A 72089-nucleotide genomic window follows, 5' to 3' on the forward strand; every position below is an offset into this window, starting at 1 on the left:
TGCCTCTGACAGCGCTCACGTCAGTTAACTTCGGTAGCGTTCTGTGAATGCTTCATACTGTACTGAGTTCATGTAAATAGGCGTAGGTTCATCTCCGTCCCTTCCGTGTGTGTGTGTGTTTCCGTTGCTTTCGCAAATACAACTGAATAAGCAAATCCTTTAAGTGTTCACAATCAACAGTGTGATATTTAAAATCATGTTAAGACTCACATTGTTGATTGTGAACATTCTGGCTATAGCTGTTTTTCTGCACGTTGTGGAAACAACGAAAACGTTGCATGTTGTAATGAACTGTTTAAATGTTACGAAGACTTGTGTTGTGTCGAACTACGGGGACTATTCTTGCTGCAGGTTGCTGGTTTGTTTGTGTTTCATAGTACAATATCATGTAATACGTGTGTTCATAGTATGCTTTCTGTGATGTTGACATGTGTGTGTTTAGTTAGCGATGCGTCTCTGCTTTCTATGCTGTGGCTACATCTCCATTGCTCGCATAGACAGTGACAACTGGAAGTGTAAGGGTGGACATTTAAAGCCTGGATACTTCCATGTTATGTGTAAGTCTCCACGGGCCAGCGGGTGATAAGCGCATACATGTCTATGAAGTACCTTTGGATACCATATGCGACCTGTCGTGGACGAAATGTTTAAGTTGACTGTTCCATCTACCTATGTGTGACATGGTTTGTGGCCATAGGGTGCCAGCAAGTCTTCCCTGTTCATTGGGTGTTTGCCATGGTCTATTGACATCACTCCTATTAATTCACGAAGGATGTCTTTCATTGTTGGCAGCGCCATAGTTTGACCTTCGTATGTCATTCCCAGCAGGCGTGGAGATTGTGCCATTGGTATGTTTACACAGGTGACCCATCTGTTCCACTGTATGGGCGTGTGATCCCCATAGATGTGCTGGCAGATTGAGTGCTGTATGCGCGGTATCTGCCCATCGGTCTGGCTTTGAATGGGGAGTGTCTACTGTAGACCCTATCTGTATTCCCTGGGTTATGCCTTGCAACAGCTGTGGGATTCCCCCAGGTTTGCAGCTATGGGTGCCATCTTGGCGTCGTTTGTCCATCCATGGGAACTGCCTACTGGACACTAGTATCGGGCTGTCAACATTTCACAGCTGCATTCTCCATTTCCGGTGGATGATCGGTATTAGTATTGCGAAGTAGCATATGCCATGGCCGTCCGCTGCAGGCGGGACAGCGAATCATCTGCCAATCCACACCGACACCCATTTTGCATACCCACGATCCCATGTCTGCAACCCTCGACAGTACCCTTGCACACCCTTCATGTGTGCGGAAATGGGATAATGAGCGTGTATGGGCGCAGCAGCCTGGGGAGTCCTATTCATATGTCCTGCATTTCATGGGCGGCTGTCATCACCCTTGAAGGCGCTTGTGGTGCATATATCTACCTGTGCGTAGTCACGGCTGTCACCTCTTCGGTTCACACTATGTTGCCCACACTTACTTAAGGAGTAATTTTGGGTCCTGCAATGGACACCGATGTGCATATGTAAAGTTTAGAACATGTTGGACTGTGTCCATTCGGCCAGTGGGTTTGACTGCGCCGTATGTTCCCCAGTCCCGGATGTCTGTCCGCCTACCCATATTATGTAGTGCTACGGAACCCGTGTCCTTCCACAATTTACCCATATGGTGTTACTGTAGTACTGCAGGTTGGCAACTGCTTTAGATAATCCTCAGAGGTACCATTGTGAACTATCCGCCACTGTATTGTCATTATAACACAGCGGTACATGTAGAACCTATTTATTCATGACAGTATGTTGTTTATTTATGTGTGGGAACGCCATATTTTAACGATAGTATGACCTTCCTAGTTGGCGTTGTTGGTGTGCCATTAATATGTGTTCCACAGGTGCGCGTATGTTCCGCAGAGTGGGCGGGTGATCCCCACATACTTGATAGCACCTTGGCTGCTGTATGCGCTGGGATTATGCGGCAGGATGGATGTCTACGGGGTGTATCTACTGTTGTTTCCATCTGTATGTCCTGTGTTATGCCTTACTACGGCTGTGTGATTCCACCAGGTTTGCTATTATGGGTGCCATCTTGTCCGTGCGTTTGTCCATCCTTGGGAAATGCCTACTGGACACTGATGTAGGGCTGAACACATTTCACACCTGCCTTTAGCATTACCCAATGGATGCTTTGCATCCTTACTGGGGACTAAGGCACGTCCTGTACCGCAGCCCTCCCGGGCGGGACAGCGGATTATCTGCCAAACAACACCGAGCCCCATTTTGCATACCCAGGATACCATGGCTGCAACCCCCACGATGCATGACACATCCTTCATGTGTGCGGAACTGGGATATGGGCGCACATGTATGGACACGGCAGTCTGGGGACCTCTGTTCATATGTCCTGCATGTCATGGGCAGGTATCATCAACCTTAAACACGCTGGTGGTGCATATGTCTAGCTGTGCGTAGTCACGGTTAGTACTCTGATTGGCGATCCCGATGGATAGCAGAAGCGCCGTAATTTTTGGAGTCCTACAATGGACACCGATGTGCATTTGTAAAGTGTAGAGCGTGTTGGACTGTCACCATCTGGCCAGTGGTATTGACTGCGCTGTATGTTCCCCAATCGTGGATGTCTGCTTGACTACCCATCGTTTGTATGACATGGCCTATCTATATCCACGTGCCAGTATCGCGGAAATACAGCAAACCTTGCGTCCTGCCCATCTTCATAAGCGACATTATGGAACATATATCGGCAAAACAGACACTGTCAAATCGATAGACTCCACAGTGAAAGGATACTGAGCTCTTTCACCTACTAACATGGGGCATCGTCGAGATGCGGAATGCATGACATAGCCGTCCCTTATACACTTCCTTCAGAGTCGGTTTAAAGCGAAATAATCAATAAACCTGCTCATAGTTAGGTGGACAGTGCTCCAAGTCTTGATTATAGCGTGACATATACATATCAGTGTTGCATGCCTTACTTCATGGAAACAATAATACGGCAACAATGTGTTAATATATATACAATATTGGTAAATACAATCAGTATCCTGACACATAGTTGATAATTGTTGTGAGTGCACCTTAGAATGTAGTGTGTTGATCAGGATATTGTATATCAATGTGTATAATAGTAGCATTACGATAACAAAGCATGGAATCAATAAGTACTATTTAAGCATATATTTTACAATTATGAATGTAAATGTGTGGAGGAGACATCCGTAACCTTCCCTGGTTCCACTGGATCACTGCGCACGCACACTTTCGCATGTCGGATTGTGGGTTCTGGCGCACATGCATATCCGTAGTCCGTTTTTTTATGTTTACTGTGTCTCTGTGGTTACGTGTTTTGCGTTACTTGTGACTATTCGGTAACATATGTCTGATCCGGTTGGCGGGCGTGTGCAGAAAGCACTTACAGCTTTATATATGTAACAGTCTTTGCAGCATGGGCGCATTACGTGCGTGCACATCTATATGTTCTATAGTCGTAATTCAAGCGTGACTGCATTCACGTTTGCGGTTACTGTGACCAGTACCGTTAGCTGTTCGTTGTCATTAATAAGCATAGCCATGATACGTAAGTACATTTACATATCCCCCGCACACGCGCGTCACAGGCATCCATTCTCCTGCTGGGAAAGGTGCGGTACTGCATGTTGAACATTCCTAATTCCCCTCGCTCATGGCCCAGGATGCATATGTCGTCACCGCAGGGCTGTTCAGATGACAGCTGCTTATATCCCATCGCATACAGGCCTTGATTGTCAGGGTGTTGCTGTGGTGCTTTGGGTTTGGTCTTGTCCGCCCACTGTGCGGGACTGCCCTGACCCTGTACGAATGTTAGATGAGTCACATGGAGCACGTTTGTCCGTGTCCATGGTACCATATCACGGCCCCAATTATTCGTAACCGTGTGTCGATTGGTCGGTGTACCCGTTGTAGATCTTGTTATACTAATTGCACACGGTCTGGTCGAACTGACCAATTTCCATTACTAACCCTCCGTATGTATGGCCTGTGTCGCAATATTACAAGGGTTTACCATTGCGTGTCGACTTTCACTGAGCCACAGACATGTCCGTTGCTTGGTTTGGGCGGTTCGCTGTGCTACACACATTTAACATGGCGGAACAGGTTGAACAGCTCAGCCACGAGGACATCGGGTTCTCCGTCGCTGTTTAGTATTGAATGTCTATGTGGAGTTTGTTTCACAAAGCGAGACAATGTCGACATTGTTAACGGACATCTCGCGAATGCGTCCGCACCGCCGCGGGTGACGTATGTCTGCCTTTGGGCGGCGAACAGGCATTATGCTGTGCCATTATGTCTGGGGATATATGGTTTCCTGACATAGATGATATGCCATACTAGCAATGACCCTAGCAATGACCCGCGTCTGGGTGTGGGTACTGCTGTATTACCCACGGGAAGAGTGGCCTTAGGTTAAGTGGTGCCCTAGGCAGAAGTTGCCACCGATACATCACCCGCTACCCCCTCCTGGTCTACCTACACCAAATAGAGTCTGGAAAGGTGCCCCGAGTAGAGCAACGCCCTAGGCGGCTACCTACTTGGCCTATGCCTAAGGCCGGCTATGTGTGTGGTCCCTTGGGCGTCAGACTCGGGAGCAGCGCCACGTCTGCCGTGGGTATGTCCAGCATTACCCACATCCAGCCCCAAGGCAGTCAACACAGCATCCATGGGTCCAGATGGTGTCCCAGCTGTGTACTCCAGGAACTCTATGGGGAATTAAACCCACACTTAGGACAGCTGTTTAATCTTAGCCTCACCTCAGGATACGTACCCGAGTAGTAGCACAGGGCGACTGTAGTCACACTCCACATAGATGGTGCCTCCACTGACCCTGGTTATTACCATACCATTAGTTTGACAAGCCTTATCTGCAAAGCCATGGAGATGGATCATAATGGAACACATAGATAAAGACATAGGGGACTCGCATACTTTGGATACAACCCAGTTTAGCTTGGTCAGAGTCAGATCATGCCTTTTACACGTGTTTCACTTTGTAGAATCAGTCACCAAGGCCATTGATGAGGGTAAAGCAGTCCATACAGCCTACCTCAACCCGGCAGAGGCCTTGACACAATACCCCCCTCGGGTATAATTGATAAACCCGTCATCTTGAATGTAAATCCATACATCGCCATATGGGTTGCAAACTGGCTAAGTCACAGAACACACATGGCCATAGTTGCTGGCGCCATGTCATACTCACAGCCAGTCACAGGTGGTGTCCCATGGGGCTCAGTCCTGGGTCCACTATTTCTCAGCATCTACGTTTCCAATGTACATGCATACACAGGGGGGTTATGGGTGACAATGTTTGCAGATGACTGCAAACCGGGTGCCAAAGTCAGACACACATCTGACACAGATATCCTTCAGGAGTGCCTCACAGATGTGGATAAGTGGTACCAGAGACATGTCCTACAGCTAAATGCCAGGAAATGCATAGGCATACCCTTCGGGAAGAACAAGGTTACCCCGAGCTACCATATAGGTGGCAATCCACTGAGCACAGAGGGGGTTACCAGTGATCTGGGGACACGGGTTGTTGTTAACCGTTCGTTAGACACACATGTTGCTAACATAGTTAGGTAGACCTTCCACATTGCCCACATCATCATGAAGGGATTCACATCTAGATCAGGGAGGTCATTGTCCCCTTGTACTCATCACTCATTAGACCTATGATTGGGTACAATGCCCGTTCAGAATGTATCTGACCCAACACCTGCAGCAGCTGGAAAGGCACCAACAGTTCATCGACAAACAGATGCAGGGTCTCAGGTATATGTGTTATACTGACCGACTGAAAGAATTCCAGCTGTATACAGTTGCATACCACTTGCCCAGAGGTGACCCGTGCCTGGCATACAAGGCTATGTCGAACCCAGATCTGATGACTATGCTTCACGTAAAGTTAGATCCCTCAGAACCACAAGGGCAGCTGACGTACACCTTGACACTGTCATTAATCGACCGTGTTGTTGGGACAGATTCATCACCCAGACACTCACTATGCTGTGGAACAACATCCCAGTACATGTGAGGGCAAGCACCTCGCTGGCCTTGTGTTAGTATTTAGACATGGATGTCTGAATTGATTTATTTAAGTAACCTTCTAAATGAATATTTACATTAGCACATTGTGAATCTTTACATTTCGTTGGTCTATTTTACATTAGTCATAATCATACGGTTTATGTGTATATATTATGGTTCATTTATATTACTAGGTGTCTGCAGTTCTGTTAATATATTGGCACAATCCGTAGGACATATATATGTATCTTACACAGTCAGACATTTGGAAAACATTTTATGTTGGTTCATCTTTCATATATGTACATATATTTCTATTTTCCGATGAAGACTGTACCTTTGGAAGCAATGTCTGATGTCCTCACTGTGTGGGATCTGTAACCCAAGTAAGGTTTGTTTGCTTGTCTGCCTTTAAGGCATGTAATTAGTACCTAGCACATCTAATGTACTGACCAATTAATGCTTTTAAATGTAGTAGGTTGGACTGCATTGTATGTATTCTGAATAAGTCTGCTTATGAAGCAGCGAAGTGGGCTCAATAGACTATGGTGACTGCCTTTAATTCTTGGTGTGCTCTGAGTGGTCACTGACGGTCCCTACAGTACCTCGTCTTTGCTTTGGACTTCATCGGCTGGTTGTCTGTGTTTGTTGTATGGGGAATGTCAACTGTAGTCCCTATGTGTATTACTTGTGTAATGCCTTACTACGGCAGTGTAATTCCACGGGTTTGCAGTTATGGGTGCCATCTTAGTCATCGCTTGTCCATCCATGTGAATTGCCTACTGTACACTGGTATAGGGCTGTACACATTTCACACCTGCATTTTGCATTCTCCGGTAGATGGTTTGCATTATTAGCGGAGAGTGGCATGTGCTACGCACATCCCTCCCAGGCGGGACAAAGGATTGCCTGCGAAACAACACTGAGGCCAGATTCTACATACCCAGACTCCCTTGACTGCAACAGTGGACAGTACCCATTACACATCCTTCATGTGTGCGGGACTGTGATGTGGACGCAGCTGAATGGACCCGATACCCTGGGTATTTCTGTGCATGTGTGCTGCATTTCATGGACAGCTATCATCAACATTGAACACGCTTGCGTGCATATGTGTACCTGTGACGTGGTGACGACAATGAGATCACGTGAGTAATGCAGGAAGCTAGCGGGCATTCTCTGAATAGAATTTTTGGGTCCTACAATGGACACCGATGTGCATATGTCAAGTTAGATGTTGCTGGACTGTGTCCACCTGCCCAGTGCTTTTCACTGCTGGTGTATGTTCCCCAATCGCGGATGTCTGTTTGACTACCCATTCCACATGGTGCTACATAACCAGGTGATTTAGTACTGTGAACAAATGACATACATCCAAAGATGCTGGTTAGCAACTGCTTCATATAAACCTCAGACATCCCAATGGGACATATCCGTCACTGTATTTCCAATATAACACCACCCGAACATGTTGATTACGTATGTATTCATTTAACCATGTTGTCTTCATAGGTGGGAATGCCATAGTTTACATATCCTACGTGGCGGTGTGTGTGTGCCATCAGTACGGGTTCCACAGGTCTCACATCTGTTCCGCTGTATGTGGCGGGTGCTCCTCATTCTGTTGCTGGCAGATTGAGTGCTGTGTACGCCGGTGTTGGCACGACGGTCCGGCTTTGTATGTGGAATGTCAACTGTAGTCCCTATGTGTATTTCCTGTGTTATGCCTTACGCGGCTATGTCATTTACCGGGTTTGCAGTTGTGGGTGCCATCCTGGCCATACGGGTGTCCATCCATGACAATTGCCTACTGGACACTAGTATAGGGCTGTACACATTCCACACCTACATTTAGCATTCTCCGGTGTATGGTTTGCATTATTAGCGGAGAGTAAGGCAGGTGCTACGCACACATCCCTCCCAGGCGGGAGAAAGGATTGCCTGCGAAACAACACCGAGCACAGAGTCTACATACCCAGAATCCCTTGACTGCAACAATTGACAGTACCCATTACACATCCGTCATGTGTGCGGGACTGTGATGTGGGCGCAGTTCTATGGACCGGTACCCTGGGTATTTCTGTGCATCTGTGCTGCATTACATGGACAGCTATCAGCAACATTAAACACGCTTGCGGTGCATATGTGTACCTGTGTCGACAATGAGTTCAGTTAGGTGATGAAAGAAGGCGGCATTCCTGTCTTTAGACAAATTTTGGGTCCTACAATGGACACCACTGTGCATATGTAAAGTTTAGAGCTTGTCGGACTGTGTCCTTGTGAGCAGTGGGTTTCACTGATACTGTGTGTTCAGCAATCGCGGATGTCTGTTAGACTACCCATTCCACATGGTGCTACATAACCAGGTGATCTAGTACTGTGGACAAATGACATACATCCAAAGATGCTGGTTAGCAACTGCTTCATATAAACCGCAGACATCCCAATGGGACATATCCGTCACTGTATTTCCAATATAACACCACGGAACATGTTGATTACCTATGTATTCATTTAACCATGTTGTCTTCATAGGTGGGAATGCCATAGTTTACATATCCTACGTGCCGTTGTGTGTGTGCCATTAGTATGTGTTCCACAGGTCGCACATCTGTTCCGCTGTATGGTAGCGGGTGCTCCTCAGTCTGTTGCTGGCAGATTGAGTGCTGTGTGCGCCGGTGTTGGCACGGCGGTCCGACTTTGTATGTGGAATGTCAACTGCAGTCCCTATGTGTATTTCCTGTCTTATGCCTTACAGCGGCTGTGTAATTTACCGGGTTTGCGGTTGTGGGTGGCATCTTGGGCATACGGTTGTCCATCCATGACAATTGCCTACTGGACACTAGTATAGGGCTGTACACATTTCACACCTGCATTTAGCATTCTCCAGTGGATGGTTTGCATCATTAGCGGATAGTATGGCAGGTGCTACGCACACATCCCTCCCACGCGGGACAAAGGATTGGCTGCGAAACAACACCGAGCCAGAGTCTACATACCCAGAATCCCTTGACTGCAACAATCGACAGTACCCATTACACATCCTTCATGTGTGCGGGACTGTGATGTGGACGCAGTTCTATGGACCGGTACCCTGGGTATTTCTGTGCATCTGTGCTGCATTACATGGACAGCTATCATCAACATTAAACAGCTTGCGGTGCATATGTGTACCTGTGGCGACAATGAGTTCAGATGCGTATTGAAAGAAGGCGTGAATCTGGTGTGATGTCAATTTTGGGTCCGACAATGGACACCACTGTGCATATTTAAAGTGTAGAGCTTGTCGGACTGTGTCCTTGTGAGCAGTGGGTTTCACTGATGCTGTGTGTTCAGCAATCGCGGATGTGTGCTTGACTACCCATACTGTGTTGTGCTACAGGAACCATGTCTTCCGGCACCAGAACCCAATGCTATACATCCAATGTTGCAGGTTAACAACCACTTTCATACCATACCCAGAGGTCACGATTGGGAGGTATTGCCACTTTATTATCGGAACAACACCCCAGACTGTGTACATCACGGGAACTTTAGGCCAGTCTTACGGCCATTTGCAATTGTAATTAGCAGACCGTGTCAATACATGTATGATAAGACATATTGTCATGCAGAAGTTGATCTATGTTATTTGGACATTGGCTTCTGCTTTTGGCATCCGTTGCTGTGAGTGTTGCCAGTTACCATACACATTGCTTGCTCAGAGGCAGACTACACAATTCTGCACACTACTGTGGTCTCCTTTAAGGACCCTGAGCCAGTGGTCGACAATGCGGCAGCCACTGCATCAATCACATTTGCCATCTACCAGTACCTACAGGACTGCATGAGCCAGTCATTCACTTACCCAACTGTGGTTCACTGTACCAATGCCAAGCATCCAGTGTGGTGTACCCCAGCCATACACAGGATGTACAACACGAGGAGGTGGCTACTACAAGGTGGAGCAGACACCTTGTGAGGTATGACACCCTTGGTCATCATATGTGTAGAGTTACACACTGTCATGAAATTGTCAGGGCACATTCCACAGATATACCTACATGGACCTGGCTAACAATCATACCACCTTCAGTTGCTATGCTCGACACCTGGGAGCTCACTCCCACATATGCTCTGACTGGGTTCACATAGAGGTGGGGTTTACTCAACATACACACATTGCCAACATACAGGCTGACAAGTCCAGTGAGGACATCTCCACACCCTCCGCCACACATGAGGAGATGTGTGTACCAGTGGTTTGTGGTCACCAAATGTTCTGTGACACACAGGTGGGACATGCTCTCTCCAGGGTAGTGGACATAGCATCCATGAGACCAGCTGGTGACCCGCTGTGTACTCCACTATCTCATTTATGAATTGGACCCACAGTTAGGACAGCTATTTCTTTGTAGCCTCACCTCAGGTAGGGTACCCAGGTTGTGTCACATGGCAGCTGTAGTCCCACGTCACAAGGCCAATACCTCCACTGAGGCTGGTTATTACTGTCCCATTACCCTGAGGAGACCTATCTGCAAAGACATGGGGAGGGATCATACTGCGGCTCGTACATGACTGCATAGGGGACATACATACTTTGCATCACACACGGTTTGTCTTGTTCAGGACTAGTTCATGCCTTTAAAGCATGGTTGACATTTTCGGGACAGTCGCCGAGGCCACTGATGTGGGTGTTGCAGTCCATACAGCCTACCTCGACCTGGCAAAGCCCTTCATCACATTACCCCCCTCAGGTATCGTTGATAAACCCATTGGCTGGGATGTGAACATGTACATCACAGAATGTGTTGTAAACTGTCTATGTGACACAACCCACACGGTCATAGTTGCTGGCAGCATGTCAGACCTACTGCCTGTCACAAGTGGTGTCCCATGGGGCCCTTCCATGTCTGCACTCCTGTCATACACCTACATTTTCACGGTACAGGCACACACAGGGGTGCTATGGGCAACAGTGTTTGTAGATGACTGCAAAACAGGTGCCATAGTGGGACAGACATCTGACACAGATATCCTTCGAAGGGGCCTCCCAGGTATGCATATCTGCTGTCAGGGACATGTCCCACAGCTAAATGCGACGTAATGCAACATCATACCTGTGGAGAACTACTAGGTCACCCCTGTCCAGCATATAGGTGGCTGTCCACTCAGCACAGGGGTGATTACCAGGGATCAGGGGACAGTGTTTGGCGGTCACCATTCATTCCACACACACGTTGCTATCGTGGTTGTGTGGGTCTTCTACATTGCCCACCTGTTGGTGCAGGGATTCACATCTACATCAGGCTAGGTCATTGTCTCCTTGTACCCATTCGTGTTACACCTATGATCTACTACATTGCCCCATTCAGACTGTATCTGACCATACACCTACAGCAGCTGGGAAGCCCACATAGGTTGATTGTTGTACAGATGCAGGATGACACCATTTTGTGTAATGCTGCCCCACTTGTAGGACCCCTGCCACATCCGTCACATACCTGCTGTTTAGTGTTGACCTGTGCCTGACATACGAGGCCATGTCAACCCATATGTCATGTGTATGCTTCACCTACTGTATCCGCATCCCTCAGAACCACTAGGGCAGGTGACATTTACCTTGTCACGGTCATTAATGGGATGTGTTTGAGTGACACATATATCACCCAGACACTCATTATGCTGTGGATCTACATCACAGTACATGTGAGACAGACATCCTTCCTAGCCTTGTTCGCAGCTATGTTGTCCATTGGATGGAGAATTGCAGGTATAGGCCAGGGATTACATCATTATCAGTGCTTGCGGAGATACAGCAATATCATGGGTATTTCATCTGAAGCACAGAAGGTTGGCAAAGTCATCCTAACTATGGTGTAGTATTATGGCTGGGCCTGGGACGATGGCCTACCCTGTACCTATGGGCGTGTGAACCTATATTCATAGTTTGTCACATGTACAATTGTCTATCCACTATACTCTTTCGCCACTGTATATTTCTGTGGCACATGATTGTCCTCTGTATTACATGCAGGTATGCTGTGTACGTTGCACATACGTCACCGTTGATGACAGTGTATCTGTGTCCCTAACACTGTGATACTGAGGACTACCACACATCCTTCACAGCATTACATGCATATGTCCATTCTATTCTTCTTTGGCCTATGGGGGGGTGTTAAGGCAAACATTACTCAAGTCCCTGTTTGTGCATGCTTCATGTTGGTGTTTGACCAGGCTCCGTTGCAGTCATGTGTTGGACAGTAGTGTGTCTGTGTGTTTGCCATGTGTTTTATTGACGGTACATCTGTGGGAGGTGTAGTTGGCACATGTTCCTCTTTGCAGGGACACCCATCCTGGGGTTTGTGTCATGCATCTGCACTTGGCACGTGCCATATGTCCTGTACTATTCCCACAGTCGTGTATGCCTTCATGCACTACTACTGCGTGTTACTGGCTGTGTGTATGTGGTACACATGGACATTGTGATGTTTGGCTTGACCTATTCCCATGCTAGAACGTAAACATCTGTCAATTAAGTCTTTTAAATCAAACTGTAACACTCATTCGTATTTTCAAAATGACACTCATTAACACAGGAAGCTGGGATTAATAACATTTTACTACTGTGCAGCAGGAGGCAAAGGAGTATGCAGTAAAAGTTTAGACATTTGTTCAACTCTATACATGTTACATCTGTATGAGCATTCTGTATACTATCATCTTTTGCACACATTAATGATGTGGTCAGTCACAAGGCATTTACATTGCTAGAGTACAGAACATTGTATTCCTACAACAGTGCTCAGGTAATGCTTATTACATGTTTTCCCATGAGGATAGCCCAACCTTGCGAGCCACATATTCACTTAGACTGTACTTGGTAAATTCTGCTCTGTCACGGTTCCAACACTGTTCATATCCAGTCCTCACTCCGTGTCCTACTAGGTTCCTGTGTCTCTCTGCTGAGCAGCTGTACTCTGTGTTAGAGCTCACAAGCCTATCCTCCTCAGTGGAAGGATGACAGATATACCTGTACATACATGTATTATTCTGTAACCGAGCAGATGAGTAATGCTGACTGACATACACCTGCTGCACTGGTTACTGCTAGGGTCAGGGTTCAATCACACTGCAGCTACACTACAAGCAATTACATGCATGAGAAGCTGTACTGCCATATTGTCAGGTAGAATAATATGCATTATACACTATTTGCTTCTAAAGTTGCACGTCATATCTATGTTTAAATATGTATTTTGCTAACATTCTCCCTCCTTTGATTGCTTCTACTCTATCCAGAAACATATACAACATTATTTCATTCCCTAGCCTCTTCCTCTGTGGAACGTTTAACTAGGCAAGTAATTTGTTGTACATTGCAAGTAGGATTGCATTTTCTATTGACAAATACCACTACAGGTCTTGATACATAGTCTCAGGTACAGGTATGTCGCCAGAGTCCCTGACTAATACTTACATGCACAGTATCCCGCACTAGACACATGCTCCCAATATGAGCAGAACAACACAAATGGCAATCATGATATTCAGTATGACTGACCCCATCCACCCAATGGTTTGTGGAAATGGTTCGTCAGTGGGTTTGGGCCTGGTTCCGCCATGGATGACACCTGCTATATTACCTGTAGGTGGGCGTTGCTTTTGGTCTCTTCATGTGGTAGTTGGACACAGCGATCTTCTTCAGTAAGCGCCATTACCAATTCTCAGCGCCACGGTGCAGTCATGCGCTATTACATTTTGTGACACAACAGTTCTCATTGCATCCAGTTCATCAGTCACATGTTCAGGAGCGGAAAGTCACATTCATCCTTCCTCCGACAGGTTTTGATAACTTCCTCTGTTCCTGATTGATTTCACTACTCCAGAAGCTGGGAGTGTTCCAGCCCAGGTTGTGGCGCTGTCACTCAAGTCCATATGAATCGATATTCCTTTATCTCTTGCAGAAGACTGAAATGTCAGAACAGCTTCCATTTCACCCACTGGATTAGTAGGTTTCTCGACTGTGTTCCCAGTTCTTGAGCTATATGTGTTATAGTTCGTTTAGCACCCACAGGCAATTGTACAGTATGTCATGTGACTGGAGCCAGATAACCCAAATAACAACTGCGGACCAATTCCCAGGTAACCATTGATATGCTTATTTCCCACAAACAACATAACAATATTCTACTTTACTACTGATGCGGGTTACCTCTGCATGTAACATATTCCTGTCTCTAACAGAGGACTGTTTATACAATTCAGGATGTTTCTGCACATCCTTCAACATTGTTCTCATGATGTTTCAATACAAATTAGGAATGGTGCTACAAGTAGTACTGTGATCTTTGGCTGTTATATGACATTAAGTAAGACACAGTTATGTTACAAATACTCCCACCAACTGAAACTGTATCATGTTTATGATAACATACAATTCCTTTTTGTGTAACAGGTAAGTACATTGCCACGTTGTCCTGTGATCTCACAGAACCTGTATCAAAGTGTAGATATTCACAAGTCTCAATCTATCCCCAAGGGGACAACATGCATCGGAAGTCCTCCATATGATGTAGGTATGGCAGTACAAACACAGCAATTTAATGTGTTCCTAGTCTCTATATGCACAAGCGTCATGCCTAGGTATCTGTTGAAGTGTGGAAGACACTCTGTGGCCAGTTCATCACGTATCAGTATTTGTATCCGTGTAGTTATATGCAGGTAAGGTCCCAGAAATTGTAACGTAAACACAAACATGGTTAATAGGTGTATAATCATTAGGACAGCAAACATAAATGTCTTTGGGGTTGCTTTGTATTGTTATACAGTCTTGGCTGTGTGATTCAGGCTCTTTGGTATATCAGCTACAAGATGTCAATCAGACTTGATATCCTTTACCGGTTTGAGAAATGTGAGGTGGACCCAGGGCGACCTCTCTGCAAACTTTACTGCGGTAGGCGTTGCCAACAGTACCCGGTACAGACATTCGCAATGTCCACTTGGCAATAATGTTCTTTGGATAACAGTGACATACACACAGGATACTGGTGTCAGCTATGCGTCCGTCTTCGTTTGCTCTTATCTGTAACAGACTTTAACTGAAGAACAGTGTTACTAGTTAACAATCCTCTCATGTCACCTACTACTGAGTCATCGACCTCCGGCTCTGCAGGCATGACAGCTTTCCACTCTGGCACATGATATGCCATTCCACATACTACTTCGAAGTGGGTGCAGCACTTTACATTTGGAACTGTTGTCATGCTCAGCAATGCTAGAGGTAGACAGCACATGTAACTCGTCTGGATGTCACCCACCAACCTCCTCTACTTATTTCTCGGGATCCCATTCTATGGCGCCAGCAGTCGTGCTGAGTGTGGGTTGTACATGCAATTGACATTCATGGTATCAAGTAATCCCCCAGGTAGCGTGATTGTCTGGTTCACTACATGTGTTCTATTGTCACTGTAGCTTCTTTACAGCATGCCAGATCTAGGGATACTTTATTTTACTGGCACCTTTGCCACTGCTGCTGCATCGGATTAATGGTTGGGAATGCTTCTACCCATTTTGATTATATATATGTGTAATCGCTAAACAGTATTTGTTCCTTCACATTTATGCAGATGTATGAACTCCATACAAATAGTGCGGAGCGGTTATGGTGGTGTGGGTAAACTCACTCCCTTTGGTTTAAATACTCCCTGTGCATGATATCTACTGCAAGCGTGACACGCTGCTCATGAGGTTTGTATGTGGTTCGTAATTCCGTTATGTTAGGGGTATTCTGTTAACCAAATGTACCATCCCCTGTTGAGACATGTCTCTACCCATGGCTCCACAAAGCCGCATATCTGAATACATTAGGCGTTAATATTGGCTTTCTCACTGTGGATATGTGCAGTCCGTGTTCAAGGATTGCTCCTCGTCATTAGCACGTCGGCTTTTCTGGCTTCGTAGTTGCTGTTTGCATTGTTTGTACAGTTTCTACATCTAAACTGTCTGAGGTTTGTCATTCCTCATTCACACAAACACTTTCCAACTGTGGCGCTGCTTGTTTTGCAGGTGCATGAGCTCATGCCTTACCTTTCCTACTGTTATCCTGTTGCTTTCTATGCCCTGCACATTTACAATTACCTACTTCAGTGGGTAACTGCATGGAGTCTAATGCATTCAAGATCGTATGCGCATGATTAATCGGTTTACCGGTGGATGTTATCATTCCCCTATTCTTCCACTGCTGCTCATAAACATGCACTGCACAGACAACAGACTGACTATCGGGACATATGTCCACACATCAGTTTTTCGCTACAGTACAAGCACGTGTTAAAGCTATCTATTCTGCTGCTTGAGCAGACACGTTATGCTGCAGGGTTTGGCCGTCTACAATGTCATTATCAATAACTACTGCATAAACTACTTGATTCGTTCCTGTAGGACTCTGTCTACATGATCCGTACACATTAACTGTCACCTCTGCATCATCTAAGGGTATATCAGTGATATCATGTCTGTGTGTAGTTATTTAATCCATTTCGTATAGGCAACTGTGTGGTGTGCCATACACAGGTGTCGGACGTGGCGTTGATAGGTTTCATGTTGTACAACGTTCAATCACCATATGAGGTTGACTCAGTGGTATGGTCAAACATGACAAATGTCTAGCACGGGTCAGGAATGCTATCTTCTCTTGCAGCAGACTGATCGCAACTGCATGAGACATTCTCACAGTGAGAGGGTGGTCTAGTAACATTACGGCCGGGGCCTGTACTGCCATGGGTGCTACAACAACTGCCTGTACACAATGTGGCACTGACCATGCCACAGTGTCCAACTGCAATGAGTAGTCAGCTATGTAGCGTTGCTTACTTCCCTGCTGTTGCATCAAGACTGTCGTCATATATCTCCGCTTACAATCTACGGTCTGACAACATGTGTTATGATTATTCACGAGACCTACTACAGCTGTTGAGGCTATCAATCGTTCTAGTCTGCAGAGCGCTGTTTCTGCTACTGTAATCCAGTGTACTATGTGTTGTGCTGCCATAGGTGTATTAAAGGTTAAGGCAAACAATACAGCGGATTCCACAGCATTGTTTGGTATCCAGATTTGACAAATGTTAGTCGGCCCAGACAGGACATCATTCCCTTCTTGTTAGTTGGCTTGGGTGCTTATTATATTGCTACCTTCCTATCGTCATGTGATGTTCTACCCTACTTGGATACCAGATATGCCAGGTAATTGACCTGTATTCTCTGTAGTTGCAATTTATGCTTGCTTACTTTATGTCCCTGTTCTGCTGATTATCTCAATAATGCTATTGTATCTTCCATACATTGCTGCTGGGTAGGGGCGCAAGCAGAATATCATCAAATAAAGTAGAACTTGACTGGCCCGGGTGGAGTTAACACGGAATGTAGCTAGTCATCCCCTGTGAGAATATCGTTGTACTTTCACAGTATTCCCGCGATAGCCGGGTATGGCTGTATCTGTCACCCTGACTGTACATGCAAAGCAATACGGACTATGTGGATGTATAGGTATTGCAAAGTAAGCATAGCTTATATGTACCACGGTAAGATACTTCTGTGGCATGTTCATAGCATTGAATATAGTGTGTGGGTCTGGCACCAACGCTACCCTAAGTATTCTTACATGATTTACAGCTTGTACATACTGTACCATCCGCCATTCCCCTTTTGGTTTCCGATCAGGAGATACAGGGGTATTGCATGGTGAATAGCGATTACTTTGTGGATGGGGAATTCCCTCTATGACTTTACAGATATCTTCTGGTGTCCACGGTCTATACGCTACAGGGGTTGGGTCCTGGCCTTCCTGTCCTGCATGAGGGTTCGGTACTTCAATTAATTGACAGATATCCTCACTCTGTTTTAGTACTGTGTTCTTACTCGGGTGTCCCTAGGTATGTTACGTGTTCGGGATGTGGTTTCAATAGCTTCTGTTACATTTGTTCGTTGTGCTACCTCTGTTGCCACAGGATAACATGTGGGGACTAGCCTGCCCTCCGCTTTAATATCCTGGGTGTGGTACCGGAGGTGGTAGGGGGTTGTGGGGGGGGGGCTATCGGTACTACTGTATTATGATCTTCTCTGTGTGCGTATGATGCTTAGCCATTTGTAGTGTTCTGTTCCCTTGTACACTACCTCAGTCCACCGATGTGCATGGCGGATGCCCAATTGTCGCTGGTTTGTCGCCTGCACATCTTAGGGCTGCCACCTTTTCAAATGCACAGTGTGGGACATTAGTGTTGGAGCGTGTAATTTGCCTGGAAAATGCATACCCACGGCCAGTACATAGGACAGGAATTCACGTTTTGCCAGGAGAGCGACCAATTGTTGTAGCATTTCAGTTGCTTATTCTGTTTATTATTATATTTTGCTGTTCCACATACAAATTTACTGTTTTATGCTACCATTTTGATAGATATCTGGGAAATGTTTGTCCTGAGATATCAGGACATTTGCCATTTGTTCGGTTTGTTTACAGGACACGGCTGGCCAAAGAGGGACTGTCCCTCTCAGGGTGGAACAGGTGTTTACCCTGGAACATGTGCATCAAATTTTCAGGGATTACAATGTTTCAGTAATGATATTTTGCGTAATATACCATCAATGTCATATTTATTACCCCATTTTGCTGCGTAACTCACATTATGTGCTCTCTGCGATTGCATATTCTTCAGTCACCCGTCAAACGTGGATCACATGATCTGTTTCTTCAATAATCTCCCATATCCTCTACACGACTGCTACGTACCCTTCTGTCATACCACGTGGTGTCTCCTTCCCTGTATCCACTGTAGTGTCTACAATCACTATTTACTCTGCTGTGTGTTCCCCTGACCTATGTTCAGATTTAACAGTATGTGGGTAGGTCTTGACCCGCTATCACTACTGTTAACAGAAACACAATGTAGTCTGGTCCCTGATCTACAATAGAGACAAAAGGCAAACACTCCTTACCTGGGCCTCCTGTTTAAGGCTGCACGTTTTCTTCTTGGGATCCAGTTTCCGCTTTTCAGCCACAGATCAGACAGTAAACAGCCTCTTTACACACAACAATTCAGTCGGAGGTCTTTTCATTCAAGAAGAACCATTTATGCATATTCTCCAGCGTACATGTCTAACCAGCCATGCACTCTGACCTGTAGCTTACCAAGGGAATTCGGATTACAAGGATCACAATGTGAAATAAGTTGTTAAAACCAGACTGTAGTTATCAGTAGGCTTTTCTAAGTGACAGCCGATAACACAGGAGGCTCGGGTTCGGAAAGTTTTAGTAGTGTACACAGGCAGGCTAAATAATATACAGTCCAAGTATGTGAGTTTTGTCTGACTCTATACAGTAAGCAGTTTCTTTATATAGTGTTTACAATCAGCTTTTGCCCACCTTACTGACGTGGTTGGTCACAGGGCATTTCCATCACTATGGTCCGCAATAGTCTATACATACGTGGGTGCTGGGGTCGTGCTTTTAAAATGTTTTCCCATGGGAATAACACAGCCTTGCAAGGCACCTTGTACATTACAGTGTCCTTTTGTGATTGTAGCTGTTTCAAGGACCCTAGACTGTTACGATACAGTGGACAGTTAATTTCCTTATACGTTGCTTTGTCTCTCTGGTAAGGAGTTGTACTGTTATCTTCGATAGAGCTCACAAGGCCATCCTCCTCTGGGGAAGGAGTGCTGTTATGCATGTACATACATTTATTGTTCTGTAACCCAGCAAATAATTAATGCTGACAGACATGAGCCTGCTGTACTGCTTACTGCCAGGTTCAGAATTCCATCACACTACAGCTTAGCTTCACCAATTACATGCAGGCTTAGTTCTACTGCCATATTATGCGGTACAATTCAATGCATTATATAGTATTTGAGTCTAAACTGGAACTTCATATGTGTTTCTATATATTTTACGAACAACATCCATCCGGCCATATGCATGTTGTTCCGTCCTTTACCTTGACCGTGTGTATTTGTCCGTCCAGCAATGCTACTCTCCACATGTGATGTCCCAGCTTCCCCTTCTTTGCCTGTAGCACCCTGTTAGGACGTCCTGTTTGGTAGGCACCTGTTCCGCTATATGTGATCGACTTCACTGCATAGATAATCAGCGATGCGGTGGTCCAACGACCCGACTTGTCCACATGTGTACAGTTATGTGCACCGTGTCGTATGCAAACCTATATGGTTTGGACAGGTACATACTACATGTGGGATGTACACATTCTGCTGACACATTCACATGCAGCCATTTACATATCTGTACCTGCGGTGGGTTGGTGACATGTGGGGTACGTATTTGCCTGCGTGGCATTGCCTAACACAAACATCTTACCACATTTCAGGTATGCACATTGTGTGTGGTTGTATAGCTGCACACGGATGCTAGCAGGTTTGGGTGCAGAGGTATACATGGGTGGGACTGACATGTACAATGAGGCTATTGTGTAGTACATCCGAATGCATGGGTTCTGCTTCTGGATATTACACTTCATCATACATCCAGTGTATGCAACAGAGACATTGCTGGGTGTGGGATATGTTGCTATGCACATGTTTGCCTGTGTTTGAGGTATCTTGCTTCCTTACTGTTGTTATGTCAACACAGCTACCCGGCTATGTACTGTCACTACTGCTTGTGACCATTATGGTTGGCACCTTTTCCAATGCCCATAGTGGGGCATGTTATGTGGAAACTTCGGAATTTGCAGGACTACACATACCCACGGCTAGTGCAGTTGACAGAACTTCACTTGTTTGCCATACTATAAGCTTATTCTGTAAGCATTTGGGTTCCTTATTTATGTTCTTATGCCATGTCTGTGTTTCATATAGTAATGTATATGTTTTATGCTACTATTACATGTATATTGCGGGAATTTTCTTGCCAGGGGATCGGAGGTCATTTTCCATTTTTCCGATTGTTGCAGGGACACAACTGTCCAATCAGGGACTGTCCATGGCACATTGGGACAGCAGGTAACCCTGGTGACCATGCCCATGTCGCTACTGGGGTTTCCACCTTTTCCAGTTTCCGATCTGGGATATTTCCGGGACTCACATCTGACTTTACAGGCCGACACATACAAACGGTCACTATATAGCATAGAACTTCACTTGTTTGCCTAAATATAAGCTTATTGTTGTGGCAATTTGCTTGCTTATTCTGTTTCTTGTGTCATTTAGGTATTTCTGTTACAGAAATAACCAATTCATGCTACCATTACATTAAATACGGGATATCATTGTGTCCTACAATCGTAGCACATCAGCCATTTCTAATACGTTTTTCGGGACACAACTGGCCATGGAGAGACTGCCCCAACCAAAGTGGGACAGGTGGTGACCTTAATCGCTGCTCCTATGTCGGTGCGGCGCGCTGACATGCGGCTGTACACCTTCTCTGAGTGTAAACACTGACGGTGCATTGCGGGACGAACGCGGTCTTATGCGTATCCTTTGCTCCTTGGACGGGTACACTTATGCCTTCGTGGCTTGTATTTGCTTCTCCGTTAATTTGGGACGGTACTATGTTGCATACTGTACCTACGTTTCATTCTGCACGGGACCTGGCTGCTGCCATTACTATTGTGGGCGGACCGTGGCTGTCAGCACATTAGGTTGCTCACCTCATGCCGGCTTAGACACGCCTCCAGACGCATCCTACCTGGGCTCGCTCACGTACACTACGCACGTGTCTGTGATTCCGGTGCACTCTCATTAATATGTCTATGGCGCTACTGCGCCGGCTATTCGCTGCACCGCCGGTGCAGGCATTACGCCGGCCTTGCGCCGAGCTTCATGAATCCCGGGGTCAGTCTTTTTGTTTCTCAATATCCTCCAGTATTCACCATGCACTGCAAATAGAATTCCCTTCTGTACCACTGAGATGTCACAAATAATATTAATTTTTTGTCATATAAAATGTTTATGTAACAGGACCCTGAGTATGAAATTGGGCTTAAAATAAGGTTGGTCAGGGGCTATTTGAATCCCCCTCTACATTGCTTTACCACACAGACTTTGCTTTCTTATCCATTTTTGATATTCTAGCAGTCATAGTCTCTCTCCCCTTCACCAAACAAAACACTAATGTCATACTTCTATGCCAGCTAAGGCCCACTGCATGCCCTAGTGCACAGCTACCCAGCCACATACTGACCCGGTTTCTGTCTAGTGAGGGGGGAGTCATTGACTCAGCAATGTGGCAAATCTGATTCCTTGAAACATGTAGTGAATTGCTCATTGTCCATTCATTATGGTCTCTCTTTCTCTTTCAGCATGACCTACTTCCTTCTTTTCTTCAATTTAAGATTTATAAATAAGAATATGATGCCTTATCAAATCTTGTGTACCAAGTTTGTGCTTAGCAGTCTTACACTTATTGACCTGTTTTCAGCATTCCTAGTTGTAAAAATGGCTTAAACCATTCTTCTTATGGACATCTTTCGGACTAATACCCGACTCAGCCATTTTTGTAAATATGATTTTATGCATGGAGTTCTGCAGTATTTTTGAGTGTCTCCAACTCTTCTTATCTATCTATCTGCTGCTGCTCAGTGATATAGTGTGACATGAACTGAAATATGTAGATGCATGATAATCAGCGCTTCCTCTTTGGATCTGTCAACTTTAGTAACATATAAGCAGACAACTGGAAATGAACTGTGCTTCATCCAAAAGAAAGCTCAAATTGTATTAGCCTGTTTCATAGTATCAACATAATATTATCATGTTATTCTTAAGTTATATTAATGACAATGCTGAATTTAGTCCATTAATGAAGGTTTATAACCTAATTATAATTCCGTATAGTGGCTTAACCTTTACTGATTAAATCTAATCAGCTGTGTAGACATATTTTTTTACTTGTGTAAAATGTTGTGAAGACTAGGAACACAGTTCATGGGAGTGGTTAATTCTTTCTCATGCCTCTCAGCTGGCTTGCTGCAATGCATTTTATCTGGGTTACTTGTGGGAGACTTCTACCAGATGAGAAGAAAAAAAATGCAGTCAGATTACTCACAGGGACATCAAGAAATGTCCACATTCATCTGTGTTAGCAGTACTGTATTGGCTGCAGGCTTCATCAGAACATCATCAGTAAGGTGATAGATTTACTTAATGCGGGCTTAAATGACATGGTGGGGGGGGGGGGTTACTGACTCAAAAATTTGGCTGTGCTATAAAGTTCTTTGACTCCTAAGTTGTAAATATGGAATGGGGAGAATACAAGCACATGGTAATATTATAATAATAATTAATATAACATTTAACAGGACATAGCAGATTTGTATCCCACTGCTTAAAGCAATTAGGGTGAATTACCTGATTCCTGTTTCCCAGAGTCTTAGCCTCCCTGCTTCCTTCCTACTACATAGAATCAGGGAGGAGCAAATCAGCTTCCCACCAACTATGCCAGGAATATAGCCCAAGAAAAAGCCACAAATTGTTTTCTGAAAAAAGCACAACCTCACCTTCCTACTGTGACCAGCCATCAGCTGTTTACATACATAAATAGGTGTGTGATTAATACCAGGCAACTATTCACTGTATGAACCTTACTAATCAGTTATGGAGTGGCTGTGATGAGCAGCAGATGGCCGTCTCCATTACAATCACGTTTTGGTCTTGTAATGTGCATACATATGGACACTTTTGTCAGTATAGCAGCTGGCTTGCATGTGTTTTGTTTCATTATTTGTCAGGATCAGAAAGTACTGAGATGAAGGACATCATAATGTCACTAAATATTCATCTGTCTCTTTAGAGATCCCTGCTAATGCACTTTCTTTCTGTCACATATTATTTCCTTCTCTCTTTCTTTGCTACACAATTAGAGTAAAACAATAACACTCCTGTGGCTTCCCTCCTCTGGGCCAGTAATCAAGCAGCCTCAACCCTCACATATCTGTTGGCTCGGTATAGCAGGTATCATTGTGTAGTAGCTGAAAGCAAATCTGGGTATTGCCGTGGAGATTCTTTACATAGCTATAGAAGGCCTTATGGTTGTCTTTACTATCTGCTGCAGTTCTGTTTTCATAGTTAACTTTAGAGGATTTGATGAGGGATCTCAAACATTTGTTGAGGCTGATAAGGGAGTTTTTCCAGTCTTGGGACTTCACCTTATTCCGCATCAGTTTCCTCCTTCTGTTGTAGAGTTTGTTTATGGCAGGGGACCACCATTGTCAAAATTTATTTAAAATAAGCTGCATTCTTTTGCTTAAAGTCAGAAAATTGCAATGTGTTAGGTACTGATTTCTTGCTCTAATTTATAGTAAAGTATGCTTTCCTATAGACAGATAATTAAATTATTGTACAAGACAAAAGGAAAGAAAAGGGTGAAATAGTAATATATAAATGAACATTTTTGCAGAGGGTAGATTTCATTGGAGCATATCATTATCATATTCAGAGTTGCCTGTTATCAAATACTTCAAACATGCATCTCGGTTGTATGGGCTCGCCTCCATTTAAGCTGCTCTTTTAGCAGCTGTCACCTGTTTATACAGCCCTCCCAGCTTTTTTTCTTTTTTTCTAGAGGTATGAATATAATCATTTCCTGGATATATTTTAAAAGCTTTATTCCATTTCTACATATAGGAGAAACAGTTATCTTTAGCATATTTTAATTTGATATTTTATGTTAAAATTTTCCTTCTTAGTAAATAGGGATGGTATCAGTGTTCATAAGTATCCTTGCATGGTTCAGAAAAGGTGATTTTTTTTTTTTTATATGGGAATGGGACTAGATTTCTATTTAAAACATCTGTGTGCGATTCAAATGTGAATGATTTAATACATATCAGGAATTCATTTTTTAATGCAGATAAAAAAAACTGCATTTAAACAGTTAATCAAAAATAGAAACCTCAGTCACTCACGGCAGGTAAATAAAATGTATAATTACCTGCCACCATAACTTTAAAATATATAATTTGAGCAGCACAATAGTAACCAAGGAATGGGCAAACCTCTTCCAAAGGGGGCTGAATTTTGTACCCTTAAGGAAATTCAACTTAGAAAATACACTACTAGATATAATATTATATACTAGGAAGTTGAATTTCAGTGTCACTATGGGGGAAGGTAATCAAGTAAATAACCTAGGTGGGGTATGTAGGAAGGCCAGTACAGCAAATCCTCCTTTACACCCATCCATTCAACTTTTTCAAAGAATATGCTTGAATGATATCAGAAAACTTTCCAAGAAGAAATCTTGTACCATGCCACTTAATTTAACCCATGAAGAAATCTCCCTACTTAATAGTATTTCAAACAACAAAACAATCTGAGTTATGAAACCGGATAAAGGAGGAGGATTAGTGGTTATGGACCAAGAAAGATACACTGATAGTATTGTATGTCATTTATTGGGGGACAGGTATCAGCAGGTCTCCCGGAATGAGTTAAACATCTCATATAGACACGTGGATATGGTATTGATGGGTTTAATTTTGAATAATCAAATTTCAGAAGTAGAATTCAATTATTGCACACAAAAACACCCAAGGATCTCCACTATTTTTGGGATCCCCAAGATCCATAAGAACATCCGGCATCCACCTTTAAGACCTATAGTGGATGCAAAGGGATCCAAGACCCTTTCAATTGCAAAATTCCTAGACTTGCAGTTAAAGAACTGTTTAAGTCCTTTTTCACATATCATCAAGGATTCCTTGGATTGTCTTAAAAAAATAAAACAGGAATATTTTGGTAGTGATATTATTTTTACAACAATAGACGTGAAGGACTTATTCAATGTATTTCCTCATGATGAAGGCGTAGATATGTTTTATGACTTTCTATGCCAGAACACTAAGTTTTTGCATACTAAAATTTTGACTTTAAGGACATTGATGGAACTTGTATTGGAGAATAGTTTTGTAATTTATGAGGGTCAATTGTTTAAACAGAGCACAGGGGTTGCTATGGGTGCAGCCTGTGCACCAATTTTTACAAACATAGTCCTGACCCAGTGGGAACTTTCTAAGGTTTTTCCATCTGAAGGGATATCATTTTGTAAGTTTTATGGACGTTTTCTTGATGACATCCTGATTTTATAGAATGGCAACCAAGACCAGTTGTATGACTTTTTACTGTTCCTCAATTCCAGCATCATGTTTCTGGAATTTACTATGGAAATGCATTTAGACTCCATCAACTATTTGGACATTAGGATAAGCAAAGATTATGCTACTGCACAATTTTGCTCTACTATCTATCGCAAACCAACCTACTCAAACTCCCTCCTTCGTTATGAGAGCGGGCACCCAGTCCATCAAAAACGTTCCCTTGTTAAAGGTCAGGCAGTGAGATTGGCTCGCATGATTAGTAAGATCAAAGATTTCTATGAAGAAAGGGATGTTTTATTGAGGATGTTGGTACTAAGAGGTTATCCAGAGCAATTTATGACATCTTTACTTGATGAAGTGACCAAGAAGAGACTAGAGGGCCACTTCTATCCATTGTTAGGGACTGACATCTCCAGATTGTGTGCTGCATTGGAGAACAGTAATTCATCAACTGGTGGTTTCCACCACGGCCTTATATTAACTTACATACCTCAGTTTCCACTGATTCCGGACATTGTTTTTAAGAATTGGTTTATTTTGTCTGAGGACCCAGATTTGAGAGAGAGAATTGTGAATGCCCCAGCGGTTGTGAATAGAAAGGACACCAGTGTTAAAAACATCTTAGAGTGGAAAAAAGGTGGTAATACCTTGAGAGAACAAGAGAGAATGTCCAAATGTAGACAGTGTAATCACTTCAAATATATCTTGGAAGGTGATAGCGTATTCCTTAAAGGTTATGGATGGGTGAAACTACTACATAAGTACAATTGTAGTAGTAAGAACGTCATATATGCTGGTATTTGTCAGATGTGTGCCTGTTTTTACATAGGCAAAACTATTTACCAGCATTTATATGACATTAGGAAAGTGAACTTAAAAAATTCACTGGCTAAGCATGTCAATACCTACCCAGGTCACAATTTTAAATTCACAGTTCTTGAACAACTTACGGTGGATGGGAGAGGAGGCTGTATAGAATATTTACTTGAATATAAAGAACTGTTATGGCAATTGAGGGTTAATACCAACAATAATCCAGGACTGAATGACATGGTGTCATTGACTAGTTTTTTGAAACTAAAAGCAATTTTTTTTATGTAATTTGCTAACTTTCATTATTATATTATTACATTATTATTACAAGATTATTTTATTATTTTATATAACTTATGTTAACATCCTAGGCTTGGAGTATTTAACATCATTAGATATTACAAGCAGTGTAACAGGATTTTTAATTTTGTATGTATGAGAAAGAGAGTCTGTATCTTCAAATGTATTTGGTGTATAACACACATCTGTTAATGATGCCTTTGTAATGGGTATTTAAGGAGTTGAGGGGTGATACTCTGTTTTTTTCTGAAGAAGTCAACTGTAATTTGTAACAAACGCACTCAATATTAAATTTTTATTCTTGTTCCTGTGTTGTCAGCTCGCTTTGTGGTTTCTTAGTTTAGTTCCATTTCGGTTGGTTTTCAGAAAATTGCAATGTGTTAGGTACTGATTTCTTGCCCTAATTTATAGTAAAGTATGCTTGCCTATAGATAGATAATAAAATTATTGTACAAGGCAGAAGGAAAGAAAAGGGTAAAATAGTAATATATAAATGAACATTTTTGCAGAGGGTAGATTTCATTGGAGCATATCATTATCATATTCAGAGTTGCCTGTTATCAAATACTTCAAACATGCATCTCGGTTGTATGGGCTCGCCTCCATTTAAGCTGCTCTTTTAGCAGCTGTCACCTGTTTATACAGCCCTCCCAGCTTTTTTTCTTTTTTTTCTAGAGGTATGAATATAATCATTTCCTGGATATATTTTAAAACGTTTATTCCATTTCCACATATAGGAAAAACAGTTATCTTTCTCTACCATATTTTAATTTGATATTTTATGTTAAAATGTTCTTTCTTAGTAAATAGGGATGGTATCATTGTGTTCATAAGTATCCTTGCATGGCTCAGAAAAGGTGATTTGTTTATATGGGACTGGGACCAGATTTCTCTTTAAAACATCTGTGTGTGATTCAAATGTGAATGATTTAATACATATCAGGAATTCATTTTTAATGAAGATAAAAAACTGTATTTAAACAGTTAATCAAAAATAGAAACCTCAGTCACTCATGGAAGGTAAATAAAATGTATATTTATTGTTAAAAGGACCAAAAGTAAGCGCTTTCGTGGTTCAGCATAACCGCTTCATCAGACTTCAATTGCTAACAGAAAGCATACCCTTCATATAGGCACAATCAAGATAGCATAATTAAAACAATTAAAAGCGATTAAGAATAAAGGCCGCAGAGACCTCCAGAATACATATATACATAATTATGTCTGTGTGAATCCACACATCAGAAACCTAATACTTCAAGCATCTAGATTTTAGAAAAGGTTTTAATGAAACTTTACTATTTAGACTAGGGGGCTTATCAGCCTGTAAATGTATAATCCATTTTTGTTCTATTTCTTCAGTTTTATTACAAAAATCTCCACCTCTGTTATTTACACCTATATGCTCAATGACAAAACAATGGAACTCATGGTCTAACCCTTCTCTCAAAACCTGCTGTGCAAGTGCACTAGTTTCTTTGATGTTACGCATGTCCCTGTGATGTTCAAGGATTCTATCCTTCAACATTCGGGTAGTATTTCCTATATAGAAATCGAAAAAAAACTTTGCAGAAACAAAAACAAACCACGTTCCTAGTTCTGCAATCAGAATAATATTTAAAATCAATCTTAAACTTCATAGAGGGATGTTCAAAATGATTACCTGTGTAAATAAGCTTACATGCAGAGCAGTTTCTACATGGATAAGTCCCTGTCCTATCAGATAACATTACAGTACGTTTATTAGATTTGTAGCATAGTTGTTTCTTTAAAGAGCAATTATTCTTAATGGATAAAAAGGGGGGGTATCATGAATTACATCCTTTAATTCCTCTGCAGCATGCAGAACATTCCAGTTCTTTTTAATCACTTCACAGGTTCTGTTAATGTCATTCGAAAAGGGGAGAACTGCTCTGAGAGGGTCACGATCAATCTGCCTACTATCCACAGTAGTATTGAGATTAATCCTGTCACAGGATAGTGAGATGGAGGCAACGTCAATAAGGAGATGAAAACAGCAGAATACAATCTAAAACTTCACTTATATGCAAGTTATGAAAAAATTCCAGGTACACTGCCACAATGATAAATCCTTTATTTACCTAGGTTTCGTTCGCTCCTACGAACTTCATCAGAATACAAACAACTGTTTCTAAAACACATTTAAATACTGTTTTCTATGCTGTTAATTACTTAATTGATATCAATTCCCTTTATCATTATATTTAATTAACTTAATTCCTTAAAGAGACACCAAACTTTACTTAAAAAACGTATGCATATTAAAAACCGCTCCAGATGATCCAATTAAATTGCGTAATATAATGTTTGCATATATAAAACCATATGCATGTTCCTAAAACATTACGATTATTTAATACTATACATAAGCGTGTATGACAATATAATTATGCTAAAACTTTAACTACCTAAATGTTACTAATATGTCATGGTAATACTACACTTTATAAAATTAAATTAAAACTATCATGCTACCATGTAAATATTCCTAATCAAATGCAATCTACAATCATAAATTATAATAATAAATAATTATTAATGTAAATATCTAATAAAAACATATTTATTAATATAAATATAAATATATAAGTTATGAATCATAGTAACCCTACTCCAACATCTACTAATAAATCGACATATTATAAAAAACAATAAACACAATCTAAAATGTTGTATAATTGTACATATGTATATATGCATTATGTGCCATTTAATTTATTTATTCTTAATAAGGGCATTATGGTTAAATATTCATTCAAACCAGGTGGATTATATGAATTCAAATAGATTTGCCATCTTAATTCCTCCATGTCTAAATGATATTTGATAATTTTCCCTTGCTGGTCATATTTTATTTGATTGATAACACAAAACTTAAATTTATGGTTAATGTTGTCAATAACATGCCTGGCCAAGGCATTTGTTGTTTTTAGATGCTGTATATCTAAAAGATGTTCTTTTATTCATTCCCTAAAATGCCTATTAGTTTTTCCAACATAAAATGCCCTGCACTGCTGACACAAGGCCAAATATACAACATTTGATGTAAAACAATTATAATGCCCATTTATGTTGATTCTGCAACCATTCACAATCTCATCAATTCCAGTGCTATGTATATAGCTACATACAGTACATTTTCCACATTTAAAATTTCCTTTAATTCTAGTATTGTATCTATCCACTATTCCATAGTTTTCAAATAATTTTTTAAATGATGGACTTTTCCTATATACAAATTTTATTGATCCTTGAAAAAATTGTCTCCAAACTCTTTCATTTACCAGCATGTTCCAATTCTTTCTTACTATTGACTCAATGTTTTTGTAGGAAACATTATAAGTAGTTATATATAAAGGAACATCATTATATTTGTTTTCATCCCTGGATATATTTGTGGTACTCACTTGTTTTTAAAATCCAGATTTTAATATTGCTGTATATGTACCATTTTTCCTCTTTTCTTTCACCTCATTAAATATATTCATACAAAACTGTTCAGGATAACCCCTATTAATAAAAAGTTGTATTATATATTGTAATTCATCTAAAAATTGAGATGTATTGAGATTAATCTCAGTCGTGTCACTAAAGTACGGTCTACTTGTAGAGCTTCTTTCATTCCAAGCAGCCTTAATACATTCATCTGTTTCATGTTCTTTATATCCTCTGTCTAGGAACTCTTGTTTTAGTTCTTTCAGGGCTGTATCAAGGTATGCATCATTATTATGAATTTGCATTATCCTATACACTTGCCCTTTTAACACATTCCTTTTAACATGTCTTGGGTGCATGCTAGTGTAGTGTAACAGGCTATTCCTTCTGGCCGGCTTCCTATACAATCTTGTTTCAAAGATATTAAGCCTTTCCTTGTTGATCTTTATATCCAAAAACTCAATTTCAAAATCTGAAACTTTATATGTAAACTTAAGAAAATAAGTAGTGCTGCACAAATAGGTGACAAAATTTTTAAGCTCATCAACAGTGCCATCCCAAAGTAAAAACAGGTCATCCACAAAACGTATATACCATACGACATGTTTACTGAAAGGATTTCCGTCAAAAATAAAGTCCAACTCCCACTGGACCAAACAGAGGTTGGCATAGCTGTTGGCACAAGGAGTACCCATTGCTACGCCAACCTTCTGTAAATAAAATGCATCATTGAACATGAAAGCATTGTTCTCTAAAATCATCTCAAGTAAAGTACTGATGAGTGATATATTTACTCTATCCCAATTCCTAAGGGTTAGAAACTTCTCTATGTTAGCTATGCCCCAATTATTGGGGATCACAATAAAAAATGATTCTATGTCCAAGGTTACTAGTAAACAATCTGTCTTAAGATTTTGAGTTTCACTGTACAACTTTTGCAAAAACATTTTTGTATCTTTCAAGACAGTGTGACAGCTCTCTAAAAGTGGATGTAGCTGTTTCTCCACATAAATGGAAAGAGGTTCAGTGACCCGTCCTCTACCTGAGATAATAGGCCTCATGGGGGGAGGTGTCAGATGTTTATGTACCTTTGGCAACCCATATATGTTCGGTGTCATAGGATGCTCTACGTTGAAATAGTCGAACAGGGGTTCGGTAATTCTATTTGTTGTAAGTAAATCAAAAATTAAAAAATGTATTTTATCTATAATGCCGTTAATAATCTGGGCATTAATACTGACATAAGTGTTAGCATCACTCAATAACATATTCATTTGCTGTATATACATGTCTCTGTCCATGACAACCACACTGCCTCCTTTATCTGCTGGTCTAATTTCTATGCCAGACATACCCTTTAGTTCACTTAAGGCAGAACTTTCAATTGACATATTAAAAAACATAGCATCATTGTGTTCAGAGTGTGTTTTACGAATCTCTCTCTCACACAAATCAATAAATGCTTACACCATAGGATGTGGTGGTGGAATGAAAGCACTAGGTTTCCTGAGTATAGCAGTATTCTCAGAACAGGTATTAAACATAACTTTGAGATTCAAATTGTGGCCAAACAATTTCAGATGTTTCAAAGTTTCTACAAGATCCCCGCGCTGAGCAGGAATGAAATTTAGCCCTTTAGATAGCAGCGAAATCTGAGAGTCAGTCAGCAAATATGAAGAAATGTTAATAACTAAACTTGCCTTTTCTATCTGTGCTATTGATTCTCCGGGTGAGTCATGCACTCTAGTCACCGCGGTCGATCTTTCCTGCCCCTGCTCTTTGAGTGGTTTCATATAGGAAGCAGGTCCTTCAACAAAAAAACATTAATTTGTGTTAGGATTGGTAGGGGTAGTACGTGGTCCGACGTCTCTCTCATTAGTAGTATGGAGCTCAGAAACGAAAGAGGGTTCTTGCTGGGGCAAAATATGTAATTGTTCAGTGGTGGTGTTATTCTGTCCTCTAGAGCTGGGATATTTATTTCATTGCACTAAGGTTGGCCTTGTATAGGACTTGTTCTTGGTTGTGCGGAACTAGCTTGATGATTGGTTGCTGGTGTTGTCCTGTTTGCTGGTTGTGAATCAATGTCAGTCCTCTCTCTGGGCCATGAGAAGACTGTCCCTTTTTTAAAATCTTGCTGATCCCTCTGTAATTTCCGCATTTTGACAGTCTGCAGTTATTTGTTGTAAACAGCAATATTCTCATATAGAGAATCAAGCTTATTGCAGAATAAATCATCCTTAAATTGGTCTAACAACTCATTCTATAAAACATTTATCTCACTGAGCAACTCTCTCTCTTGCGGAAGAAAAAAGTCAATGATGAGCTGCATATATTTGGCGCTCAACTCCAAATTCAGTTGTTGCCAGCGCCATAGTAGCTCAGGATAAGTTCCACCATAGCTGGGAATGGTTAACACTCTCAAACCGCTGGGAACTATATTGAAGTGCAATGATGCTTCAAGATGGAAGTGCTGCCATTACAGGCGCTTGAATTGATAGAGTTTATTTTCAAGCACACAATATTTAGTAATAAAGTTCTCATAGGATTCATCATTATTCAGAATAGGAATAGTCTGTGTTAGGGCATCATTTGATAGCAACAGATTGTTACCATTATGAAGGATACCATTCCAGCGAAGAGCATGCATGTGTTCTCAATTGTGTTTTTAATTAAAGTATTAGTTCTGTCCCATCTCAGTACAGCTTGCAATGCCTTCTGCCATGTCCAAGTGAGATCCCAAAACACAACGATGCAAGAAATAAAATCAGTCTCCCACAAGGAAAGTGACCAATAAAGGTAAAAAAATAATAAGAATAATCAAAAATAGAAACCTCGATTACTCATGGCAGGTAAATAAAATGTATATTTATTGTTAAAAGGAACAAAAGTAAGCACTTTCGCGGTTCAGCATAACCGCTTCATCAGACTTCAGTTGCTAACAGAAAGCATACCCTTCATATAGGCACATTCAAGCTAGCATAATTAAAACAATTAAAAGCAATTACGAATCAAAGCCACAGAGACCTCCAGAGTACATATATATATAGAATTATGTCTGTGTGAATCCACACATCAGAAATCTAATGTTTCAAGCATCTAGATTTTAGAAAAGGTTTTAATGAAACTTTACTATTTAGACCAGGGGACTTATTAGCCTGTAAACGTATAATCCATTTTTGTTCTATTTCTTCAGTTTTATTACAAAAATCTCCACCTCTGTTATTTACACCTATATGCTCAATGACAAAAAAATGGAACTCATGGTCTAACCCTTCTCTCAAAACATGCTGTGCAAGTGCACTAGTTTCTTTGATGTTACGCATGTCCCTGTGATATTCAAGGATTCTATCCTGCAACATTCGGCTGTTTTTTCCTATACAGAATGCGAAATACACTTTGCAGAAACAAAAATAAACAACGTTCCTAGTTCTGCAATCAGAATAATGCTTAAAATCAATATTAAACTTCATAGAGGGATGTTCAAAATAATTACCTGTGTAAATAAGCTTACATGCAGAGCAGTTTCTACATGGATAAGTGCCTGTCCTATCGGATAACATTACAGTACATTTATTAGATTTGTAGCATAGTTGTTTCTTTAAAGAGCAATTATTCTTAAAGGATAAAAGGGGGGGGTATCATGAATTACATCCTTTAATTCCTCTGCAGCATGCAGAACATTCCAGTTCTTTTTAATCACTTCACAGGTTCTGTTAATGTCATTCAAAAAGGGGAGAACTTCTCTGAGAGGGTCACGATCAATCTGCCTACTATCCACAGTAGTATTGAGATTAATCTCAGTCGTGTCACTAAAGTACGGTCTACATGTAGAGCTTCTTTCATTCCAAGCAGCCTTAATACATTCATCTGTTTCATGTTCTTTATATCCCCTGTCTAGGAACTCTTGTTTTAGTTCTTTCAGGGCTGTATCAAGGTATGCATCATTATTATGAATTTGCATTATCCCATACACTTGCCCTTTTAACACATTCCTTTTAACATGTCTTGGGTGCATGCTAGTGTAGTGTAACAGGCTATTCCTTCTGGCCGGCTTCCTATACAATCTTGTTTCAAAGATATTAAGCCTTTCCTTGTTGATCTTTATATCCAAAAACTCAATTTCAAAATCTGAAACTTTATATGTAAACTTAAGAAAATGAGTAGTGCTGCACAAATAGGTGACAAAATCTTTAAGCTCATCAACAGTGCTATCCCAAAGTACAAACAAGTCATCCACAAAACGTATATACCATATGACATGTTTACTGAAAGGAATTCCATGAAAAATAAAGTCCTACTCCCACTGGACCAAACAGAGGTTGGCATAGCTGTTGGCACAAGGAGTACCCATTGCTATGCCAACCTTCTGTAAATAAAATGCATCATTGAACATGAAAGCATTGTTCTCTAAAATCATCTCAAGTAAAGTAATGATAAGTGATATTTTTACTCTATCCCAATTCCTAATGGTTAGAAACTTCTCTATGTTAGCTATGCCCCAATTATTGGGGATCACAGTAAATAATGATTCTATGTCCAAGGTTACTAGTAAACAATCTGTCTTAAGATTCCTAGTTTCACTGTGCAACTTTTGCAAAAACATTTTTGTATCTTTCAAGACAGTGTGACAGCTCTCTAAAGGTGGATGTAGCTGTTTCTCCACATAAATGGAAAGAGGTTCAGTGACCCGTCCTCTACTTGAGACAATAGGCCTCATGGGGGGAGGTGTCAGATGTTTATGTACCTTTGGCAACCCATATATGTTCGGTGTCATAGGATGCTCTACATTGAAATAGTCGAACAGGGGTTCAGTAATTCTATTTGTTATAAGTAAATCAAAAATTAAAAAATGTATCTTATCTGTAATGTCCTTAATAATCTGGGCATTAATACTGACATAAGTGTTAGCATCCCTCAATAACATATTAATTTGCTGTATATACATGTCTCTATCCATGACAACCACACTGCCTCCTTTATCTGCTGGTTTAATTTCTATGCCAGACATACTCTTTAGTTCACTTAAGGCAGAAATTTCAGCAATTGACATATTAAAAAACATAGCATCATTGTGTTCAGAGAGTGTTTTACAAATCTCTCTCACACAAATCAATAAATGCTTCCACCATAGGATGTGGTGGCGGAATGAAAGTACTAGGTTTCCTGAGTATAGCAGTATTCTCAGAACAGGTATTAAACATAACCTTGAGATTCAAGTTATGACCAAACAATTTCAGATGTTTCAAAGATTCTACAAGATCCCCACACTGAGCAGGAATGAAATTTAGTCCTTTAGATAGCAACGAAATCTGAGAGTCAGTCAGCAAATATGAAGAAATGTTAATAACTAAACTTGCCTTTTCCATTTGTGCTCTTGATTCTCCGGGTGATTCATGCTCTCTAGTAGCCACTGATGACCTTTCCTGCCCCTGCTCTTCGAGCGGTTTCTTATAAGAAGCGGGTCCTTCAACAAAAAAACATTAATTTGTGTTAGGACCAATTGCTCCATTGGTCTCGTTCTTACCTTATCGGTAGGCATAGTACGTGGCCTGACGTCTCTCTCGGTAGTAGTATGGAGCTCAAAAAATAAAGAGGGTTCTTGCTGGGGCAAAATATGTAATTGTTCAGTGGTGGTGTTGTTACTTCTGCCCTCTAGAGCTGGGATATTTATTTCATTGCACTGAGGTTGGCCTTGTATAGGACTTGTTCCTGGTTGTGCGGAACCTGCTCGATGATTGGTTGCTGGTGTTGTCCTGTTTGCTAGTTGCAAATCAATGTCAGTCCTCTCTCTCTGGACCATGAGAAGACTGCCCCTTTTTTAAAATCTTGCTGATCCCTCTGTAATTTCTGCATTTTGACAGTCTGCAGTTTCTTGTTGTAAACAGCAATATTGTCATATAGGGAATCAAGCTTATTGCAGAATAAGTCATCCTTAAATTGGTCTAACAACTCATTCTATAAAACATTTATCTCACTGAGCAGCTCTCTCTCTTGCGGAAGAAAAAAGTCAATGATGAGCTGCATATATTTGGCGCTCAACTCCAAATTCGGTTGTTGCCAGCACCGTAGTAGCTCAGGATAAGTTCCACCAAAGATGGGAATGGTTAATACTCTCAAACCACTGGGAACTATATTGAAGTGCAATGATGCTTCAAGATGGAAGCGCTGTTATTGCAGGTGCTTGAATTGATAGAGTTTATTTTCAAGAATACAATATTTAGTAATAAAGTTCTCATAGGATTCATCATTATTCAGAATAGGAATAGTCTGTGTTAGGGCATCATTTGATAGTAACAGATTGTTACCATTATGAAGGATACCATTCCAGCGAAGAGCATGCATGTGTTCTCCATTGTGTTCATTAAAGTTCTGGTTCTGTCCCATCTCAGCACAGCTTGTAATGCCTTCTGCCATGTCCAAGTGAGATCCCAAAACACAATGATGCAAGAAATAAAAACAGTCTCCCACAAGAAAAGTGACCAATAAAGGTAAAAAAATAAGAAGAAGAATCAAAAATAGAAACTTGCAGAACTTGGAATGTGGTTTATTTTTGTTTCTGCAAAGTGTGTTTCGCATTCTGTATAGGAAAATCTAACCGAATGTTGAGGGATAGAATCCTTGAATATCACAGGTACATGCGTAACATCAAAGAAACTAGTGCACTTGCACAGCAGGTTTTGAGAGAAGGGTTAGACCATGAGTTCCATTTTTTGTCATTGAGCATATAGGTGTAAATAACAGAGGTGGAGATTTTTGTAATAAAACTGAGGAAATAGAACAAAAATGGATTATATGTTTACAGGCTAATAAGCCCCCTGGTCTAAATAGTAAAGTTTCATTAAAACCTTTTCTAAAATCTAGATGCTTGAAACATTAGATTTCTGATGTGTGGATTCACACAGACATAATTGTGTTTATATGTACTCTGGAGGTCTCTGTGGCTTTGATTCGTAATTGCTTTTAATTGTTTTAATTATGCTAGCTTGATTGTGCCTATATGAAGGGTATGCTTTCTGTTAGCAACTGAAGTCTGATGAAGCGGTTATGCTGAACCACGAAAGTGCTTACTTTTGTTCCTTTTAACAATAAATATACATTTTATTTACCTGCCATGAGTAACCGAGGTTTCTATTTTTGATTATTCTTATTACTTTTTTACCTTTATTGGTCACTTTCCTTGTGGGAGATTGTTTTTATTTCTTGCATTTAAACAGTTGCCTTTCTCAAAGACACTATTTAATATAATTTTCTCTGTATTTGATATAGTGTAATATTTAATCCTCCCTGCTTCTTTTCTTCTGGTAAATTGTTAATAAACAAGCTGTTGCACAGCTTGTCATTCATATAGCTTTCTAGATGTACAACATGAACATGTAGGACTTGTTCAAATTCTGCATTCCATTTTGCAATTTTTGACAATGAGACTAATCTTTCAGACCAAGACAGAATATATTTGCAACGATTATCCAGTAGCTACTAATAGGTAAAATTACCAGGAGTATACAGTATTCTTTTGAATGTGGTGCTAGTCAACATCCAAATTCTGAGAATCAATCATTCCAATCTGTTTCAGACAATTAAGAATAAAGTGTGACATCATTATAAGTGATTTTGATACTAGATAAGATATGGAATCTGATTTAGAAACAGATCTGAAATTATTTAAATGTTGTTAGTTGTACCACACACTGGAACGATTTTAGCCACAGGAATATTCATTAGGGTAACTTGGAGAGCATCTGTAGCTTACAGTCTTTTAGAATATACTGGATGACTCCTAAAGAGAAGCCATCAGCCACATCAAGTACCATTAAATGACATAATTTTGACATCAAAGGAGAATCCAGTAGATCTATATTCAAATTTAAGCTGAGCTGATGTGTTGAAATGGAGAATGATTTTTTTCTTTCGAAATAATATTCTGTTTTTCGCTTTCTGGTATTATTTGCAAGATTTAAAAATATTTCTTGAATATAAGCAATTTCAATATTATGTGTATCCTTATTGTGTAGGATCTATATAAGACAAACACAAGATTTTAGACCCCAAGAAAATTCATTGTGAATCCTCTCTGCAGCTGCTGTCAGGACTGAGAAATTCAACTGACATATGCAGAAATGTGTGTTAGAGTTAGAAAGGTATACTCACATAAACACTCTGTACTTACTTGCTTGCCCAGGTTAATTCTATTTTTTTCATATTTCTTGATATAATGGTTTATCACAGTGTTGATTTTCATGAAATGAGTACTGATGACATCACCAAAGATATTGGCTGTGCTATAGATCGACCCAGTGAATACATTCATTTTAATCACTGATATTTTAGGAAGAGTGTTGAAGTTAAGTTTGCCCACCTCTCAAAGTCAAGTAATTTCTCAAAAGCTTAGGACAAAATGAGGCCTAAGTTATACATGTCCACAGTGGCTATTTTTCTTTGTGTACTTCCCTTTAGCAGTCACAACAGCCTATAGCATCACAACAATATTTGGGGGCTGATTTCTTTAACTAAGTGAGTTAGCAATACTAATAGGCAACATATGAAGGTGCAAAGAGTAAGAAACAATATGATACAAAGACAGTCAATATAATGTGCACCAGAGTAGATATATTAACCATTGTTTGTTACTTCTTATTCATATTTTTGTATTTATATATGAACTAAACGTTATTGAGAGGTATAGTGTGAATTGAAATAATATGGTGGGAGATATACAATTATTAATAAAAGTTTTTTTTTACCTTTTAAAATATATGTGCTGATTGCCATATCCAATCAATGTAAATAAATCAAGTATTCCCTACATGATGAAGTCTTACTATTGAAAATAACTTCAGTAGATAAAACAATAACAGCATAACCAACTGGAATTAGTCTGGTCACCCCAGTCCAACAAAGAAAAAAGACAAGATGCTTGATTTAGAAAAATAACATCCTATATTATAGCTATGTCTTCCTCTTCTTTGATCTGTCTTTATTGCAAAGCGCAAAATGAAAAATAAACATATAAGAGGAAGGCTTATAAAAGCAAGTGCATTGTTGTCTCCTTCACTTCACTGATGTACTCTGTAGTGACATTCAAGCCTTATGTATAAGTACTATATTATTCGCCAACACAAGAGGTAAAATAACACTGAAGCATTGTCATACAGTGACATCATTTAAAAAAGGTAAGCAATTTCTTCTTAAATAATGTCATTGAATAATTGTAATAATCCAATTCTTTGTAGAGATAATACAGGAGTTGTCCACAGTTCACTTTGTTTGAACAGTCATGCTTTTCATTATTCACACCCCGTCATGGATTATCACTAAAATACATTATAACTGTCCATATATAATGCATTGTGCTGGACACGTTGAAAGTTCTGTGGCATTAGTCAAGAAAATAGGAAGCATTTTCTATATGCACATCAGTATTTCCAGACCCAACATGAAAATTAACATTGATGCTTTTAGTGTACATTATACAGCCTGAATGATATCCGAGTGAACTCAGAAAGGATGTCATGAGATGTAAGCCTTGTGTACACCTCATGGTAACCATTTCTGATTCAGCTGAGGCTCAAAGAAGTAATCTACTTAAACCGCAGAGACCTCCTAAATATAACTCAAGAAAAAAAGTACCCTCAGCATCCTCACAAACATATATCACAGCCAGCACCCATCATGTAATATACAGCTATAAAATCACACAGACTCAGTCCAAACACCCTTGAGGCAAGCTTTATAAAAATCCTTGTCATGTATGATGCCATAGTGAGACACACCGATGTACCACTCACCAGGCTATGTAAGGAGAGACTCATGGTCAGTTGCCTATCAGGCATCAGGACTCACTCATCACATCAAACAAGCACTCACGTCCCTCCACCACAAGTACACATATGACACACTCATTGTGTGAACATGGGTATAAATGACTTGAAAACAATCACCCTGGACTACATGAAGAGAGGCATGATGGAGCTCTAGGAATATATCTGAGGAAGGTGTGAATATAGTCTTGAGCAGTGTATGTGTGTGTGTGTGTGTGTGTGTGTGTGTGTGTGTGTGTGTGTGTGTGTGTGTGTGTGTGTGTGTGTGTGTGTGTGTGTTTGTGTTTATGTTGGGAAATGCCTATGCAACTATGATGATTGGCCTGATGGGGGCACACTAGTACAGTCAGGTCTGGAAATGCTCTTTTCAATTTAGAAAGCCATGCTTAGTAACTGTTAATCAAGGGTTCTCTGCTATAGCTTTACCTTGTCTCTGAAACAGAGATTCTCCCAGTCATGGTGATTGGCAGAACCACTTTAGCCAATTAGCTCTATGGTGGGAATCTCTCTGAATCCTAGTGCATGGTTTTCATCCAGCCCAAGGACCTTGTTTCTGTAGTTTGAATGTATATGTATGTATGCATTTGTTAGCATCTGTATGTGTATGTATGTGGTAGCAACTTTATATGCATTATTTTATTTCTTTATCACCCAAACAAGAACAGGTGACATTTTGTTTCTTTTAATTTAACATCTAAACTTGAATCATATAAAGTATTCATTATTTCTATTTCAGATCATACTGCATTTCTTTATAAAAATGATTATTATTAAAAAAATTCTTTGGCACATTCCTTCCTCTTTATTTTTAAATTAAAATTAAGTTATCAGAATTAAAATCATGGGTGCAAGAAGAATCAAAGCATTTTCTGTTTTTAATGATAAATTAGATAGCAAGAATCATTTCATGGGACTACCTAGAATGTCAAATACAAAACATATTTATAGTATAAAAACAAATTTGAGAAAGGAGTCAAATATTTTTTTGGAAATCCAGAAATGTTTCAATTTTACCAAAACAAAGGTTCAACAAGAAGTATCCACGTATTTAGGTATGCTGTCATCATTAAATAAAAAGATCAACAAATCTTATGCACTAAATCTGCTGCAGTGTCAGAAAAATAAAACTTAACAGATGCTTTCTGTTTCTAAAAGGTCTACAAAGGTCGAATTTTGTAATTTAACAAAAGCATGCACGGGGGAATTAAAATATGACTGATAATGAGAAATGTAAATCTAGAAATTACAATAAGTAATATTAAAATTAATTTTGATAACACTAATAGAAAACAAAAGCATATTAAGCAATTAGAAATGGATACTTTTAATACAAATAGTAATAAACAATAGGCCAAGATTAATATACTCAGTTACTTACCTGTAGTGAAATGTCAGTGTTCTGAACTGTTGGTCTTCTGGAGTTTCTTTTTTTTTTTTGTCTTGGTCTTTTGAAAGTCTGGTAAGTGAGCTTCCGGGTATGTATATGTGTATGTAGTGATTGTTATAGAATACACCTAGTATCAAATGGAAAATGCCAAAATCAACATATCAATACACATGTGTCAAGAAATAGCCTTGCCACAAAATGTAAACTTAAAAAAAAATATTTTTTTTGCAGGGGCAAGCCCCCTGCACCCTGCATTTGAGGAGCTGTGCTCCCACACCCCCAGTAACTTGTATATACTAACTGTAAGGCTGCACAAACATGGGGTAATGGTATATTCCCCAACACTGGTAGCTGTGCAATCTGCACTTGACTAAACAGCTGCTGACCAAACAGATACTTAATATTCTGCTATTCTGCACGACATCTCTCTCTCGATATAAAGATATATATATATATATATATATATATATATATATATATATATATATATATATAAATATATATATATATCAAATAAAGTATAATGCGGTGTGGGCAAACTGGATTCCTAAACAAACAGTAAATGCAGAAACAGGGTTTAATTCGCAAAGGCAGTACAGACAATGGTAAATGCTTTCGTAGCCAAAGCTGCTTCATCAGACAACTCAATACATTACTCAGTGATTTTCAAAATAACATCAGCCAATCGGGGCCAATTTCCAATAAAAACAATTAACCTGATATCTATTAACTTAAAGCAATAATACTGAATAAAAACATAGTATTATCTACTATACTCTAAGTCATGGTGGTGCAGCGGTTAGCGTTGTCTCCTCACAGTAAGAGGTTCTCCCATTCGATTCTCGGATGGAGAGCCTTCTGTGTGGAGTCTGCATGTCCTCGCCGTGGTTGAGTGACATTAAAAGATATGCAGGTAGGTGCGAGCTTGAATGGGCGTGCCTTTGTTGAAGATTGGGCGTTGGGTTGGCAACTTGGCACCATAAAATCCACTGCCAATCATGAGCGGACCGGAGTTCTGCTGTGGCGACCCTTAACCAGGAAAAGCCGAAAGACTTTTATTATCTATTAAATACACAATATCACATGGAATAAATTAAAATACAGTTTGAAATTTTGAAACTTTGAGCTTGTAAAGTATATATATATATATATATATATATATATATATATATATATATATATATATATATAGGTATAGTTCATAATATTAAAAACTATAAATATTGAAATATTGTTAATGCAGGGTCCCAACCTCCTGCTTATTATATATAAAAATCCAGAATCACACAACAGTGAGGAAAGGGCAAATTCCCCTTTTCATTGCTTTGAATTTTCAATCAAATTAATAGTGTCCATGTATTTCTACATCTGTATCTACATCTATAGCTGTATCTGTATCTCTATCTATATCTACCTATCAATATATTTTACATAGATAGATGCACTACAGTGATACTTTTTAAATAAATTGTACTCAGCATGTAAAATGCGCTTCTTGCACTTTAGAGGTTTATTCACTTGGAACTGCTGATGTGTTTAAAGATGCAAGTCATTCTTTTTATAGAAGATATTGGAAATAGTGTGAGACAACCCAGCTATGTGACATGGCAGGATAACATTTTGGCCATAGCCCATATAACTGAAGTTCGATTATGTAATCTCCAGCTGGGAAAGTTGGGCAGCGGTGGCAAGAATGAGTGGCAAATGCCTGCTTGCATTCTCTTGGGTGTGTTCCACTGACTGTTTCATTGGTTCATACTTTGTTATTAGGCTAATGATCACTAAGACCCTTTCAAGCCTAGCCCTTTACCCTGAACCATTTGGGTTCTCAAGTATCATGGGTGTCTATATTGGGGAGCATGTTAGAAAGAAGGTAACAAAAGATTTGTAAAGCGTGCTAGTTAGGATAAAGTTTTTCTTATTGATGGCATCTGTCCATAAGGGACATGGGGGCCAGACTGCAAAGTAAATTTACAGTGACAGTAGCTCTCATTTGAACGTGAGTGGGAGAATTACATGCATAGGAAGGGCATAGTAGGACCTCTTGGTGATGTCAGATCCCTTGTTAGGTAAGAAGGGGCATGGTTAAAACATAATACAGAAACTACCAATGGTTGAGTGACAGCATCCAGAATCAACTCTCATCCCATGGAGAACAAATGGGCTAATTGATCATGGAGACTGACTATTGGCTGCTAGTATGGAGAAAAAAGCATTAGAAAGTGTGTCTTCCAGATCTCATTGTGTATTATTAGCTTATAACATATTTGCTTGCTGCCATTTGCTTTAATGGCCTAGTGCCCTATCTCCCACTAACATGCTTATACTGAATTGCTCAGCTTTCCCACTACCTCACCCTAGTAAAAACATAGTTCTAGCATTGTCCAGACTTTAACCCTACACACTGACATGGTTTATAACTCTAACCTGAACCCTCAATTAATAATCTTAACTGTAAAATTCCTGTTCTGCTCCCTAAACCTGAATAACATGATTAATGTGTAGCCCTAAAATTCCCCTCCCACTCTCTATTCCTAAATTCTCTAGATCATTCCATCACTCTAAAACCACACTGTTGCTCACTAAACTTAAATTTGCTGATTGCTCAATAACCATAAAATTCCAATTCCTACTAAATCCAAGTTCCTGAATCTCTCCAAAAGTTATACTTCCCAAACCTCAATTATCCATTTACTTCCTAAACCTGAATCTCCCTCCCTGCTCTCTAAACCTAAATTATTCAATCAGTCCAAACCACAAAATTTGCAATCCCTATAAACTTCCCTACTTATTTAAATGCCAGAAGCTAATATCAAGTTTTGTCTTGGGCAAATCTTACCCTAGAGTAAGCAAACTAATACTTCTACTTCTGTTCAGGTTAGGAGGAGTTGGTCTTTCCAGCCTATATCAATATCACAGGATGGTAGTGAAATGTGCTTATTTATGCTCCAGGATAAAATGTGTACCTAATATGGCTATGCATCAAGTTAGACATCATAAAATTCTTACTGGAAATAGGAATACATCCCACATCAGCCAATGTCTTTGGTCCAAGAGGTTGGAAAGCCATAATGGAGTGTACAATCCTCTAATGGAATGGCTCCCCTCATGAAGATATTTTATTTAAATAATTTGGAGCTCCAAATCCTTCCTAACAGAAAAGAAACCTATTCACTGGAAAGAATGAAGTGAGGCACAGATAAAATTCCCAATGGATGTTTGGAGTTTTGGAGACAACAAGTAAATGGACTTTATTGTATTGCATGATAAGATACAAAACAAGAAAATTTTATGGTGGCATTATTTACAAGTCTATAGCATTTTATAAAATGGAAAACCTCATGTGACCATATTGGAAGACAACATTATCCAAATTAAAAAGAATAGGATTAATAAAAAACAATACTCAAGTAATCTTAATTTTAAAAGATGTTTTTTACTAAACAAGTTAATGTTCTGGAAAAATGTTAGAAAAATGCTCTCACTTCTTCCAGAGAAACCTCAACATGCACACCCTTGCCAGAGTCATTCATCTTAAATCTTCCCCCAATTTAACAAGCATTCATCAGTTTACAATCTTCAAATGCATCCATCAATGGCAACACTCACCCATTAGGTTATATATCAGAGGATGGTCCTCCTCTAATAATTGTTGACACTGTAATACCTCTGACAGTCTAGTTTCATTTGATCTGACAATTCCCTTTGATAAAAATAAACTAACTCTTATTAAAGCCATCATATGAGCAACTGGACTTCAACTCCCTGTTGAATTCTCCTCTTGCATTTATTAAAACAGATTGTTTTGTTTCTCAAGCATGCTCCTGCCCCCTTTATTATTCTGGTTGTTGAACCATTTGCTAACTATATAAAATGAAATAAAGATATTAATAGTTTTTTATAATAAATGCCAAATACACTTCAAAAGTTCAACTCTTTGCAGATGACAGACTGCTAGCAGTTGATAACATTGATTTATCTTTAACTCCCATGAAGAATTCACTGAAATGCAATGAAGTGGTATCTGGGTTAAGATTTAATTATAACAAGACAAATGTTTTATTAATTAATTAATTAATTAATTAATTAATTAATTAATAAAGAAATAAATGAGTTATTAAAGGAAAATAGTGAATTTAAATGGGGTAAATAGATCAAATATTTAAGAATTATTTTGATATGTAACTGTAAAGAAATAACAGTTAACTGAAATATTTTGGAAAATAATAGCTTAGTAATGGACAAATGGAATAAGTTACCTTTTCTATGGAAATCAGGTTGACTATGATTAAAATGCTATATATTCTTCAGACAACCTCTTTACCATTCTAAGAAACATGTTAAACATTTAATAGTGTACTCTTTATTTATTTATTTTACATAGGAGCCCTAATAAATCCTAATTAGCTTTGGGATACCACGCCAAAGATTAGATAAATGGTGGAATAGATTTTTTTTTTTATTTTGAAATGTGCTTTATTATCAGTGATATAAAATGTTGCTCTGTGATTAAACTCTGAATATTCAGCTAGATGGAAAATGTTGTCTTTTTGAATAATGATAAATGCATAGCCAAGTAACATAGTAACATTTTAGACAACAATTTAAAATGGCTGTTAAAGAAATATATCTCTAAAAGTCTTAATAAACTAAAAAAGAATCTCCATTTATATGAATAATGTTATAAACTTGTTTAGAAATTGTATTTCTAGATAAACAGACATTTTTTGTATCATTTCCCATAGATTTCATAGAAGACTGTGTGGATATTTTAAATATTTCAAAAATGTTCATTTTTGGAACCAAGTGCTGAATAAGACAAAATTACTGAAAATTGATTTTATAATGGACAAATGACTTAGATATGGATAACTGTCTTATTATGAAGACAAATGGATAGTATATAATATCTAAAACTGAATTAATGTCAAACATAGAAAATAATTCCCAGCTATTATTGACCTATTAAGCATGCTTAAATTGAAATGTGATACAGGGTGATCTTTCCTATCATATCCAAAATATATAAAAGTAAGAAGGTTTATACTTCAGCTGCCCTAGCTTTTAGGGCTATCAATTATCAGACCCATATCTCTAGGTGGGTCTATATTATAAAGCCAAAAGCTCTAAAGAGCAAATACGAGTACATCGACACATAAAGAGCAATGTACGAAAATAGCAAAACACGTATTGAGCAAAAAGCAAAACACCAAACATGTTTCTTTAAACAACAGTGCCATGCAGGTATATGTAAATTAACTAAATAAAACTAAAATAATACACTTTTGCAGGTGGCCAAGCCTCCCTGCACCCCCATGTGGGGGGCTGAACCCCCCATATCCCCCTACTTAAATATACCAGCTATCAGACTGCACTACAGTGGGGAAAATGATATATTTCCTTATCCCCAGGATCACACTGCTGGCCAAACAAATACGTTTGGTGTTCTGATTTTCGCTTAATATGTCTTTCGCTATTTTTGTACATCACTCCTTATGTGTCGATGTACTTGTATTTGCTATTTAGAACTTTCAGTTTTATAATATAGACCCCTCTAGATATGTCTTGACTCCTCTTTCTCGTGCATGTCAGCTTCTTTCTAATCTTCCAGATTCTGAGAGTAAATCTTCTGCCCTTTCCTTGCTTGGGACTTCCTCTTAGGTAGTTCATCATTCTATCAAATGTAGTTATGATGCAGCAGATGCCTCTTCAAGGGCTGCTGATTCTAGTTCTGTTCTGAGGGGATATTCATGGCTTAGGCTTCAACCTTTGCCTGATGATATTAAGCTAAGTTGATGGATGCTCCTCTGTATAATAATCTTTTGTTTGGTGAAGTGGCTGATGGTTTATTTAAGTCTCTTCAGGACAAGGGGAAGGCTTTACAGGAGCTTAAGCATGTCTTTGTTTCTCCTGTGCCTAAGTTTCAGCGAAAATACCCTTCAAAACCAGCCTTTGTTTGTAGGCAATCGCGCCCTCCTTCTAAAGGTAAAAAGGGTAGTAAACGGACTCCTCCTGCTAAGGTCACTCAGACTGCAGGGATTCTTAAGCCTTCCTTTCCTGAGAAACCAAGTGCTTTCTGACTATCCATTTGTCCCCAGCCACATTCCTCTTTCACTTCACCTTTCTCTTTCTCTTCCTATTTGTCTCTGAATCACCCCGAATTCTTGAGTTTTGTCAATCATTCGGCAAGGGTACTGCATGGTCTGGATTTCCTACCCTCCTTTTATGGACATTCCTCAACCTCCAAAGGAACAACTTCCTTTTTTCCCAGTGTTTTTTTAAGACCTCTTGTCTCAGGGTACTATTCAAAAGGTGCCTGTGTCCCAAGGGGGGGAAAGGGTTTTATTCAAGAAGGTTTCTAGTGTCCATCAAAGTAGGTACTTGGAGACCTATTCTAGACCTCTCCCATCTAAACACTTTTCAGAAGGTGCCTTCCTTTTGGATGTTGTCCCTTCAGTCCTCTTTCCCAACCTTTCTGGTGTCTCTGGATCTCAAGGATGCTTATCTCCATATTCCGATCCATGCTCTTTTCAGGAGCTTTTTGCATTTATCTGTTGCTTCCTGAAAGTTTCAGTTCCATGCTTTGCTCTTTGGCCTTTCTACTGCCTCAAGGGTATTCATCAAATGCCTCACTCCTGTGACTGTCTATTGCAGGCTTCAAGGGATCCAAATTTTTCCTTATTTGGATGACCTGCTGATTTAGGCATCTTCTCCAGAGGTCCTTTTGCAAAATCTTCATTTTACCATTTCTCTTCTTCAGAGTCTGGGGTTCACAATAAACTTCAAAAAGTCTTCCATGATTCCTTCTCAGGATCATGTCTTTCTGGGTTGCAAGATTCAAATGGTGCCAATGGTGCATCCCTACCTCCTCCAAAGGCATTAACTCTCATTTATTTCTTTCAGACTCTTCTTCACCTGGCTTCCATTACAGCAAGGGAGTTTCTGAGAGCTCTGGGGGTCATGGCTTTCACCATTCCAATCTTCACATGAGGAAGTCCCAGTGGTTTCTGAAGTCTGTGTTGCTTCAGCATGTGCAACCTCTAGACTTTCCTGTTCCTTTTCTCCCATGTCTCAAGAAAGAACTTCTGTGGTGGATTCAGCAGTTGTCTCTGAATCCAGGGCTTCCTTTTCAACCACTTCTTCCCTCTCAGGATCTGTTCACAGATGCTTCAGATGTGGGATCGGGAGCAACTTTTGGATCCCGAGGGTTCAGGGTGTGTGGTCACCCTGTCAGTGGAAGAAGCACATCAATATCAAAGAGGTGAGAGCTCTTATGCTGGCACTTCAGGACTTCCATCCTCTCTTCTGTCTGGGGCCTCTCAAGGTGTTCACAGACAATACCACAGTTATGTGGTACACCAACAAACATGGAGTACAAAAGCTTACCATCTTTGCCAGCTAGCACTTCTGATATGGAATCTGTCTATCAAGTATCAAGTGTCTCTTCAGGCAGTTTATATTTCTTCAGGTCAGAACATTGTGGCAGATGATCTGAGCAGGTCCTTCACTTAATCCCACAAATAGATGTTTCACAGGGATGTGTTTCTGGACATTGCTCACCAGCGGGTTACTCCTCAAGTAGATCTCTTTGCCTCCCCTCTGAACAAACAACTTCTTCTGCTTTGTGCCAGAGTCCCAGGTCCTCTTGTATGGAAGGTGGATGCCCTCTCATTTTCTTGGAAGGGGATGTTTCTTTATACATTCCTTCCCCTTCCTCTCAATACGAGAGTCCTGTTCAAGATTCAACAGGATGCTCCCAAAATCTTGTTGATGACTCCCTTTAGGCCATGACAGCACTGGTTCCATCTACTTCTGCATCTAGCCAAGGGGAATCACCACAATCTACCTCACAGGATGGAGTTCCTCACACAAGGCAAAGGATCTCTCATTCATCCCCACCTGTCCACACTTCAACTGACACTGTGGGTGAGAGGGTTTTGAGCCCTCATAGACACCTTTTTTTTCTGAGAACGTGCTGCAGGTCCTGCAGGAGGCCAGGAAACCTACTACTTGGAAATTCTACTTGTCTAAATGGAAGAGGTTTTCTATTTAGTGTACTTCTTGTGGCCTGGACCTACTTTCTGTGGACGTTCATTTCATTCTCTCTTATTTGTGTGAGTTGCTCAATGCTAGTTTGGCCTATTCTTCTATTAAGGCCCATTTATCAGCTCTTTCTGCTTGTCTGCCTTTAACTCCCCCATTAGCTTCTACATTTGAGGCTAAGCAATTTTTTAAAGGTGTCCTTAATAGCTGACCTCCCAGGAAGCCTGTTCCTCCTCCCTGGGATCTTAATTTCATTCTGCAAAAATTGACTCAGGCTCCTTTTGAGCCTGCTCTTTCAGCTTCCTTGCAACATTGTTCTTGGAAGACAGTTCTTTTGTTAGCTCTTACTTCTGCCAGATGGGTGTCTGAGTTGCAAGCCCTTATGGCTTGTCCACCTTTTTTTGATATTTTATGATGACAGGGTGTCCATGCATACTAATCCTTCTTTCATGCCTAAGATGGTTAATTAGTTGTCACTTAATCAGTCCATTAATTTGCCTACTTGTTTCCTCTCTCTGCAATCTGACAGTGAGAGGGTACTGTGTACCTTAGATGTGCATAGACAGCTCAGATTTTATTTGGATAAAACTATAGCTATCAGAAAATCTGACCAGTTATTTGTTTCCTTTCATCCTAGGTCTTTAGGTTTGGCTGTTTCCAAGAAAACTGCTTCCACTTGGATTTCAAAGGCCATTTCCTTTTGTTACACTTTTCATGGTGAGAGCCTTCTTTCTTCTCTAAAGGCTCATTCCACTAGAGCTGTGGCTTCTTCTGGTTCTTTTTTAAAAGGCTTAGATGCTAATTCTATTCTTGAAGCTGCTACCTGGACTTCTGTGCATACCTTTGCCAAATATACCAGTTAGATGGTATCTCCAGAGCTAGAGCTGGTTTTGCTCCTGCCTTCTTCATGGCTTTTTAGAGGGTGTTGCTGCTTCTTCCTCCCAAGTTTCTTCTTGAACTTTGACACTGTCTCATTTTGTAAGGAATACTGCAATGGTGAATGTAAGGACATAGTACGGTTGTGTAAACTCTTACCATAATGGTAGATGTCCTTGCCTTCATCACTGCAGTATTCACTCTCTCCTTCCATCCCCCTGGTCTTTTTTCCTTCCTGGATGTGCAGGCTCTCCTTGGTTTTCCTTGGACTGCTGTTCCTACTGGAGCAATCAGTTCTGAAGATGGTACACCTGAACGTCACCTTTATGCTCTAACTTACACAAGGAGTGTGCAGGTGACGTTCAGTGTACCTTAAAACAATGATAGACTTTGGTAAAATAGCCAAATGGTGGGCTTCACAACAGGGAATCCCATTTGTAAGGAATACTGCAGCAGTGAAGGGAAGGACATCTACTATTATGGTAAGATTTTATACAACCGTACTTTACTTACCATCAAGAAGTGAATGAATAAGGTCACATCTGAGTATAACTATTGAATAAAGTTGAATGTTCTGCTACATAAATACTGATTCATGTATCATTTCAATTTTTTTCTATTTCTCTTAACGGAATTTATAAATGATTTTATTAAGTTTGATGCAGACATCTAAGTAAATATTTTTTTTTTTGGTGTCAATATGTTGGTTTATTATATTAACATTTAGTAGAATTTTGCAAAAAAAGAAACCTGGTATTTCTTCAGTATCAGATGTTTCCTATCAGGGACAGCTATTTTAACTTTGGGTAATTTGGGGCTTATTTTATGGGGGAGATGCACAACTTATAATCTTTCTTGTGTTTAATTATAAAGTTTCACAAGGGGAAGTATTTTATATCAGGCAGAGAACCTTATGAGTGAAGTAGTGCTTGTGTTCACACAGTGACAACTTACCCACCACTATTTTCTGTCAGATTAATTTTACTTTAATGGGGTTTCTGACATAATTAATTTTATTTTAATGGGGATTCTGACAGGAATTTTGTGTGCTGCTTATGCATTACTGTTTGGGGGGATTTTAATGTGCGTGAAAGTGTAAGTGTGCTGTTTGTGTTAAATATTTGACAGCATACCTTCCGACCTGTTCTTTCCAATGCTTTTGATCACATCCAAAGCATCCTTCTCAGTCAAAGCATGGACATTTACCATGCTTCTTCTGGTCAAACATTTGTTGTTCCTAGAAAGAAAAAGCAACTTACCAGGGAGCCCTTGCCAACTGTGCAGGATCAGTCTTTGCCCAGCTGATGGTGGCTCAATCTGTACTGGTCAACAGTCATTCCTCAGACCACTCACTTATCTCTCTGACATCCACTGGTGTAGTTCTCCCAGCTTCCACAAACCATGGATCAGCCATATATTCCTTGTTTGCTACAGTGTCCAAGCCATGTCTGGGAGAACTATCTCTTCAGGAGGAAGAAGACATACAGGGGTATGTTGCTGGATGTACCCAAGGGAAGAGATTTCTTGATGGGACAGATATTCCTTCTCCAAGATGATCACTTAAAATACTTGTAAAGAAAAAACAAAAGGTCAAAAGTTGCTCTTCTAAAGACAGGGTATCTATAAGAAAAGATGTTTTTCTTACCTTAGCCAAAAAAAATAATGTTGCAGACCATCAATTATGTTACACAAAATCCAATACCTGTAGCTCAGTTCAGTCAAATTATGGCTGAGGAAAACATATCAAATGATTCTGACATAGAGCGAGACAGATTTTCCTGTCCAGCGGATGCACAAGCCCAGAACTAGATGCTGAGGAAAAGAGCTCCTCACAACTTCCTTTGGAAGACTTTTCCCCCGAAGTTACTGTCATGATGAATGTGGCGTTGCCATGGAAACAAATATATGTTCCCCCTGATTTGAGAAGATATTATGATATGCTGCAAGTGAATATCCTTTATTCTATGCCTATTCCTCATCTAGTGTTAGAAATCCTAGCCTTTTTAGGCTAAACAAGGAAACAAAAAGAGAAGTCTGGAAAAAACAATAAGAAACAAGGATCATTTCCCAAAAAAGGACAGTTTACACCTTCAGAATGACTATGACAGCATCTCCCCCTTTACTTTTTTACCAGTCTCTCAAAAGCTATCCTGGCAACTGCCTCTGTACATTCCCATTTGGCAACAGATTGTGACAAAAGTAATTGTTAAAGGTGGCTCAGAAGGGATACCATTGATACTAGTTGTAAATTCCTCCTTTCTGGGGAGTTCCTTCCCATCCTCTAAATCGAACAGATTTTTTTCCTCGGGTTATTCAGTACTTGCTTACCCTATGAATCATTGAACCAGTGCCATTAAATCAAAGGGGCAAAGGCGTCTATTCCAGAATATTCTTTTTTTTTTGTAACAAATAAAGAGTTTTCTTGGAGACCAGTTCTAGATCTTCCTTTCCAAAATCTGCATGTGGAAGTTCCAAAATTCAAGACTTGACCCTTCAATGTCTGTTACCTTTTATTCCCAAGGGATTCTTTATGGTAATGTTGGACCTAAAAGGTGCATATAATCACATTCCCATAGCTAAGGACATTTTTCTGTTTTTCTGTGTCTGGGTCACACTATCTGTTCTGTGTATTACCCTTTCGATTATCTAATGCTCGAAGGGTGTTTGCAAAGTGTCTAGCACCAGGCATACTTCTTTACAAACTGGGTGTCAATCACATGTTTCCTTATTTGGGCAATTAGTTTATGTTTTCAGAGTTTTCTTCCAGATGTCAAGAGTCCTCATCATGGTTGCATCTCTCCTGATGGCTTTGGAATTGCAGATAAACATTCAGAATTCTTGGGTTCATTATAACTATGATTTTCATAATTCCTTTGCCAGGTTACACATGAAAAAGACTCAATGGTAACTAAAAATACATACTCTGAATTTTTAGATACCAATCTTGGACTTTGTAAAAAAAAGAACTACGCTGCGGGAGGCTACAAATACAAGCAAATGCAGGTCTCCCATTTTCTCCACATCAAAGTCAAACTATAAGTATCGATGCATCAGATCTTGCTTGGGGGGCAGTTTCATTGGGGGTTAATGGTGCATGATCTGTGAGATACTTCAGGCAGAACAAAGTACATAAAATTAAAAGAAATGTTGGCTGTGATCCATACCTTAAAATCTCTTCATCATGTATGGTCCCCAGGAGCTACAGGCAACACCACAGCGATGTGGTACATCAGCAAGCAAGGGGCCAGAAGGTCATACCCTCTATGCAGGCTGTCTATGACTGTTTCAGAGGTAGCTCTTGAATACTCTGTATCCCAACAAGCATCTAACATTCATCAGAGCAAAGTGACACACAAGCTGAGCAGGACCACAACAAACCCTCAGAAATGGAAAATGAATGAGGGATCTTTAGGAAATTATTCAGTTGTGGGTAACACCTAAAGTACATCTGTTTGCATAATTTCAAAACAGATAACTCAACAGATTCTGCCTCAGAACTCCTTGAAAATAGGCCTGGAAAACAGGTCCTTTTTCATTTTCTTGAATGAGAATGTTCATTTATACATTTCTGCCCTTTCCACTGATAGCCATGGTAATTCTGAAAATTCAGAGAGACTCTCCAAAAGTAATTATGGTGACCACCTTTTGGCCAGGCAACACTGGTCCTCCCTTCTTAGGGAAATAGTCAAGGGTAATTACTACAAGTTTCCTAATAAACCAGCTGTACTCAAACAAGACAGATGAAGTTTGATACAGACCATTCTCAATAATTTTCAACTAACTGAGTGGATGATTAAATTCTAATACCTTTTATGCACCTCTTTTTAGAGGACATGCAGCAGGTACTTAGGCAGTCAAGAAAACTTGCTACTAGAAAATATTATATTGGCAAATGGAAGTTATTTTCTACTTGGTGCTTAGCCAATAACCAGGGTCCTATCAGGGATTATATACCACTGGTGCTCAAACATTCATGTGAGTTACTAGTCTCTGGCCTATTGTACTCTGCTGTCTAGGTACATCTTGCAGCCTTTTCAGCATGTCTATCCAAGGACCTCCTCATTTTTCAATGTTTTAATAAAACAGCATCTGAGAGGAGTGTTACACCTTAGACCACCACACTAACAGGCTGGTCCTTCCTAATATCTTAACTTTGTGCTGGAAAAGTTAACCAAATCTCCATTTAAAGCTACACATCAATCATATTTAAGGTTAAATACATGGAAAACTGTTCTTCTCCTTGCTGATATCTGCAAGAAGAGTATCTGAGTTGTAAGCTGTCATGGAGGGGGATCTCTTTCTCATCTTCCGTGCGGTTAGGGTGTCATTAAGAACAAATCCCTCATTCATGCTCAAACTGGTTTTAGAATTTGCCTTAAATCAGGACATCAATCTTCCATTGTTCTATCCTGACCCTCAGAACCATGCAGAAAGGATTCTACATACTCTAGATATGCATGGGCAGCTCATGTGCTATCTTAAGAGAACCAAGTCCTTTAGAAAAGGTGATCAACTATTAGGTCTATGAAAGGACAACCTGTGTCAAAATAGACTATTTCCAGATAGTTGTCCTTGATTATTGCTTTTTGTTATACTCACCATGGTAACAAATTTCAGGTAGTAACAGGGTGCACTCTATGAGGGCCTTGTCTTCTTTGATGGCATATTGGAAAGGGGTGGACTCTAGAAGCATTCTCAATGGGGGTGAACTCTAGAAGCCTTCTAGATACAGCTACATGATCCTCTGTACATACTTTACAAGTCATTACAAACTGGATTCATTCTTTAGATCCAGAACTAGCTTTGCCAGGCCCATATCAGATTCATATCCTTCCATTTCGCAGGTTGGATAAGTTTTGGCAATCAACCCATATAGCCAAGAGACTATTGTAGCAATGGAAATGAGCATCACAGTACAGCTATGTAAGTTGCACTTACCCATAAGAGTAGATGCCCAGTATACTCATTGTTGCAGCAGCCATACTCACTCACTATCCTGTTAGTAGTATAGCTGACATGGAATCAAGTCCATGCAGGCCAGTTACAAGCATTCATAAATAATTGCTAGTAGAGCTCTTTGCTTTCCACCTAAAGGGACAAATTTTCTTCTTCTACCAAAAAACAGTACACAAGTAATTGTATATGGTAAACTTTCCTAAAATATGGCATACAAGTATTGCACCTAGGTGCAACTGATGGTATGTTTTGATCGTATTTCCATTGCTGGGCCGAATAGCTGCAACGGTCGGCGAGTGGGGCCTTGGTACTCCGTTTTTTGGATCTAATGTCTGTTCAAGTGGTTTCTTTTGAGCTGAAGCCCAAAGTGCTTTTTTTTACAGCAGTGGTTGAAAGTCAGATTAAAACAGCAACAGTAACAACATTCAATCTAATCGGCCATTTAGGAGTATGGAGGGCTGTACATCTTTTTAATTCAGTAATTTTTTTAGTTTGAATACAGCAGATGGGACATTTCATTTAGGATACCGTTATTTCTCATTGTAAGGAGCGATGTGTTGACCTGATTTTTCAACTTTGTGGATTATCTAGATGTAAACTATATTGGTAGTTGGCATAATAAATAAAGACAGTTTAACATATAACTTATTTGGCAACTCAGGTGCACGGAGGGGTGCACTTTTTCCACATCTATCATACTTTGGTGTTTAAATGGAGGATGTTATTCTGCATTCAAGGTACTGTCTAGTGCTTTTTATTTTTAGTCCTCCTGTTTTATCAGATGCCAGTTTTTGGCACAAGTTAGATGGGGGCCTAGTTGCTGGCTTTTGACTTTGATTTTGGAGCCCTTTTTTGCTTCTAGTCGAGGGAATGATTCACATCGTTGGACGGTTAATGGACTATATTCTATAACTGTTAAGGACTTTTTTTTTTGTCATTTCAATAAGTGTATTAAATAACTATATTTACCACTGCAGGTGCATTATTGCTAGTTGTGATAGTTTGCATTGTTTCTTATGCTCAAAATACTCATATTGTATGTGGATTACTGTCAGCAACAGAGTATGTTTTGAACTGTTAAAAGTGTTTTTTCAGCAGCGCTATCATGAAGCATTATTGCTTTAGCTGCATATCACCGAACTGATATATTTGTGACTTCTGGTGGTGAAATTGTTTGGGACTTTTGAAATGAACATTATTTATGCTGTAAGGTGTGGTTGTTTATTGGAAATAATTCAGTCATCAGTTTTGAGAGACTGTCAATGAATTGTTTCAGTGGTGCGATTGCTTGGCCCAGTATCTTATCGGTGGAACTATTGTTTTAGCTGAATATTATTAAACAGGATATATATCATATATCTGGGCATTGAGACTGTTTGGGACTTTAAAATTGGACATTATTTCTTGCTTGTTTATAAATTGTGGCAAACAAATGATTGTATTGATATGGTGAACATCTACTGGCCACCATTTGGTTTTTGGATTACAAGTTCGGTGGAACAAATCTCTATGCAGAGACTTTAGCCTTTATGAATGGTGAATTGTCGCCTTGTGTTTTATTTGGTAACATCCACTTCTGTGGTTAAATCAATATTTTCATATTAATTTTCACTGTTTTCATGTTTGGATTTTACTGTGGTTTTACAATGGGGAATGTAGCATAGCGTATATAATGTTATTATGAAGACAGTTTATTCTTCCAATAAGGGTGGGTTTTAAACATTTTGGATCACATCTATTGAAGTATATATGCTAGAGCTATTATAGTTTCTTGTGGGTCTCAAAGTTTTTAGATACAATATCAAACATTACAGGCATTTATAGCTTATATGCTGTGTGGTTATATTGGTGTATTTAAAACCAGGAATGTACATAAATCACATTGTGCATATTGTAATCGTTTTTTGTGCAGATCCGGCATTTAACAGGGGAATGTAACACTGCTTACTAATAAGGTAACGCGGCAAATATATTGATGTTAATTTACATCTTGAAACCTTTCACTAACCATTCTTATTACAGTTCCTTACCTCCTACTTTGCAGCTTACAACTAAATCATCCCAATGTCTAAACTACCTGCCCCAGGACATTTAAAGCTGCTACTCTTTGTTATACTTCTACCTTCTCTAACAGCAGCCTATCTTCTAACCTCCTATGAAGACCCATTATGCCCACAATTGCACTACCCCTCTAAGCATACAGCCGTACCATCTCTTGTTGTCTCCCTAAACCACATAAACATAACATCTAGACTCAGCTACCTATTAGCAAAATATCATAGATTAGCCCACATTAGGTATAACTATCTTAAAACTAAGAAGTCTCCAAACCAATACTGTAAACTCCTAAATCTTAGATGTGTATTACAAGTCCACTCATTAATAGATGGAGACATTCATCCAAACCCAGGCCCAAGGAAAACTTTTACCACCCAACCCCATAGCCCTAATCCCGCTAGTAAACAAACCCCCACCAAACCTCCAAACTCACTCTTTATAGCATATCTCAATATACGTAACATAAATAACAAAGTTGCTCACCTCCATGCTCTCTTGGATGTACACTCATTTGACATCCTATGTCTGACAGAAAGTTGGTTAAAACCTGTAACTCAAGATAATGAAGTCATCCCACCCGGATATAATATCTTAAGACAAGATCGTATAGCCAAGAAGGGAGGGGGGTAGCTATTCTATACAAAGCAGGGTTTCAAGTTACTGCTTATGATTACAAACCATCTCAAGACATTAATGCCAAAATCCTTATTTCTAAATTTCAGCTTAATACTCGTAAATCCATATATATCGTCTGTATTCATCTTCCTCCTGGTAATAACACCAATACCCTGGAAAATATCCTTAGCTGGCTATTAGTGAAGATTGCACAAGAAATTATAGTCCACAGTGACTTTAATATTGACTGGAAGTGTTGTAGCAATGAACAACCTTCTACCCATATTAACCTACATGGTTTTTCTCAAACCATTACCTCCCCAACCAGGATAAACAAACCCAATAAAAAAGAAAGTATCTTAGATTGGATACTCATAAATAACCATCACCAAACATATGAAGTAGGGACCCACCCTGACGATATAAGTGACCACTCACTTACCTATATTATCAGGCATAAGATTGATATACCCTTCCCACCCACATTCAGGACAACTCAGACCAATAAAAACTTAAACCCAGATCTCTTCCAAAGTGAACATAGGTCATGTGATTGGTCACCTATAAAATACCTCCCACTTGAGGAAGCTGTAAAATACTTTAATTCTAAATTCCTAGCCATTCTAGACCACCATACACCAACCTGTTCTATCAAAATTAGGACTAAACCTGCCCCATGGCTTTCAAAAGAAACCAGGCAAAAAGTCTTACTTAGAAATAAATACTGGGCTAAATGGCAAGCTACTAAAAACCTTGTAGATCAACAAAAATTTAGACAGCTGAGAAATGACACAAAAAAAGCTATACTCACAGATAAAAGAAACTTTTACTTACAACTCTGGCAAACTCACCAAAATAAACCACAAAAGTTTAGGGCAAGCATTAATAAACTTCTTCATCCAGGTCACTCCATTACACCAACCCCACAAGGCACACACCATGAGAATCCCAAGCAAACTGCCAGTGCCTTCAATACCCTTTTCACAGAGGCCATTCAAACTCTTGCCAGTCAGCTATCACCTGATAGCTTAACTTTGCTAATCTCAAGTACTAGCCTACCCCATCCATTTCACTTGCAATCAGTCCTAACATCACGCATTCTCACCCTTATCCAAAAACTTAAACAAACTACTCCCTCAGCTGACCAACTACCTGCTGAATATCTGGAAATAGCAGCCAAATCTATAGCCTATCCCATTTCCATCCTGATTAACAGAACAATAATCAAAGGTTACATCCTGACTATCTGGAAAATCTCTCACATTATTCCCCTACATAAAGATGATAACTCTAACGAATTTTCTAACTACCGCCCCATAGCCTTACTTTCCCTTCTGGCAAAAATAATGGAAAAATGCATCCACAGTCAACTACTAGACCACCCAATCCAAAATAACTTACTTTCCAAATGTCAACATGGATTTAGGCCATTCCACATTACTGCCACTGCCCTCTTATCTTTTTCAGACTGCATTAATAAAAACTGTAACAACAACATTCTTTCCTCTGCACTCTTTATCGATCTTTCAAAAGCATTTGATATGCTTAACCACCAGATACTTATAAATATCCTCAAATCCCTTTCACTAGATGCACTGGCTATAAAATTATTCCAATCCTACTTAGATAGACAGCAGGTTGTGCTATGGGATATCAGTCTATCTCCCCATCTCCCCATTACCCTTGGTGTCCCTCAAGGCTCCATATTAGGACCTCTTCTATTCTCAATTTTTATTAACGACCTTCACTCAGTAATTCCTCAAGCTACCTGTATACAATATGCAGATGATTCCACATTAATATGTTCGGCCACTTCTCCATATGAGCTACATTCCCTAACCCAAAAGGTGTTTAATACAGTAGAACAATGGTTTACACAGTGCTGCCTCCTCTTGAACCCCCAAAAAACAAAACTCTTGGTCTTTACTCCTACCCAGAAGTCCTCCCCAGTAGATTTCACAGTCATATCTAATAATGGTAGTCTCATATCTCCTGATCCAACTACCAAACTCCTTGGAATAACAATAAACAACAACCTTAACTTTGACACTCATATTAACAACACAATATAAACTGTAAATAGAAAACTGGGCTCCCTCTATAGGATCAAACCCTTCCTTACTCCAGCAGCCAGAATAACTATTGCCCACACCCATCTAATCTCTACACTCCTCTATGCCTCACCCATTTATACTAATCTGTCAAAAAATAACCTCAACAAACTGGAAAACTCCTGCAATAACATTGCCAGATTTGCCACTGGCAATCCATTTAGAACCCACCACTATTACAATTTAAAGCAGCTAGGATGGCTAGAGCTACAAAATCAGCTACCCTCATTACCGCCTACAAAAATCTTAATACATTACGCTCTTCAAATAAACTACTTGTTTGCATATGTAAATCCATCAACTTGGCCAGAGACTCTCTGTTCTCTAACACTGTTGGGAAAAACTAGAACCTACTTCCCAGTGAACTTGCATCACTGTCCTCAATATCACCTTTCAAATATAATCCCTGGGCTTCCACTGAAAATGGGCACGTTCTGGCCCAGTCGACTTCCCTGGTAATCAAACTGAAAATAAAAATAAAATAAAAATAAAATAAACTGAAATTATGCCTTACAACACACTGGTTATGCCCCTGTATCAACCCTGTCTAACTTCTTTTTTCTATTACTAGCTACTGCTTACCCACCACCTCTCTGTATTAAGTCCAGTTTCTTTGATAACAAAGAGAATTTTAAGTTGTAGATAATGCCAATGTTTGCAGTGATTTCATTCTTATGGTTTGTTATGTGTATGTGATAGGTTTGTGATATAGCTGTGGAATGAGCTGTTATCATTTGTTAGATTATGTATTGTACCAACATTTTTATTAGAATTGTGTTCTTGGAGCTTATCTCCCTGGGCCTCTACTGAAAATGGACATATATCCAGTTAGACTAGCCCGGTCAACAAATGTAAAACAAATAAATAAATAAATTATATGTATATATATATATATATATATATATATATATATATATATATATAAAATACATATATATATATATATATATATATATATATATATATATATATATGTATAGATATATATATGTACACATATATATATATATATATATATATATATATATATATATATATATATGTAGATATATAGCTGTACCAGACATTTGCCAGTGGGGACATGCTGACTATGCACTGGAGCCGTGGCTGATGATACCCATCAGAAACGCACACACACCTGAACAGGAACGCCATAATGAGGCACACGCACAAACACGTAATGTAATAGAGTGTGTTTGGGCTGCTCAAGTCATGGTTCCGGTGCCTGGACACATCTGGTGGAGCCTTGCAGTACTCACCAACTACATGTACCCAAATTGTCATGGTATGTGCTATGCTACATAATATGATCCTGTGAAAACAGCTGCAGCAGGACCAGCATAGGCCTGGGCCAAACAGCCCCCCCACCATTGCTAAGGCCATCACAGGCAGAGCGTGACTCGGAGGAGGAACAACCTGAGCCTACCCCAGTGGGCAGAAGGAGGCATGCCCAGTATGCTTTGGCCTTGGCAAAGAGGCAATGCATAGCACATACACTGGCTCAGTAGGAACTCTGGAAATGATACCTCTCTCTGACTCGCACATATAGTAAAATGGATGCCTAAGTTGACACTACCTGCTTTCAAACATGTACAGGGAGTGTAGTATGTGCATCCGACATAGGTAGCCCTGCAGCACCACCTAAGGCATGATTGCCATGTGTTAAGCAATATAAAGCAGGGCTAAACAGCATTTACCATCATGTAGTATATGCAAACAAAAATCGCACACACCAACTAGCACAACTGTGGTCAATGTTGAGTAATATTGGGCAACGTCCAGCAATGTTGGTGAATATTGAGCAATGTCGGACAAGCCTGGTCTAAGTAGGGCATAGCTGAGCAAAAGCCTACATGCTCATATTTGCTTAACTGGCCCTTAAGCAGTCTGGTCTGCTCAGTATGAAAATATAAAGCAGTGATGGGCCTCAAACCCAGGATACTGTGCACTGTAGTCAAAGTACTGAACCACTAAACCATGACAGTATTGCGGTGGTCAGCTTGTATGAAGGAATGTTGATAAGTCTATGCAAAGTATCTAATGGAAACCCTGCAGGCACAGCATAATCCTTGTCAAGTTATGACACAAAGGTGAGTCCTGCAGTAAGAACAGAACCTAACTTCCAACACACACAGTATAAATGTTAATATTGGTCATGTTCACACACATCAACAGATGTAGTGGACCTCAGATAGCAACATACTGAAAGGTCACACTGGGCATGCTCACACACTTGAATAAATGAGACAAATGTCAGGCAACAAAACATGGAATGGCTGAACTGGGCATGCTCACACACTTAAGCCATGTTTGAGTACAGCAATGGGCCACGCATATCTGGCAGTTGCATGTGTTAACCCAGGAACCTGTCACTATACAGCAATCCACCCTGTGCACACAGTTATATGACAACAGAGACATCTATAATATAGTGGAACCCTGTCATAATCAAATATGTTCTGCAGATACCGAAGTAGTTCATAGAAACTGGTAATGCAAAGACTATAATGACCTGCAAACAGTATCAGCAATAAACATTGTGCATCTTGAACATTAGCATAGGTTCAGAGGTCGATACTAGGCTATCTGCCCTATGGCATGTACAAGCCTAGCCAGTGTGTTTGGCATTCAGAACCCTGTCAGATTACTGCACTGTGTGTGTGAATATTAATTCACACAAGATAGCCCATGTATGTTTAGGCTAGTGTGCCTCTGTCTAGCAGGGACACAGAAGATATCCCAGGGGTAAACATATGATCACCCATACAGTCATCAAGATGTCTGCTGTAGGTGGTCAGTGTGTGGCTCTGCCTATGTGAAACTGGGATTACATTCTGGAGTGAGTGGAGCTTCTGGGATAAGAATCTGTCCCTCCAGCATGTCCTATTAACATCTGTGCTGAGGTATATGTCCCTGGAGTGTGTAGCTCCAAGGGAGTCAGATATCCTGAGGTGAAGCATGTCCAGTAATTCTGGGTTGGGTATATCTGTAAACAACAGGCACACATCATATCCGAGTAGGTGGTAAGTGACTGAGTAGAGCTGGAGTTACTGCATCCAAACTGTGCAGGGCATCTGTGTGAGTCCCTAGATCTGCTTGGTGAGGAACTTCTATGGCCAGTACAGTTGCTGCAGGTGTCGGGTAAGGTACACCCCAAATGTGTCATTGTAACCAAGCATGGATGTGATGAGTATAGGGGCACAATGACCTCACTCGATCTACATGTGAAACCATACGGGATAAGGTGGCCCACATAGAAGGTGTGTCCAACCACTTTGGCAATGTGATTGTCAAAGGTGACAGTACGAACAAGTCATGTCCTCAAACCCCTAACAACTCCTACCGTATGTAATGGAGTACTACCTATGTGGTAATGTGTGGGCATGTTGTTATTCCCAAAGGGGATGACTATGCAACTAATGGCATTTAGCTGTAGGCCATGGCTCAGGCACCAGTCATCCATCTCTGTGAGACCCTGTTTGAGTATGCATGTGGCAGCTGGAGAGTTGATCATGGCACCCAGTTTGCAGTCAAGTGCAAACATGTTCAGCCATATTCCCCCTGTGGTAGCCTGTACATCAGACAAATATATACAGAACAAGAGAGGTTCCAGGACCGAGCCGTGTGGGATACCACGTGTAACTGGTGTATAGTCAGACATGGCACCTGCAATTCTGACCATGTGGGTGCTATCCCTGATCCAGGTATCAATCCATCGTGTGAGATAAGTGTCCACATCAACGCTGGTGAGCCTATGCATAATGGCCCAGTGGGTTGTTGTGTTGAAGGGTTTTGCAAGGTTCAGGTAGGCTGTGTGGACAACCATCCCTATGTCGATGGACCTGTTAGCCGTTGAATGAATACAAACAGGTTCAAGAGGCAAGATCTGCCCACAACAATGCTGAAATGTGTAGGACACAGTGTCTGTAGGTTCCCAATGTCTATGTGTATGAGTCCCATGACAATACGCTCCATAGCTTTGCAGAACAGGCTAGTTAGGCTTATAGGGCAATATTGTCTGTGGTCCATTGTGGCACCAACTCTGTGGAGTGGGACCACTGTCGCTGTACGCCATTCCTTGGGTACATATCCTGTAGTAACTCCGATACTGAACAGTGATGTAATGTGAGGGTTACGTCTGTCATGAAGCTCATGTAAGATGCAGGCTGGGACACCGTCTGGTAACATTGATACTGTGATGTATGCTTTGGGGAGGGCAGCACTCACATGTTACTGTGTGATGTCAGGGAGGTTATACTCTGTTGGGATGGATAGTTGCTCCTTAGGGGGGATGGGGGGGCATCTGCACTCAACCTGTTTGCCAGGATGTTGGCAATGCCAGTGGGTTCAGGATAAGTTTAGTCAGTATGTAGTAACTCACAGCATATCAGTGAGTGTCCACCCAGGTTCCTGACATAACTGAAGAAGGCTGCATGATAGTCCTACATGTCTGGTGCAATTGTCTGGTAGAAGCGTCCCTTAGAAAAGTTCATGAGTGATCGTAGCTGTCTGCTAGTACAGATCACAGATGCCTTCCCAGTCTGGGATTGTGCTCTATCATGTAGTAGCTTCCTCCTGATGTTGTACAACTTATTAATGGCTGGGGTCTACCAGACAGGTCCCCTGCCATTGGAGTAGTGAGTCCTGTTGTTAATTGGGATAGCACAATCCATGCAGTCCACTAGGTGTCCATAGAATGTGTATGTAAAGAATTCAGCAGTGTGAGCCGTATTTGCCACTGTCTCAGGGTCTCTGAAGGATACCACCTTGCTTTGGTGAAGTGAGACGTTGGCTCATGAGAAGTTCACCAAGATTACCCAGGATGGGTGTGTGGAGGGTATATGTATGTCCAGTGAGATACATGTATGTTCTGACCTTACCAATGAGGGGTATATCACTGGTGTGGAACATAGAGTCTCCATGTTGGTGATGATCAGGTCCAATATGTATTCCCTCTTGTGGCTGTGCTGACTGGTTGTCCCATAGCATATGAGTCTACAAATTGTAGTGACTGTTGGGTGAGGGTGTTGTGGCTTGAGTAGTATCCCCAGTCAATATTTGTGTATATGAAGTCACACAATATAATGGTGTTTGTGGAGACCTTCATATTCTCTATAGTTCCCATGAAAGCCGAGTGTGGTTCCTGAGTTTGGGAGGGTGGTCTGTAGCAGGCAACAAACTGAAAGGCAGTTTTATATGTATGGTCTGTGATGCTTTGTGCAGTGCTACTAACCCAGAGGTGTGTGTATCTGTGATGTATATGGATACTCCCCCTAGTTGTGTTGTCTGTTCTAGGTCTTGTTGTCAGAAAGCATGGTATGAAACATAACCTGGTAGTGCTGGTGTGCATAAGCGAGCCTGAACCAGACATCTGTTAGTGCACAGATATCGCTATCCTCCATACTGAGGAGAGTCCTGAGTGGCCGCAATATGAGGGTAACACATCTGGTGTTGAGCAGCATTACCCTTAGTTTCATTTACCTTGTAATGTCTATGGAGGTGGGTTTGTCTTTTGAGCCCTGCTTAAAAAAGGGACTATGGTGGTAGCAAGAGCCTTAGCCAGCATTCGAAAGTCCAAGGGTGACAGGTGCAAGCTGTCCATAGTGAAGCTACGTGGCATGTTGAGCATGTCACCATAGGCTGACAGACACTGTATCCCCTATGAATGAAACAAATTTGTTAGGCAACTGTTAAACATGATATGTGTGTCTGTATACTGTGACATCATAATTGGTGGGTGTAAGATGCTAGACAAGGTCAGGGTCATACTGGCCTGGGCTACATGATCAGAGCGTTCCTCCATTTATCATGTCATGTGGTCCAGGGAGTAACATCTGAGGTTTTACACACCAGCATGAACAATGATGGTGCCAGTCCTGTACTTGCTTTGGAGTGACCTGACTGCCTGTGTTATGCGGTAGATCCTGGCTCCCGACAGACAGCCCAAAGTGATTTTTCCCATTTTAGGGCTGGTGAGTGGTACGTCAGTGTGTCTGACAATAAGTGCGCCTATTACAAGTGTATTAGGTGTGTTGTTTAGCCCGAAGGGCAGTGCCTGTGTGTCACACTGACATTGTGAACTATGTGATATGTGGGTATTGTAGTGGGGTAGCAGTTGTGTGTGTGTCTGCTTTGGAGGTCTGTGCTGCTTAGGCAGAGTACATTTACATCATCCGAGTATGTCTATGTGTGATAATGTGGTTTGAGTGCTGTTGCTAGAGGATATGTGAGACTGATATGTGGTGTGTGTGGTTACCTTCACCACCTGATAGACTGTGCCAGTCATGGGTTGAGAGAGTTCAGCACCCTGTATGTCTATATAGGTGCATCTCACACATATATCTGAGTTTGTCGGGAGGGGGAGAGTGTTGTCTGTGTACATGAGGCAGATGTGACATTGTGTCAATGTCACAATATCCACCAGCTGGACTGGAGAGTACACACGAAACCGACCCCTGGACATGCCAGGATATTATGATGACATACTCTGTAGCCTGATCGCAAAGGATCAGTAGGGTGTTAAGCGTGTAAAAGAGTATAACCGGGATTAGTGCTCATGTTTGTTGGTGTTTTGTAAAGAGTAGCTGAGAAGGAGTTCAGACTGAATCATGACACCTCCTTCAGCTATGTCATAAATAGCAATGTACACCCATATATGTCTTGAGTCAGGGCCAACTGTACCTGACTGACAATGCCGACATCCTGACAGACAGGCCCATATGTACATACCCACCTCCCACTGACAATAGTCCATATCATCATACTAGGAGATATCACATGTAGAATGGATGAGCAGCTACCCCCACTGCCAAAAGCATGGCAGCAAGTGGAATACATTGATTCCCAATATGTGTCATGCACAAACTACAGAACAAACAGATCCTGCACCTGAACAGTCAGCTGAGCCTCAACCCCTGCACAGGATGTGGAACTGTTGAATGTGTCACAGCTACATATGGCACTCCCCACAAGTGTTGGTGCACAACACACCATGGGAAGTCAAGTCCAGTATGCCTATGAAGTCTGATCTGCAAGGTCATGGAGTCCATCATGGTTGCAGTCATAAACAGAGCTAGTGGAAGCCGACATACACACACCCCTACCAACTGTAGTATGTTCATGTGTGGATCATGGTTCCCAAACATGCTAGACTGTTTGCAAGGCAGCCACCCAGGACATACATCAATGAACACATCTACACATGTGTCACATAGACTTTGAATAGCCCTTTAACATCCCAGACACATGTAGTATCCACAAAACCAACAAGCTGTGCATAAATATGTGTTGACATATGACAGAATGTCAATGTGTCCAAAGATAGATCACACAAGGTAAGGATTATGAGGTCTTGTTCAAGCTGTTGACACCTGCTGACCCACATGGACCATTCCTGGAATGGCATAAAACAAATTGTACACACATCACCATTTCCAGTCTGATGATGTCACCATCCTATAAATACAGCAGATGAAGGGAAACCAGCAAGTAAAGCAAATAGCGTGCCATGTTAATGTGTCTCTCTCTAGTATCATGACATAGGTAGGGCTTTGAATCCTGCAAACCGTGAGTGTGTGTGTGGCGGGTGGTGTATGTGTGCAGTTTCCTTTGAGAGGTGTTCCCTTTTTGGAGACTGGGAAAACTCACTAAAAGAGGTACGTTCCTCTTTGGAAAATCTGATGATGTCACCATCCTACAAATACAGCAGGAGAAGGGAAACCAGCCAGTAAAGCGAATAGCGTGCCATGTTAATGCGTCTCTGTTAATGCATCTCTCTCTAGTATCATAACATAGTTAGGTAGGGTTGTGAATCCTGCAAACTGTGTGTGTGTGTGTGTGTGTGTGTGTGTGTGTGTGTGTGTGTGTGTGTGTGTGTATGTATGCAATTGTGTTTAAAGGAGACTGGGAAAACACACTAAAAGAGGTACATTCCTCTTTGGAAAGACTGATGATGTCACCATCCTACAAATACATCTGGAGAAAAGAAACCACCCAGTAAAGCAAATAGCGCACCATGTTAAAGCATCGCTCTCTAGTATCATAACATAGTTAGGTAGGGTTTTGAATCCTGCAAATGCTGACTGTGTGTGTGTCGCAGTTGGTCAATGCAGTGTGGATTTTGCTCTTACTATGGTATGACATATTATGATTACAACAGTAAGTGCATTGCACACATCAGGTATCTATGTGGCAAATATATATGTGTACATGTCCCCTCAATCAGTACATAGGTGTGATGCCTGCATACTACATGAATACATTTGTTTCCACTGACAGGTTGTGCCGCTGCTTCTCAGATCGTAGGTCACATATGTATGTATGTGACAAGGCCATCCAATGTCATGTTCTGTGGCCAAGGTAATCTGTGGCACACACACCCATGACAGTCACTTAAGAGTAGTGTGAGTGAGGGTACATGCCTGGGGTATATGTCAGACATGTTCATACACAACAGAGACTGCCAATAATGGACAGTCTTTATAGGTGTACAACTGCCTTGTGGATATGCATTCAGGCCTCTAATGTCTTATGTGATACACCTTGGGACTCCACAATACCTATGGATATGTGGATACCAAGGGACACATGACATAAAATGAGGCTGTATGTACACATTGGTACCCAACATACATGTTGAGGGCTACCACCTGTGTGGTACTGACGGGATAGTATGTATAGTACATGAGGATGACTATGCCATAGTCAGCTTACTGCTATACAGCATGTATCAGAAAACAGGTAGCTAGCTGTCTGTATGATACCCTTGTGTAGGATATGCATCCCATCCAGGGAATGCATTGTAGGCCAATGCATGCATTTCCAGATTTGGATGGGCACATCCCTAGTGTGTCTGCATGTACCTAAGGGGGCTATATGCCAAACAGGTGTGGTAACAGGAATGGGTGGTGGTCATTACCACTGGTTAGTGTTATAGTGTAGCACCAGAAGGATCCAGTTGTTACTGAGTTCCCTACGACTGTGTGTCATTTGTCAGGACATCATCCAATGATTGCTTATAGTCATGCTGTTGAGGTTGTGTATACTACCAGAATGCAAATCATTGACAGATATTAACAGTAACACCCACAGCATAGTGTCAACCCATGTCATACACACGTCTACCCATGTTAGTACATAACTGTAGTAGAATGCATACTGGCCATTGAAAGATACTATGAGATGTTAACAATGTGTATGACAGGGTATGTCACACGTCCCATGTGTCCACTATGCACGTACATGCAGACAGTGTGCACCCACCATGTTCACAGCTGTACACTTGCTAAACTGTACTGCACACATCAGACATGTACTGTCCACTCACTAACACATGCTGGCAATACATTACATTTCAGCCAGGGGGCACATGGGTGGACAATACATACTCAGACCTAACAGATATACCTACAAGGATGTTGTTACACTTCCTTGTTGACAACTTGCTATTATTGCTACACTGCTATAGTGTCACCCTGTGTATCAGCACCATGTTAGCCTGTTCCTCCATCAATGTTGCAGATGACAGGATGCGGCACAGGTATCATCATATGCACAGGGTGTTTTGTTGTTTGCCAGAGCCTGACATTGACCCATCCAATAGACATGTGTGTGTGTGTGTGTGTGTGTGTGTGTGTGTGTGTGTGTGTGTGTGTGTGTGTGTGTCTGTGTGTGTGAGGGACAACAGTACAGCATGGGCCAATGTTGATGTAATGTGTGTGTGTATATGTGTGAGCCCTAGTTGTTTGGTTAATGTGTGTGTGTCTGCATGCACACAGCTCCACCATGTGGCTGCCATATACAGTAGTTTGTGGGACAGCCACAGACTGTACCTGCCAGGCTATACAGATCACTGACTCCGGCCATGGACACAGTACCAGTGCCTGGCAGGGGGTGCTATGAACAGTATCGGGTACCAACCCTGACTGGGTATTGTCATCAGAGGCAGAGGTATGACGACTTGACCCATGTCCCCACTGGGACTGGCCAGAGCCACATGCACATGGTCTACAAGGACGGTCAATGGACAGGCCAGCCCTAGCATTGCTGGGGTTGGTACTGCCACTACGGGAGCAGCTGTGAACTGTGGGCCATCCGCGACCACTGCCAGCTGTTGCTGTTGCTGGCATGCATCCGCATCGACGTAGCAACCGTCCCACACGGTCCTGTCTCATGGAAGATATGTTGTGGAGGTCATCTAATGTCTCCACCCAATGTCTATCAATGACCTCGGTGTAAGTCTGGATGGCACCGGCAAAGTCACGGATGCTGTCATTGATAGCGGTGTAATGTGCCTTCTGCACCCTAAGTCGCTGCCTGGTGTACCGTTCCATACATGCCTGAGCCTGCATTACAGCCCGGAACATACTGGATGTCGTAAGACCTGCGAGTGCACGCCTGCCAGGAGCAATATGACCAGCGGTGCTCCCCCAAGAACCCCATGGACCTCCACCTATGTGGTACCATTCCAGGAATATGGCTATGGCTGCTGTGAGGGGATGCAAGTGCCATGGGTACCACACTCTCCTGGTTAATGCCAACTGTATACTGTCCCTCGCATATGGTCATTGGTGGTGAGGGATGTATTGACAGTATGAGTGTGTGCATAGATGGGGTTGAATGCTGTGTACTGTCGATTGGCGGACCAACGACAGACCCTGTCAAACCTTCCTGTGCCAAAATACATGTCTCATCATCACCACTATTGGTGGCAGTGGCTTCAGGTTGCCTGCTGCTTTCGCCAACCCTTAACTCAGCACCTGTGACAGGAAGACAGGAAACACACTTTATGGTCTGCACATGCACACATGCACACATGCACACATGAACACATGAGCACATGCACAAATGCACACATGCACACATGCACACATGAACACATGCACACAAGCACACATGCATGCATGAACACATGCACACGTGAACACTAACGCACTCCTCACTACAGCACATACACACCCATACCAGCAATCCAACACATACTCTATAGTGGGTGAAGGTGGGTGTCAGTATCACAAGGTAAACAGTCACAACACATGTGTCAGCATGCAGAATATGTGTTGCACAAGACCATGCAGTGCAAGTGTAGACGCCCCTATTAAATGGCAGTATACATGGCTTTGATGCAACTGTGTAGTTGTTCAGTGATTGGCTACACCCTGGAACACAATGTGTACATGGAGACAACATTGCTGTGCAGGTATTATCAGCTCTGCAATGCCCTGTGCACTATCACTCACAAGTATACATGCCATGGCTGAATATGTTATCTGTGTGACACATAGATATCCATGTCTGAGTACAGTGTCTGTGTCGATAGCAGATAATAGTGGGCATAGGTGCAGCACATGCATGCTATGTACACACATGGGATGTGTGGTGCATGTTGACCTGAAGGAATCCCAGTGCTCGACATGGCCAGTGTACAGTGGTTATGGTGAGTGTGGGACATATTGCAGATATGACGGTGCCAGACATGGCATG

The sequence above is a fragment of the Protopterus annectens genome, chromosome 3.part0, assembly GCF_019279795.1.
Source record: "Protopterus annectens isolate FY-2018-M chromosome 3.part0, PAN1.0, whole genome shotgun sequence".
Lineage (NCBI taxonomy): Eukaryota > Metazoa > Chordata > Ceratodontiformes > Protopteridae > Protopterus > Protopterus annectens.